Source organism: Helianthus annuus, chromosome 10, assembly GCF_002127325.2.
Source record: "Helianthus annuus cultivar XRQ/B chromosome 10, HanXRQr2.0-SUNRISE, whole genome shotgun sequence".
Lineage (NCBI taxonomy): Eukaryota > Viridiplantae > Streptophyta > Magnoliopsida > Asterales > Asteraceae > Helianthus > Helianthus annuus.
In genome coordinates this window covers 96,509,988-96,582,076 of record NC_035442.2, presented here as the reverse complement: position 1 = coordinate 96,582,076, position 72,089 = coordinate 96,509,988, and the positions used below count along the sequence as shown (strand labels likewise).

The 72,089-nt window shown below is 39.4% G+C and overlaps 1 protein-coding gene, 1 long non-coding RNA gene and 2 other non-coding genes across 8 annotated transcripts; 3 read left to right on the top strand and 1 right to left on the bottom strand.

The window, feature by feature from the left end:
* Positions 1-31,216: 31,216 nt before the first annotated feature.
* LOC110882193 (protein tas-like) lies at positions 31,217-32,178 on the top strand. Its single transcript, XM_035978470.1, has 2 exons — positions 31,217-31,616; positions 31,701-32,178. Exons 1-2 carry the CDS (start codon positions 31,587-31,589, stop codon positions 31,938-31,940), a joined length of 270 nt encoding a protein of 89 aa, XP_035834363.1. The 5' UTR covers positions 31,217-31,586; the 3' UTR covers positions 31,941-32,178.
* A 15,170-nt stretch (positions 32,179-47,348) lies between these two features.
* Positions 47,349-47,455, top strand: LOC118483388. Its single transcript, XR_004870676.1, has one exon. It is a non-coding gene; the product is annotated as a small nucleolar RNA R71 (small nucleolar RNA).
* A 3,853-nt stretch (positions 47,456-51,308) lies between these two features.
* On the top strand, positions 51,309-55,005 carry LOC110885443. 5 transcript variants are annotated; one of them, XR_004868801.1, is made up of 8 exons: positions 51,309-51,500; positions 51,606-51,726; positions 52,516-52,744; positions 52,839-53,140; positions 53,574-53,818; positions 53,946-54,079; positions 54,306-54,524; positions 54,697-55,005. It is a non-coding gene; the product is annotated as an uncharacterized LOC110885443 (long non-coding RNA). The 5 variants fall into 5 exon arrangements; XR_004868802.1 differs by having other exon boundaries at positions 51,595-51,726; XR_004868800.1 differs by having other exon boundaries at positions 51,309-51,726.
* Positions 55,006-59,578: 4,573 nt separating this feature from the next.
* On the bottom strand, positions 59,579-59,685 carry LOC118483431. Its single transcript, XR_004870719.1, has one exon. It is a non-coding gene; the product is annotated as a small nucleolar RNA R71 (small nucleolar RNA).
* Positions 59,686-72,089: the final 12,404 nt, after the last annotated feature.

The following is a 72,089-nucleotide window of genomic DNA, read 5'->3' as shown; positions in this document are numbered from 1 at the left end:
TAAAAACCATAAGATGTTCATCCATAAATTAAGTTTGAAAATAACACAACATAATTGTCTGAACCGTTGACACCAAATTAAAGTTACAAACCATAATATGTTTAAAGAGTTCACGAAGACTCGACAAAGACTTTAAATAAAACTGAGTTTAGAACCATGTATCTCGTCCAGGATTAAGATACATCTCCTAAACCCTACTGACTTGGATGGCATCCTTTATTCATAACGCAGCTTGAAAACATGCAAACACCTACCAGATCCACTTAGTTCCCTGAAATACATGTAATTTGAAAAACATCAACAAAAGTTGAGCGAGTTCATGTGTTTGTGTATGAATAAACCTTTAAAGTATGTCCGTATGTTGTATGTCCCTGGTATGTAGCAATAAGGAAAAACAGATCACCAATGGTTTGCAAGGCAAATGGTATGTGTGAAATGGTGCAGGAAAACTCAAACCTAGCGGAATTTTTGCCACGGCATTAGTATGTGGACATAGTCACCACATGGGCCACCCTGGTCCTCATGGGTGTGGGCTCGCTACACCCAAATAGATCTATCACTCATGTCCCTCGGTCCTACGACGAGGATTAATGGCCTTAAGTGTTGTACCCACCTTTCACATGATCAAGCAGTAACCCTCCTTAGCTAACCATACCATGTATAAAATGTTTGTAAACAATTGTAACATGTATTTCACCCCGAAGTTATAAAACTGAAAACAGTTAAAAGAAAAGGGGGACATGAACTGTAAGTCCCGAAACCGAGATCATAATGATATCGCACAACTCGTAAGGTGGCGGAATCACACAAACAAGTTGTAAAAGAGACAAAGAAGAAATGTAGGATGATTGATATTATAAAGTATTAATCTTGCATACAAAGGTAGTTTGTCTAATACAAGATATTCCAAAATCACCAACCATGCACCTATCACATCACCTTCTATTTATAGTAAGTGATTAGGGAGTGTGCTCCCTAACCCTAGGCCCATCATTACATCACTAAGCCCAAAACCCACATTTAACCCACTATACCCTCTAAACCATTTGTTTACTTATCCATAAACCTATATAGGGTCTAACAATCTCCCCCTAGGTTTACTGGATAAGATAATGCATCAGACACGTGGATCAAGAGGACCAGGAGGAGGATCAGCAAAGAGATAATGCCTTAAGATGTTGGCAGCAGCACTTGTCCATGACTTGGCACATACTTCATACTTTTCGGTGGCTTGAATCTGGTGGTTTGAGAGAACCAGAATGTCTTCCTCATGAAAACTCATCAGATCATAGGAGTTTGGGATTCTGATAGATTGTTCTTCAGTAACAATCACAGCCTCTGCCAGTGTTGGATCGTATGCCCAGAATTTGAAATTTTTCAGAATTCCCTTTTCAAATTTTTTGGTGAGTGGAATGATTTTCTCTTTGTTAGTGGGAGGCCAGATGATTGACTTCACGGTTCTTCTGGTGTAGGAGTCTCGAACACCAGGATTTCTTCTCACAATGGGCTCAGCAGTTTTCATTGTTGCGAAGTTAGTCCGAACTTCCTTCTCAAGTCGTGAGTGAAATGCCCAGCCTGGCCTCTCTTATTTAGATCTGGATCATAATAAGGAGCTCGTAAAAGAGACTTTAGATCTGACTTGGTCCAGGACTCAAATTGGCTTTCTTTGGCATAATACTCCCGGTGTCCACTCTTTCTTGTAATCAACCACATCTCTTTGTCAGGCTCATACCTCCAACATGCCACATCTGATTTGTTTCCTACTTCATCGTAGTAGGAAGATCCCAACTCCATTACTAGCCTGTCAGGGATTTTTGACGGGTCCTTTAATTGGAAGTTTTCATCTAAAGGATTCATGTTCTGATTCTTCATCACCAGCAGTTGTGTCTTTCTTTGCTTTTCTTGCTCTTTCTCCTTATGTCTCTCTTCTCGTTTCTTCTTGATTCTGCTACTTAGCTTCTTTGGTTTTGCAGCTAGATAGGCTTCTAAAGCTGCTGCTCTTTCAGCTTCTAAAGCAGCATGAGCTGCGGCCCTCTGTTCTGGAGTCTCTTCTGATCTTCCGACATGAAACTGCTCATCTTCTTTATCAACAAATTCGCTTCCAAACTTCTTTTCAAGTTTCACCTTTAAACTATAAACAGTTGACATCAACATCCCTACATCTCCTTGTAGTTGATCTATTGTAGAATCCCTGCTTGTGAGCTGAGATTGCAGGGAGGAGATCTGAACTTCCTTTAGAGCAGCATCTTGTTGAAGAGAGACGATTTGAGCGCTTTTCATTTCATTGTCTTGTTCGAGAATCACCACACGTCTTTTCAGCCTTTTTACATACTCTTCTTCATCACTATCACTCTTAGAAACCTGTCTTTTCTCACTTGCATAATGAAAAGCAGCTTCATCATGCTCTGTCAGATGCACCCCACTTGAGCTTCCTGGCTGAGAGTGGATGGTTTCAAAGTCAAAATTGAAATCATACAAGTCTGTGTCTTCCAGGTTGGTTTTCTTTGATGCATCAGTTGTTTGAGGATCAGATGGAGGGTCAACTGTTTGTGTGGGCTCAGTGGAGAATGAGGGCCCTGAGAGATTGCTATCAGGTGCATTGTCGGTTCTTTGCTTCTTTGGAGCTGATTCTTCAGTCATATCAGCTGTCTCTTGAATGACAGGAGCAGAAATGGATGGAGGGTCTCCATTACCACCCTATAAGCTTTGAATCAATGCTGCAAGGTTTTCAGCTGACAGTGGCACAGGCTGTCGAACAGTATCCTCTACCTTCTCAGATATCACTATCTCTTCTTCACTTTCGAAATCAGATTCTTCACTACTAGAGTGTGTGTCAGATTCAGTATCAATCATCAGAACCTCTTCTTCATTGTCACCGACCTGTTGTGTGTGTTGCAATAATTCTACATCATGCTCTTCTGCTACTAGTGTATTCACTGGAGGTGGAATTGGAGCAACAGGAATGACAGGAGGAGCTGGTGCAACAGGTGCAGCAGGTGCTACTTGAGCATTGTCAGCAAATCTACCATGTTTCTCTAGAGGAAATAGTCCTTCAAAATTATGATGCTTGGCACGCTTGTTTCTGCATGCATTCTCGAAGCATCCAGGCCCCATTGGCTTCAAATTGATGCAGTTTGACCCCATGACTAATGATGGATATTTCTCGTCAAGAATCATTTGTATGAACCTTGGATACAGCATGAATATCTTCTTCTTTGGATCTTCCAGCATCCTTTTCATGTTATCAAGTATGAATGCTGAAAAGTTGTAGTCCCATTCATTCACAAGCGCAACCACCGCTGAAGTCTGAGTCTTGTTCATTTGATCCCAACCACCCTTGTTTTCCGCAATACATTGAAGAAAGAAATGAACCAACAACCTCCAGTAAGGTGGGAACAACTTCTTCAGAACAGTTGGATAACCCCCTTCATAGCCCATTCTTCTTAACGCTGCTTGAACTCGGGCTTGATCATACAACGTAGGATGATCTGGTTGATCACCAAACCTTAACACTTCTCGAATGACCTCTTCTGATATGATAATCTTTGTCTTTTGAATAGTTGATTCGATGAACCCAGCACCCTGTCTCACGATCTTTGCGTTATTCCAAAAAGAGTTGATGCAATTGCTGCACATCACAGGATTCGTCCTTAAGGCATGAGTGAGAGGGCAATTGTTTAGACCCCTGATCAATGATCCAAACAGCTCGGATTGATCTGCTGGGGGATTTGAAAGATATCCTGCTTGATTATGAAATTCATTCACCTCCAGTTGACGTTGATTTCCTTCCTTTAACATTGCGCCTGCCATTTTCTGCACTTTACAAATAGATGTTAGACAAACTTGAAGGTATTACTTATATTTGAGCTTACGATGAAATGACCAAGTCAAGTTGTCGAAGAACTCAAGTATAAGCAACCCTTTTAAAAGAGAACAGTCCAAAAAAGTTCAAACAGCAGGTCAAAACAGTCAAAAAGGTCACAAACAGAGGTTCATTTCGAATGGACCCTTTCATCCGGAATGAGATTCCGTCCCAGGCCATTATCCGGAATGAACCTCCTCAGTCCGGAATCAATCCGGAATGATTCGGAATCATTCTGAATCATTCGTAATCATCCGTGATGATTGACTCCAGGTTCGGAATGGTTCGTAATGATCCGTAATGCTCAATTGTTATCCGGAATGATATACCTGTTGTCCGTAATGAGTCCTTAATGAGTTTTTGAGAGAGAATCTTATGAGTCCGAAATCAATCAGTGATGGTTCGTAATGAGAATGCAGACCCTTGTCCTTCAGTTATTAAATACTCCGAAATGATGCTGGGCCAGGCCCATTTCGGATTGTTCGAAATGGAGTTGGGCCAGGCCTATTCCGGACTTGTTCGAAATGGTAGGCCCATTCCGAATCAGTGGGCCATCCAGTTTTAATGTTTAAAAATGCCCTTTCAGCAGATAGCAAAAATACCTCCTTTTAAAAATCAACACAACACCTCACTGAGCAAGAAAAACATTAAAATATTAAAATAAACAAAAACTTAGAATGATATTCACATTTTACCAACATATGAATTTTATTTGGAAGATCGTCATGGGATCAAATCGTTCTCGAACTGATTAAGGAACACTTTTCAGCTCTTCGTTTACTTAGGCTGGTCCACGCAATTGTTGATATGTTTGTCCTCTTAAATCCGCCGCTCAAACTTCAACTTTTGCTTTGTGATACGCTTTTAGGTAGATTTATACTGAGGCATCTGTGTGTCCCATTCCAAGGCATACCCCCGCGATCAAGGTAAGCACAACGGTTCATCGTAGCAGGTGAGTATACTGAGATCATCCTTTTATTCAGATTTATTTATTTCACGCCAGACTTCCTGGTGAACAGGTTAGTACTTCCGTACAGCAGAGAGACCAAGGAAGATCTGACGAGGCCCCGGTTTTTTTTTTTTTTTTTTGTGTCAGACTTCCTGGTGAACAGGTCAGTACTTCCGTACAGCAGAGAGACCAAGGAAGATCTGACAAGGGCTTATTTAAGCAAGATGTCCTGACTGTGCCCAGGTCTGCATATAATCTGGATGCAACAGAGGGACAGCCCGGATGATACATCAGTATAAAGACCCGAAACTTCAGATGTTGTGTGACAACTCGAAATTTAGAACCTTTCGTTGTAACTTGCTTGTACGTTATGTGACTAGCTGACCGATTAAACTTAATGATAAACGTGAATTTTTATGTGCTTGGTTATGTGTGCATTTGTATATATATATATATGTGTACGTGTTTTATGTGAACCAAGAACCCAACCGAGAATAAGGAACCCGACTCGAGACCATGAGGTCTCGAGTGAACTTGGGCCGAGAACCTTTGGCCGGTTGGGTCATTGGGCCGTAAACCCACTCGAAACCCACTAAGGGTGCACACACTTGAACTAGCCTATATAAGCCACCCTTAGTTAACTTTTGCCATTTGTTGAAACATTACACACACACACTCTCCTACTTCTCTCACTTAAACTCTAGAACACAAACACTTCATCATTCTCGGATTGGGACTTGGATCGGCTCACACACACACCCGGTTGGAAGCTTTACACACACCCTCGAAACCCATTAACCGGTTAGTGTTTTTAATGTTTATGGTTGATTTTTGTTGTGATTTGTGATGTAGGAATGTTGATGATTCATGTTATGCTTAGTGTTTGAGTTTGATGGTTAAGTTGTTCTTTTATATGAGATGATTGTTTATCAAGAAGCTTGTTTGATGAAATAACCATTTGTTGTCAAAAGATGAAACTATATGCATGGGTTATGATATCTTGGGTTAAATAGAGTTTAAACTACTAAAATTTGATGATACATGAAATCGGGTTGCACTTGGCATGAAATCGGACTTATATAAAAACCGAGTTATGTGTTATGCTAAGTATTTTGATGTTTGTTCATAGTGTTGGTTGAGTAGGTGTTAAAAATGCTATGAACATGATGAATATGGGTTTGAATGTATGAAGAACACTTTGAATAATAGTTGAAGATTGAAAACCCTTGTGATTTTGATCCACCTTTGACTAATAGCCTGATTAGGAAAAATGTTAGTGGAATTCTATTGGTTATTTCCTGATTTAGGGCCTGATTACATTGTACCATTTGGCTGACTACATCTGCATCAACACGTGAACATGAAAACGACTGCTACCGACTCGCAATCACCCGGTTGCGACTCGCAACCACAGCGTGATGACTCGAGACCACGCGGTTGCGACTCGCAACCATAACAGGACAAGCCGAGACCACAGGTTACGAGTCCCGTTGCGACTCGAGACCTCAGCATGACAAGCCGAAACCATGGTTGCGACACCGGTTGCGACTCGCAACCACCTGAGATCAGCACACACAGCATGACTCGAGACCATGCTTGCGAGTCCGGTTGCGACTCGAGACCACACTTTGGGCCTAAGTTAGTGGGCCGAATTTATGGACTTCTGTGCTACTGTTGATGTGTTATTTGGGCCTGTTATCACGAGCCCAACTGTTTGGGCCTCACACTTAGACTTTGGAATTATGTCTGACTGTTAACTGAGAACTGTTACTGTTAAACGTGTTTGCCATACGTGTTGAACATTTGTGCACTACTTGGTTCGGATCTGATTATAAGTGATATCTGTGTTAGGACGTTATTGACTACTTGCGACTTGATTGACTTTCTGTGATTATCTGCCGAGCAAACCAAGGTGAGTTCACACCCTCTACAAAGCATGGGATTCCCTGGGTTGGGAACGGGATTAAGGAATGTGGATTCCTCGTCCTCCTTGGGTAGGACGTCAGTGGTTCAGGAATGTGATTCCTCGTCCGGATGGACGGATAAACGTACTAGACTAAAACTCTATCACGAAGTCCCTCCTTTTTGTATCGACTAATCGCCGGGCCAATGGCGAGCGGGTCATTAGTTAGATAGCGCTATTTAGGTCTGACAAGCCTCACACCGTGCCGCAGAGGACGGGCGTGAACTAATGGATCTGGGGCACGTCAATGATGATAGACATTGATGTTTTCAGGGCACATAAACATGACTACAGTCAGCAGTCGATATGGTAACGAGTCTAGTGTACGCATGGGGTAGCCCCCACGGCCGAAATGCCTGATAACTATCATGGGGTAGCCCCCACGGCCGGAGTGCCGGAGTAACTGGGAATGAACATGTCACGTTTTTAAACTATGGGGTAACCCCCACGGCAGGATGCCAGTTAAAGGAAACTGTTTTCGGAATAACTAAAACAAACGCCCACCCGTGAACTCACTCAACTAGTTGTTGACTCGTTACTACATGCTTTGCAGGACCATAGGTACTTAGCTGGAGCTTGCATGGAGGAGGATCGTTGTGGGACACGGATTGCTACGTGCTATGCTAAACTTGGAACTTTTGAACTTATGTCATAACTTTAAACTTATGCTTCCGCTTGCAACTTAAACTTGTTTGTTTTGAAACACTAATCGTATTGGTTAAACTTTTATAATTACTTATATGCTCGTTCAGTATGATTGGTGGCTGGATCCTGGTCAGTCACGCCTCCAAGCGGTAGTACTCCGCAGGTAGGGGATTTGGGGGTGTGACAGATTGGTATCAGAGCCATTGGTTATAGTGAACTTGGTTTTGATAAAGGAGAAACGTTTTTGTTAAAACCAGACTATAACCGGTTTAGTGCTCAACGGTCCACAACGACACTTCACTCCTCATGCAAGGCTCGACATTCTAGGTAATATAATGTATGAATATTGCCTACTTGTTAGTTACATAGTACATTGCTCATGGTATGCTTGATTAGTATAACTACTGTTGTTTGAACACGTGTGTACTTACTCTGTCCTACTATCGTACTTTCGCGAACCTCTCTCACACGTATTACTCTTATTATGAAGAACCATGTCTGGACGCGTTAACATGACACAAGCCCAGTTGACGGCTTTGATCAACGAGCGAGTTGCCGCAGCGCTGGCAGCTGCAAACGCAGGAGGTATATCCTGCAGACCGAAATTGTTCTAGGATCATTTGGATCCTACTCTCGTGAACCAACCTTCGTGTTAAACTCTGTCTTTTCTTTCACCTACCTTAGGTCAATATGCTCAGGCACCGGTGTGCACTTTTAAGACCTTTATGGACTGTCGACCCACTACTTTTAGCGGCACTGAAGGAGCAGTAGGTCTCCTACACTGGTTTGAGAAACTGGAATCTGTGTTCGAAATGTGCGAATGCCCTGAAGCGCGCAGGGTGAAGTATGCTACTGGTACTCTCGAGGGTTTGGCCCTCACGTGGTGGAAAGCTCAAGTGCAGATGTTAGGGTTGGTTGCTGCCAACGCCACCCCATGGGAAACTTTCAAGGAAATGATCAGGGAAGAATACTGCAGTCGTGACGACATTTACAAGCTGGAAGATGAGTTCTACAATCTCAAGATGTCGGGGTCAGAGATTGAGGCATACACTAAGAGATCGCATGAGCTAGCCTTGTTGTGTCCTACTATGGTGGATCCTCCGTATAAGCGAATTGAACTCTATCTCAAGGGCTTGGTACCAGAAATCCAAAGTCATGTGACTTCAGCGAACTTGACTACTATCCAGCAGGTTGTACAGTTGGCTCACCGTCTTACTGATCAGGCGGTGGAGCAGAACAAGTTACCGAAGCGTATAGGTGCTGCAACTACTTCTGGTGCTTCTAGTGGGGATAAACGGAAATGGGATGGAACTTCAAGCAGGGGTTCAACTTCTGTGCAAACTCAGTCTCAGCAGAGAAAGACGGATGATCACAAGAGCCCCAGTCAGCAATCGTCCAGTGGTCAAAGTCATGGTGGATACAAGGGGAATCACCCCAAATGCAATCGTTGCAACCTACACCACAGTGGGCCATGCACCAGGGGCAACTGTCATCGGTGCAACAAGCCTGGTCATGTTGCAAAGGATTGCAGGAGCGCATACCCCGCCAGTCAGAATCGTCAGCAACCTCAGCAGAACCAGCGACAGCAGCAGGGTAACAACAAAGGGTGCTTTCAGTGTGGAGCTGAAGGCCACTTCAAGAAGGATTGTCCCCAACTGAACCAGAACAACAACAACAATCAGGGGAATGGTAACAATGGGAACAACCACAACAATGGTGCTAGGGGACGAGTGTTCGTGATTGGTCAAGGTGAAGCAAGGAATGATCCCAACGTGGTGACGGGTAAGTTCCTTCTCGACGACTTTTATGTTACAGTCTTATTTGATTCGGGTGCCGATACTAGCTATGTGTCACTAGAAGTTAGTAAGATGCTTAAGCGTATTCTTACACCCCTGAGCGACAAACACACCGTAGAGCTAGCTAATGGTAAGAGTTTGGAAGCCTCACACGTAGTCAAGGGTTGCCAGCTTATTCTCGCTAACCAGACCTTCTCTATTGATCTTATTCCTATTGTCTTGGGTAGTTTCGACGTTGTCATTGGGATGGATTGGTTATCCCAACACCGAGCAGAGATTCTTTGCAACGAGAAGATCGTTCGTATTCCTGGTTTAGGTAGTGAACCTCTCATGATTCGTGGCGACAAGAGAAGTGCTGTTGAGAACATCATCTCTCTTCTTAAGGCTCAGAAATACTTACGAAAGGGCCACACTGCGATTTTGGCTCTAGTTACTGATACCACAGAAAAAGAGAAGAAGTTAGAAGATTTTCCGGTTGTACGCGACTATCCTGAGGTATTCCCTGAGGAATTACCTGGTCTTCCGCCCCATCGCCAAGTCGAGTTTCAGATTGAACTAGCTCCTGGAGCCGCGCCTGTAGCCCGTGCACCTTATCGGTTAGCGCCATCAGAGTTGGAAGAACTCTCCACGCAGCTACAAGAACTCTTGGATAAAGGTTTTATTCGTCCTAGCTCATCGCCTTGGGGAGCCCCGGTGTTATTTGTGAAGAAGAAGGATGGTACCTTCAGAATGTGTATCGACTATCGAGAACTCAACAAAGTGACTGTGAAGAACCGTTATCCTCTACCGCGCATTGACGACTTGTTCGACCAGTTGCAGGGGTCGAGCTACTATTCAAAGATCGATCTGAGATCGGGATATCACCAGTTGAGAGTTCGAGAAGAGGATGTCTCTAAGACGGCCTTTAGGACTCGGTATGGGCACTATGAGTTTCTGGTCATGCCGTTTGGGCTGACGAACGCACCGGCAGTTTTTATGGATTTGATGAACCGAGTTTGCAAGCCGTACCTGGACAAGTTTGTTATAGTCTTCATCGACGACATCCTAATCTATTCTAAGAACAAAGAAGAGCACGAACAACATCTACGACTTATTTTGGAACTCCTTCGGAAGGAACAGCTTTACGCAAAATTCTCGAAATGCGACTTCTGGCTTCGAGAGGTCCATTTCCTAGGGCATGTGGTGAACAAGGATGGGATTCACGTTGATCCTTCCAAAGTGGAATCTATTAAGAACTGGCCTGCGCCTCGCACACCAAAGGAGATTCGCCAATTCTTGGGATTGGCAGGTTACTACAGGAGATTCATTAAGGATTTTTCTAAGATCGCGCAGCCTCTCACCTTGCTAACGCAGAAAGGCGTTGTTTATCATTGGGGAAATGCACAAGAGTTAGCTTTTCAGCATCTAAAGGATAGACTTTGTAGTGCACCTATCCTTTCATTGCCAGAGGGCACAGATGATTTTGTGGTTTACTGTGATGCATCGATTCAAGGTCTTGGTTGTGTATTGATGCAACGAGATAAAGTCATAGCCTACGCTTCACGACAACTCAAAGTACACGAGAAGAACTACACTACGCATGATTTAGAGCTGGGAGCTGTTGTTTTCGCACTTAAATTATGGCGGCATTACCTGTACGGAACCAAGTGCGCCATCTACACCGACCACAGGAGCCTAGAACACATATTCAAGCAGAAGGAACTGAATATGCGGCAGCGACGATGGGTCGAACTGCTGAACGATTACGAGTGCTCTATCAGGTATCACCCGGGCAAGGCCAATGTCGTGGCAGACGCCCTCAGTCGGAAGGACACTACGCCTAAGCGCGTAAGAGCTTTACAACTCACGATCCATTCTAGTCTACCTTCGTAAATACGAGCTGCTCAGATAGAAGCACTGAAACCAGAGAACATTAGAGCCGAAGCCCTACGCGGGTCAAGGCAACGCTTAGAACAGAAGGAAGACGGTGCTTATTATGTAACAGGACGCATTTGGGTCCCACTCTATGGCGATTTACGGGAACTTGTGATGGATGAAGCACACAAATCTCGCTACTCGGTACACCCTGGTTCGGATAAGATGTACCACGATATTAAAACTACGTACTGGTGGCCTAGCATGAAGGCCCACATAGCAACTTATGTCAGCAAGTGTTTAACTTGTGCGCGAGTCAAGACGGAATATCAGAAACCCTCAGGCCTACTCCAACAACCAGAGATACCACAATGGAAATGGGAACAAATTTCCATGGATTTTGTTACTGGCCTACCTAGATCACAGCGCGGAAACGATACTATCTGGGTGATCGTGGATCGACTCACGAAATCCGCACACTTCTTGGCAATCAAAGAAACAGATAAATTCTCCACTCTGACGGAGATATACCTCAAGGAAGTTGTTTCGAGGCACGGGGTGCCCACCTCTATTATCTCTGATCGAGATGCACGTTTTACTTCGGAACTGTGGCAGGCGATGCACAAGTCTTTTGGCTCACGTCTAGATATGAGCACAGCGTATCACCCGCAGACGGACGGGCAGTCCGAACGCACTATCCAGACCTTAGAAGACATGCTTCGCGCTTGTGTAATCGACTTTGGCAACAGCTGGGAAAGGCATCTGCCACTTGTGGAATTCTCGTATAATAACAGCTACCACACCAGCATTAAAGCTGCTCCGTTTGAGGCATTGTACGGACGTAAATGCCGGTCACCCCTCTGTTGGGCAGAGGTGGGGGATAGTCAGATCACTGGTCCAGAACATGTGGTAGATACTACTGAGCGGATTGCTCAAATACGACAACGCATGGCGGCCGCTCGTGACCGTCAGAAGGCCTACGCCGATAAGGGCAGGAAACCGCTTGAGCTCCAGGTTGGGGAGCGGGTATTACTCAAAGTTTCACCCTGGAAGGGTGTTGTTCGTTTTGGTAAACGCGGCAAACTCAACCCACGATACGTTGGACCTTTCGAAATTCTTGAGAAAATAGGCAAGGTGGCCTACAGACTGAAATTACCAGCAGAACTCGGTGCAGTTCACAACGTTTTCCATGTGTCAAATCTGAAGAAGTGTCTGTCAGATGAGACGCACGTAGTTCCTCTGAAGGAACTCACGATCGACGAACAGTTGAAATTCGTCGAAGAACCTGTCGAAATCACGGACCGGGATGTTAAGGTCCTCAAGAGCACTAGAATACCTCTCGTTCGAGTTCGTTGGAACTCACGTCGCGGCCCAGAGTTCACCTGGGAGCGCGAAGATCGGATGAAACAAAAGTATCCCCAACTGTTTGAGAACAGTACAAACGCTACTGAGGCTGAAGCTACGGAATTTCGGGACGAAATTCCAGATCAACGGGGGGTGGATGTGACACCCCAGAATAACCGGGAAAACCTTACAACTTGACTAGCTTCCTCAGTGAGTGCCATCAAATTTCGGGACGAAATTTCTTTCAACTTGGGGATGATGTGACAACTCGAAATTTAGAACCTTTCGTTGTAACTTGCTTGTACGTTATGTGACTAGCTGACCGATTAAACTTAATGATAAACGTGAATTTTTATGTGCTTGGTTATGTGTGCATTTGTATATATATATATATGTGTACGTGTTTTATGTGAACCAAGAACCCAACCGAGAATAAGGAACCCGACTCGAGACCATGAGGTCTCGAGTGAACTTGGGCCGAGAACCTTTGGCCGGTTGGGTCATTGGGCCGTAAACCCACTCGAAACCCACTAAGGGTGCACACACTTGAACTAGCCTATATAAACCACCCTTAGTTAACTTTTGCCATTTGTTGAAACATTACACACACACACTCTCCTACTTCTCTCACTTAAACTCTAGAACACAAACACTTCATCATTCTCGGATTGGGACTTGGATCGGCTCACACACACACCCAGTTGGAAGCTTTACACACACCCTCGAAACCCATTAACCGGTTAGTGTTTTTAATGTTTATGGTTGATTTTTGTTGTGATTTGTGATGTAGGAATGTTGATGATTCATGTTATGCTTAGTGTTTGAGTTTGATGGTTAAGTTGTTCTTTTATATGAGATGATTGTTTATCAAGAAGCTTGTTTGATGAAATAACCATTTGTTGTCAAAAGATGAAACTATATGCATGGGTTATGATATCTTGGGTTAAATAGAGTTTAAACTACTAAAATTTGATGATACATGAAATCGGGTTGCACTTGGCATGAAATCGGACTTATATAAAAACCGAGTTATGTGTTATGCTAAGTATTTTGATGTTTGTTCATAGTGTTGGTTGAGTAGGTGTTAAAAATGCTATGAACATGATGAATATGGGTTTGAATGTATGAAGAACACTTTGAATAATAGTTGAAGATTGAAAACCCTTGTGATTTTGATCCACCTTTGACTAATAGCCTGATTAGGAAAAATGTTAGTGGAGTTCTATTGGTTATTTCCTGATTTAGGGCCTGATTACATTGTACCATTTGGCTGACTACATCTGCATCAACACGTGAACATGAAAACGACTGCTACCGACTCGCAATCACCCGGTTGCGACTCGCAACCACAGCGTGATGACTCGAGACCACGCGGTTGCGACTCGCAACCATAACAGGACAAGCCGAGACCACAGGTTACGAGTCCCGTTGCGACTCGAGACCTCAGCATGACAAGCCGAAACCATGGTTGCGACACCGGTTGCGACTCGCAACCACCTGAGATCAGCACACACAGCATGACTCGAGACCATGCTTGCGAGTCCGGTTGCGACTCGAGACCACACTTTGGGCCTAAGTTAGTGGGCCGAATTTATGGACTTCTGTGCTACTGTTGATGTGTTATTTGGGCCTGTTATCACGAGCCCAACTGTTTGGGCCTCACACTTAGACTTTGGAATTATGTCTGACTGTTAACTGAGAACTGTTACTGTTAAACGTGTTTGCCATACGTGTTGAACATTTGTGCACTACTTGGTTCGGATCTGATTATAAGTGATATCTGTGTTAGGACGTTATTGACTACTTGCGACTTGATTGACTTTCTGTGATTATCTGCCGAGCAAACCAAGGTGAGTTCACACCCTCTACAAAGCATGGGATTCCCTGGGTTGGGAACGGGATTAAGGAATGTGGATTCCTCGTCCTCCTTGGGTAGGACGTCAGTGGTTCAGGAATGTGATTCCTCGTCCGGATGGACGGATAAACGTACTAGACTAAAACTCTATCACGAAGTCCCTCCTTTTTGTATCGACTAATCGCCGGGCCAATGGCGAGCGGGTCATTAGTTAGATAGCGCTATTTAGGTCTGACAAGCCTCACACCGTGCCGCAGAGGACGGGCGTGAACTAATGGATCTGGGGCACGTCAATGATGATAGACATTGATGTTTTCAGGGCACATAAACATGACTACAGTCAGCAGTCGATATGGTAACGAGTCTAGTGTACGCATGGGGTAGCCCCCACGGCCGAAATGCCTGATAACTATCATGGGGTAGCCCCCACGGCCGGAGTGCCGGAGTAACTGGGAATGAACATGTCACGTTTTTAAACTATGGGGTAACCCCCACGGCAGGATGCCAGTTAAAGGAAACTGTTTTCGGAATAACTAAAACAAACGCCCACCCGTGAACTCACTCAACTAGTTGTTGACTCGTTACTACATGCTTTGCAGGACCATAGGTACTTAGCTGGAGCTTGCATGGAGGAGGATCGTTGTGGGACACGGATTGCTACGTGCTATGCTAAACTTGGAACTTTTGAACTTATGTCATAACTTTAAACTTATGCTTCCGCTTGCAACTTAAACTTGTTTGTTTTGAAACACTAATCGTATTGGTTAAACTTTTATAATTACTTATATGCTCGTTCAGTATGATTGGTGGCTGGATCCTGGTCAGTCACGCCTCCAAGCGGTAGTACTCCGCAGGTAGGGGATTTGGGGGTGTGACATGTTGGCTATCTGTCAACGCAGGATTTAAGACCATGAAATCATACACCGTTGGTCTGTTACCCACGAGATGTCCAGTCCATTATGTTTGTATCACTTCTGCTTCTTTTGCTTTTCGAGCGGCAGACCTATCAACACATCGCAATGGATCCTAGCCTGTTCAGCTTCAAACCTTACATATGTTAATCAAGTTCTTTAACACGAAAATTCATTTCATTTCCCAGCACTTTATCTCCCCCTAAATTTGTGCATAAGTAGAATACATTATGCTCAAATTTACTACAAGAAAACACATAAGAACCCCCCCCCCTTTTTTTAGTCGGTGAAGCGAATCATTTTCAGGAGATCTACAAGCACATTGAATCTAGAGATGCTGATAGGTTTAGTAAACAGATCTGCTGTATTAGCATCAGTATGGATCTGCTCAAGTTTAATAAGACCTCTGTCAAAGCAATCCCTAATGAAGTGAATTTTGATGTCAATGTGCTTGGTTTTGGAGTGGAAAACAGGGTTTTTAGTTATCTGGATGGCAGCATCATTGTCACAATAAATAGTAGTATCAAGATAAGTCAAACCGTAATCTTCCAACTGATGCTGCATCCACAGAACCTGAGAGCAGCATGCAGATGCTGCAACGTACTCGGCTTCCGCTGTGGAGAGAGATACTGTCTGCTGCTTCTTGCATTGCCAAGAGATGAGTCGTTCTCCCAGGAACTGACATCCAGCGATGTGGACTTCCTATCCCTGTCAGGTCCTCCAAAATTGCTATCTGAAAAGGCAAACAAATCAAAGTTCGAATCTCTGGGATACCAGAGTCCAAGTTTAGGTGCTCCTTTCAAATATCTAAAAATTCTCTTGACAGCAGTTAAGTGAACGAGTTTGGGGTTAGCCTGATAGCGAGCACACTGACACACTGCGTATAGAATGTCTGGTCGACTAGCAGTTAAGTACATGAGTGACCCTATCATGGAGCGGTACAGTGTCTGATTCACAGGACTACCTTCTGGTTCCTCATTTAGCAGCGGCCTTTCTGCAATTGGGGATTCACTCGGCTTTGAGTCTGTCATGTTGAATTTGGCAAGGACGTCAGTTACGTATTTACTCTGATGAATTAAAATGCCTTGACTATTTTGACGGACTTGTAAACCCAGAAACATCGTCATCTCTCCCAAGGAACTCATTTCGAACTTTTTCTTCATTACTTCTTCAAATTCCTTGCAGAGATCATCGTTAGTCGACCCGAAGATAATGTCATCAACGTATATTTGTACGAGAATGATGTCCTTGTCAACACGCTTGATGAATAACGTCTGATCGATCTTTCCTCTGGAGTATCCATGAGCCAGCAAATGTTCTGTTAGAGTTGCGTACCAGGCACGAGGTGCTTGGTGCAAACCATACAAGGCCTTGTCTAGTTTGTAGGCATACCCTTCCTTTTCTTTATCGATAAAACCTGGTGGTTGAGCGACATAGATTTCTTCCTTGACCTTTCCATAAAGAAACGCCGTCTTAACGTCCATTTGATAGACAGTAAATCCCATAAAGGATGCATATGCCAAGAATATACGAATTGCTTCCAGACGAGCAACTGGAGCAAACACTTCATCATAATCCAATCCTTCAACTTGACTAAAACCTTGGACAACCAGTCTAGCCTTGTTTCTCACAATCACACCTGAATCATCTTGCTTGTTACGAAAGACCCATCTTGTGCCAAGTGCCTTTTTACCTTGGGGCAGCTTTTCCAGTTTCCATACACCAAGTCTTTCAAACTGATTGAGCTCTTCATGCATTGCATCAACCCATCCAGGTTCCTGCAAGGCAACATTAATAGATTTAGGCTCAATCTGTGATATGAAACATGAGAACATGCATCTATTGATATCTCCAGATTTGCTGCGGGTTTGAACACCAGCTGATACTGATCCTATGACATTAGTGATTGGGTGACTTCTTTGAACACGATGCGGAATTGCTGTTGCAGGGGCTTGCAGGTTGGTTTGTAAATTTGAAAAACTTCTAGAAGCTATTCCAGATGGCTCCCCCTCAATTAATGCCGTGGGACGTATCTCCTATGGTTCCACTGTGCAGTCGGACGGAATGGAGTTTTGAAATATAGGAGCTTTCTGAATGTTTGATGGACTGGCAGAACCCCCCAAGTTGACTTCTTCGTCTGAATTTTCCGTTGAGGGTGCAGGATGTGATGCATGAGTTGATGATGAACTGCGTGCACTTTCATTGTCACGTCCCGATGGATTCATATCAAGGTTTCTGATTAGATTGTGCAGCGGTACATTCTCATCTTCATCCTCAATGTGAGTAGGCATTTCCTCTGCGAGATTTTCTGCAACAACAAACTCGTTAGACAAAATAGGAAACGATTTAAACAAGGAGGAATAGTCATATAGCCAGTCAGGGCCAATGCGAGCATCTTTTGGATTTTCTTCAAGCTAATCCACATGATATGCTTCTACAACTTGCTTTTTGATCTTGTTGTACACACGATAGGAAGTGTTCTTAGTATATCCAATGAAGTAGCACGGGTCACCTCGAGCTTCAAACTTTCCTTTGGAGTCCATAAGAAGGAGAACACATGGGCACCCAAAAGTGCGAAAATGTTGCACTGAGGGTTTTTGGCCTTCAACTATTTCATAGGGAGTTTTCATGTGACGCTTGTTTATCAAGGCATGATTTTGAACATAGCATGCCGTATTTACTGCCTCCGCCCAGAATATAAGTGGAAGTCCTGAGTCTATCAGCATTGTTCGAGCAGCTTCGATGAGAGTACGATTGCGTCTTTCTGCAACCCCGTTTTGTTGAGACGATCTTGCTGTGCTGAATTGACAGTCGATTCCCTTGAGGGCACAAAACTCGTTTAGATCAGCATTCTTGAATTCCGTACCGTTATCACAGCGAATAATCTTCACACGTTCATTTGATTGATTTTCCATGAGTATTACAAATTTCTTTATTAAATCAGTTGCCTCACTTTTCTGCTCCAAGAAGAATACCCAAGTGAAACGAGAGAAATCATCTGTGATAACTAGACAGTAAGCCTTTCCTCCAATACTAAGCACATTGACTGGACCAAATAAGTCCATATGCAGAAGTTCAAACACTTTTGAAGTCGTGTGAACCGGTTTGGACTTGTGAGGCCTGCGATGTTGCTGCCCTCTAGCACATGCTTCACATTTCTCTATTTGCATGAAATCCTTGATCGGCAAGTTCCTGACTAGACCTCCTTTTGCTAATCGATTCAGATTTTTCGTGTTCAGATGACCCAAACGACGATGCCACAGCATAGCATCATGTTCAGCAATTTCTGAAAACAAACAAGTGACTTGATCAGTAGGGGCTTTGTTCATATCGATAACATAAGCATTTCCTCGTCGTTCAGCTTCTATCAAAAACCAGTCTTCAGGTATAAGGATTCCTGGTTTCAGAATGACACACCCACTCTTAGTGAACAAAACCTCCATTCCTTTGTCACACATCTGCGATACACTCAACAGACTATGTTTAAGCTCAGGGACATAGTTAACATCTGAAAAGGTGAGAACGCCATTCTTGACAGTGCCTTTCATTGTGATTCTTCCTGATTCACCTCCTGCGAAATTGACACATCCACCATCGAATATTTTGATGCCATTCAACTGGGATATGTCACCCGTCATGTGTCTAGAACAACCACTATCGATAAACCAAAGTCTAAAGATAGCCCTCCATAGTCGTTCCTGCACACAAAACGGAATCAGTTAGAGGCTGGAACCCAGGCCATGGAGGACCTGAGTTTGCCATCGCTATCTGTGTAGGTAACTTCGCGAAAGATCAGACAGTTGTTATGGTTATTAGTTACAGTTGATGCGGTAGAAGTTGATGGTTTTGAACACGGAGACTGAAATCTATTTAGTCCTTTTGGTTTCCAGATTTTATCTTCTGACATATTTTTGTTTAATTTCAAAAACTTTTGGTTTCCTGATTTAGCAAGATTCCAGTCTCTGTCAGAAGGCCTTCTCACGGGAGATTGATGTTTGCCAAAACTGGCGTGCATGGCCTTCTGGTTGTACGTGTTCATAGAGTAGTATGGACGATGAACACAGTTTCTTGCGATGTGTCCCGGAATTCCACAATTAAAACATGTCTGCCTTTTTGAGAAAAAGACATCTAGTTCGGCTTGTGTTATTCTCGAGAATTGATCACGTCTTTTCAGTTCATTTGTTACTGAGTGCTTTGGAGTGCGTCTTTTCTTGGAAGAGCCCGCTTTGCAGCTGTCAGCACAAAAGGTAGTATCCTTAACTGTACCCTTGAGCTTGGGCTCAGTTTGCTTGAGATTCGTGTTTTCCCTCTTTACATTCTTTTTCTTTTTCCTCCTGTTTCTATGTGACCTTTTTCTTTTGAAAGAATCAGATTCAATTTGTGCTGTTTTTATATGGTCACTTCTGGGATCATCAGTTGAACTGTCTGTGGAAGTGACTTTCACAGATTCCGTTTCTTCAGAGACCATGTTTTTAGGAGTACCCATAGAGAGGTTTTCCATAATAATTTCTTCAATAGATTCATCATCAGATTCAACTATGGAGGTAATTTCTATGGATTCCTTCTCCATGAGTTCCATGTTTCCATTGGTTTCTGCACAGTTGGACTCTATGGATGTCTCTTCTTTAGTTTGAACAGCTTCTGAGTTCTCGACATCAGATGATTCTGGCAATTCAGATGATGAGTAGTCTGTGTCGAAGACAACTGGACTTTCTTCTCTAGCACTGATGCAACAATCTGATTGACTGTTGCAATCGGAAATGTTTGAAGAATTAAGATCATTATCTGAAATTCCTGAATCCTCTGACTGATTGTCAAGATCATCTGATGATCCCTGTTCAGCAACAGAAATTTCATTATCACGATTTGAGATCTCAAAATTATCATTGTTGCATGGAATGTCTGATGTGTCGTTTACTGTCTTCGACTCACAGGAGTGACGTTCTGAATTTTCAGAATGTATTTCTGAGTCATTTGAAACAAATGCTTCAGATTCCTCAGGCGACACATCAGACCTTCCTGTCACATCATTCTCAACATTCACAACATTATCATCATTTTAACACAGTCATTATCATAACAAGCATAATCTAAAATAATAGCACCAAATTCATCAGTCTTAGTGGGAACACCCCAGGTCTCAGCAAACCAAGAAAAAACAGTGTTCCAAGCATAAATGCCATTTTCATCAGAAACAACATTATTAGCAGCACTTTGAAGTGATTCATCATCCTCCTTAGACTCTTCCTCAGTTCTTACTGACTCTGCACACAAACTTGAAAAGTTAGTATTGTTAACGGAATCAGTATTTGATGAATTTTCCTTTGTCTCCTCTGCGAGTTTGTTACTTGATTCCGATTTTGTTTCAGTTTTGGTTTCAGCATTTATTAAAGTATCATTCTTTTGATCGGACTTATCATCTGTTGGTTTGTTTTGAGCAACTTCATCTTTAACAAAGCTCATTGGTTTCTCGAAATCAGTATGTTGACTTCTTTTTGATTTGGATGAATCATAGTCAACATAATCACTAGGTTTTCCGTACATCATAGTGTCATAATTTTCCATTTCTTGCTCTGTTACTGGCATTCTGGAATAATTATGATTGTATGGTGGTGGAACCCTTTTATACCCTAGACCCTTTCCCTTGTTCTCTTGATAGGCAAGTTGAACATTGCATAGATTATGCACTGTGGTACTGGAAGTATCAAATTTCTTGATATTTAATTCATTCTGTTTGTACCTTCCAGTGAGGAGCTCTAGCTCACCCTTCAAAGAGTCACATTCAAGGGTTTTGACTGTGAGTCTATGTTTATAGTCATGAACCCAACATTGCTGTTGGTTCACGTCTCTGTGAAGTTGAGCTATGTCCTTTTTAAGTGCATCAATCTTTTCATAGAGAATTTTGTTGTTCTCTCGAAGACCGATGTACTTTCCCATCACAGTGTTATATTCAGTAACTAATGCCGAATTTTGAGATCTTAGCAATGCAACTTTCTTCCTACAGTGTCAGTGCATAAAAGAGAGCATGGTTGTAAAAGTCCCGACTAGGCTCCGAGTACTCCCCGAGTACTCGCTACAAGGTAGGTTGCCGAGGCACGAGTACTCTTCTTCCAGGCCAATTACTCCCCGAGTACTCCCGAATACTCCCGAGTACTCCCGAATCCGACTAGGGAGCGCCTAGCGACTTTTGCAACCATGAAAGAGAGTTTACCGTTTCAGCGAGTGACTTTGGCTCCTCTGTCATGGCCATCAAGCATTGATGAGCTTTCTCCACAGCTGCAGATTCAGACAGCTTCATAGATTCCACTTGAGCAACAGCATCAGCCCAGTTGAAACCATTTTGTTCTTGAGCAATCAAAGCCTTTCCTGCTCCAGAGTTACTCTGTCCACTTGAGGAACCTGTTGCTGTAGAAGTAACGGGAACCATAGACCTCTCTTTGTTCCTTGCTGCAGCAGCCTGAGTAGCTTCATACCCTGTTATTGCTTTCTTGCAGTCTCTAGCAAAATGCCCTGGTTCATAACATCTGTAGCACCTCAGCTTGTTCTTCAAAAAATTTGGACTGGCATGCATGGGACGACGTCCGTATCTTTTTGCAAACTTATCAGCTTTAAAGGCTGACATTGCCAAGTTCCAAGCCACATCCAGCTCATCTAAGTCCTCTTCCACAACTTGATTGACTTCTGGTGTAAGCTCAGTGGAAGAATAAGTTCTCCTGCCAAGAAGGCATTGAAACTGTTGATCATGGATGCTGCAAGAGCAAGTTTCTCTTCATTCTGTTTGGTCAAGAAAGCCATGTGATTAACTGAGGAAGTATGCTGAGGGGTTGGCTGAGTGTTTTGGCTAAAAGCAGCATTTGCATGTTGAGGCTGTGATTGTGGCTGGGATTGAGATTGCGGGGCAGCGATGTCAGTAGCATTGACAGTAGGTGCCTGAGTGGGAGAAACAGTCATTCCGTACACATAATTTGGCTTTGGGGCAGCAATTGGACTGAAAACAAGGTTTGGTTGTGATTTACTATCCCATGAACAGGACTGAAAACCAGATTTGGATGAGCTTGGGTCATTAGTGCAGCATTGTTTGGACTAGCTACTCCAGCGGCCATCAGAGAGTTCTTGTGATTGATTTCTCTTTGTTGATTGTCGATCTCACAGGACTTAATAGTTGCAATCAACTCAGTCAATGTTAGTGCATTCGGATCTTTAGTACGCTTTATCATTGAAACTTCAGCATCCCATCCTTTTGGCAGAGAGTTAAGCAATTGACGATTCATTGCACTGTTCGAGATATCGATTCCAGCGCTCACCATTTGAGACACAAGCTTAACAAATCTTCTGATTTGATTTTCAATTGTTTCTCCGTAAATATGATTGAAAGAGCTGAATTGCTGGTTCATCATGTTAACACGACTTGCTTTCATATCGGCATTTCCTTCAAACAAATGTACCAGTGTGTCCCAGATTTCTTTGGCACTCTTGCAGTTTCTAACTCCAATCGAAATATCTGGGCCGAGAGCCATCGACAGAGTACCATAAGCAGCCTCATCATCTGCAATAATTTTCTTTCCTCATCAGTGAAAATGTTTTCTGGCTTTGGAATTTGAGTTTGCGGGTCATCTTCAGTGGCATACATGATTGTACGAGGCCCGTTTTTGATACTTCTCCAAACGCGAGGCTCTTTTGCCTTGCAGTACTGTTCAAAGCGAAATTTCCATTCGTAGTAGTCATCTCCATACAAGAACCGTGGAACTTTAGTGGATGTGCCAATAACTTGGTCAAGTTCTTGATGAAATGCCAAAGATTGAGTCTGGATTGCGGCCAGTGTAGCGTTAGTGAGATCGGCTGCGGTAACAACACCGTTCATGACACCGGTTGGGTTCAACATGATTTGAGACTGAGTTGGGAATGGGGTTCGGAATTGGAATGAATTCTGAGAAAATACTGTTAATCCGAAATGGTCAGAACTAGTCTAGAATCCGGAATGATCTTGAATTCGAAATGATGAAAACTTTGATCCGTAATGGTTCTGAGTCCGGAATGAGCTTAAACTGGAGTCCGGAATGATAAGCCAAATGAACTAAATCCGAAATCAGATGAATTGAGTCCGAAATCTGATGATCACAATCCGGAATCTGCTAAGAAAGATCCGTAATCAGATGATGTTGATCCGAAATCTGATAATACAGTCCGTAATCTGATGAACACGATCCGTAACCTGATGATCTTAGTCCGAAATCTGATGAGTGCAATCCGTGATCTGATGAAATAATCCGTAATCTGATGAAATAATCTGTAATCTGATGATCTTCAAATCCGTAATGATCAGTAATCACTTGAAGATGATCCGAAATCAGCAGCTGAAACCAAAAATACAGCAGAAACAAAGCCGGAACAGTAGCAGACTCGAACAGCAGACGCGATATCAGATCTGAGCCTGGAAATCAGGTTCGACAGGCTCTGATACCAATTGTAAGTCCCGAAACCGAGATCAAAATGATATCGCACAACTCATAAGGTGGCGGAATCACACAAACAAGTTGTAAAAGAGACAAAGAAGAAATGTAGGATGATTGATATTATAAAGTATTAATCTTGCATACAAAGGTAGTTTGTCTAATACAAGATATTCCAAAATCACCAACCATGCACCTATCACATCACCTTCTATTTATAGTAAGTGATTAGGGAGTGTGCTCCCTAACCCTAGGCCCATCATTACATCACTAAGCCCAAAACCCACATTTAACCCACTATACCCTCTAACCATTTGTTTACTTATCCATAAACCTATATAGGGTCTAACATGAACTCACAGTTTTGCGTCTTCGGTACTCGTAACTCAAATCTACTCAGCAAACACGACTCCCTACAATGTACTAGGGTCTATTAGACGAACGGGCCGTGCCTTGCCTTAGTATTTACGTTTTTGAGTTACGTTTCTTTTATGTCTTTAGTATTATCCCAAGTTATAATTACTTGTTAAAATAAGAATTATTTTAACTTTAAATTATATTTAATTTTGGAATAATTTGTTAAACAATATTTTGTACTAATACTTCTCAAGTATTATATTCATATTTCCTTCCCAAGGATGGGGGTATCTCATATATGTATATCCGTATTCTAGTATTTGTATATCCTGCCATGTATTGGCGTCGTATTTCGGTGTATTATTCCAAATAAAAATATGCCAATATATTTCCAATATATATTTCCAAAACAATATATTTTCAAGTCTTACTTAGAAAATATATATAAACTTATTTTGTCCAAAAATAATGTATTTCAAGAAAGTATATATATTTTTCTCAAAAATCATATGTCTTCTAAAATTCCAAGAAAATATATTTTTACTTCCCAAAAATAATATATTTTCTCCTTGTCAAAGTATGATATAACTTTGTAATATTTACAAAAATCATATTTTCATTTCTTTCGTACCCAAAATAATATTTACCAAAAATATATTTATAACCGTATTTTCCGGAATATTTTGTAAGTTACGTTCTTGCGTTCGGTTTCACAATATCATGTGTGCAACTTATTTATTTATTCCTTGTGATTTTTGGTATTATTTTGGATTGTAAATTCTTGGTATTTTGTTAAGTTATAGTACTTTAAATCCTAAAATAATATAACTAATACACAAAGTATAAAAATAATCACACACAATGTGTCTTTAATGTAAATATATATTCTAAATACATATTTATCCATTTTTATTTATAAAAACCAATCTCCAATACTTGTATTTTTGTAACAAAATCTATGGCAAAGTTTATATTGAAAACCATAGTTAAAACACACTTGTAAATATTTGTTTAGAAAATATTTTTCTAAGTGTTTATATTTTTAGAAAATTTTGCCATAGTTTCCCCCAAAAATGGAGGTGTCCATGCTATCAAAGCATATCATTTTCTTTTCAAAATCAACACAAACAATTCAACAATCAATCTACACTTACCGAGTGCCAAAACAATGCTATCTACATAATAATCATGAACTTGAACAGTCATAAAAACTTGTAGTAACTTGGTAGTGTGTTTAGTAGGTTTAGTTACCCTTCAAAGTGTGTTTACTTCTTTAAAAATCTCATTATTGGAAGATTTAGGTGTTTACAACTTGTAAACATGTTTTACAAAAACATTTCTTTTTGAAATCTTCTTGTTTCTCAAGTGTTTCTACACTTGTTTTATCGCCAAAAATAATGTATGTTTAAGTAAGAACCAAGATCTTCTAAAAATCATATTTTGAACTTGGTTCTTTTGGGAAACCATTCATAAATCTTAGATCCATAAGATTACTAACTCACTTTGATTATTATTTTTCAAGAAATCACTTTATTCTTCAAGTTCATGCTTACACATGAGGATGATCATCTTGTTTTATCACATAATCATCCTCTTACTTGCTAGATCATGTGTTTAATCACAATCTAGCAAGCTCCTTATGATGATCAACATCATAATCTCAAGAAAATAACAATCAAGCATCATACATGCACTAAACAACATAGTTTCATCAAGATTTCATCATATGACAAGCTTATGTTCATGTTTCAAGATTATGTTCTTTAGTGTTCTACAAGATTATAAATGTTCATCATCTATTAACCATCAAAATATGAAGTAACAAGAGATCATAAGGGCCTTACTACTAGCTCTATGGCTAGGGATGAACACAAGATGTTGAAGATGACAAATGTGGAGGATAATAGCAAATGGGAGAGGTCATTCAACATCCACAAGCTCCAAACTTCCTTAAACACCTTCTTACACCTTAGGATGATCTTGGAATGATTGAACAAGACTTGACAATGGTGGCGGTGTGGTGGGTTACTCACGGTCGAGAGGAGGAAGAGGGAAGGAGAAGGATGGTGGGTGTATGTGTGTGAGAGAATGAGAGCTCATAATCCATCTTATAACCATATAATTCTTTTGACCAATGGGTCTTATGTTTCTTAAGTACACAACAAATCACAAGGCAATCTTATAAGGTCAAGCAAGATCATGGGGTGGGGGCCACATGGTGACCGTCCCAACAGGGGGGGGGGTATTGGTTGGGTTTTAATGTTAAGTTAGGTGATTAGTTAGAATTCTAAGTGTAATGGCTAGTGTTTATGTGTATGATATGTTATATTGTGTGTTAGGGTGTTCGGGGATCATAACTAGCTCAGAAACATTAAAACAATGCTTCTAGTGTAATTTTGATGTTTCGGGTAGTGTCCGGTTGTTCGGTTAGATACCGGTTCGTTAAAGTGTCAAACTATTCCGTTTAGTGTTCTTTAAGTACCCTTTTGTGACACTTTTAATTCCCGACACTTAGGAAAGCATTCAGGACCATTTAGTTCTATTTTTGCATGAGACTAGCTTGTTAAAATGCTGAAATATGCTGAATTCAGCACTTTAAGTGGGGTTTAGGCACTTTTCGGCACTTAAACTATCACCTAGTGAAGCAGTTTTATGGTCCTCACTTTCCTACACACTATACTAGTGTAGTACCTTGTCTCTGGTCCATACGGGGTCTCAAAACACTGTTTGTCTATGTACTGAACATCGTCAGCATTTTTCTGAGTTATCTGCTAACTGTGCTAGCTGTGCTTTGTGCATCGTTTATGTCACTAAAGTTTGTAAGTAAAAATGATGTGTGTATGCAATATGTGATGCACGTGTAAGTATGATGCAGTAATCAGAAAGCAGTCATTTGTAATTCAGCACAGTCATTAAGCACTAATCATAGTTAATTAAATTGTACGGATACCTGGATTTTTTACGGTTGTCACAAGCGGACACGATATGATATGGGTGATAGTTGATCGATTAACAAAGCCTGCGCACTTGCTACCGATACGGGAAAAAGATAGAACAGGAAAGCTTGTCGAATTGTACCTTAAGGAAATTGTGGCACGTCATGGAGTACCTATTTCGATAATTTCATACAGAGATTGACGTTTTATATCAAGGATCTGGCAATCCTTCTAAGAGGCCTTTGGATCTCAACTAGATCTAAGCACGACCTTCCATCCGCAAACAAACGGCCAGAGCAAACGGACCATACAAACCCTTGAAGACATGCTTCACGCGTGTGTGATGGATCTAGGCGGCAGCTGGGATACTCACCTACCCTTGGTCGAGTTTTCCTATAATAACAGCTATCATACGAGCATAAAAGTCGCACAGTTCGAAGCCCTATATGGTCGCAAGTGCCGCTCATCGCTGTGTTGGGCAGAAGCTGGAGATAGACAGTAGATTGGTCCCGAAGTTGTTCAGGAAATGACTGACAAAATCATTCAGATCCGAGACCGTATCAACGCAGCTCGTGATCATCAGAAGAGCTACGCCGATCAAAGATGGAAACCTTTAGCCTTTGAGGTGGGAGACAAAAGTTTTATTGAAGTTCTCACCTTTGAAAGGTGTAGCAAGGTTCGGGAAACGTGAAAAGCTGAATCCATGATATATTGGACAGTTCAAGATTTTAGAAAAGATTGGTACCGCGTACATGATACGTTCCATGTGTCAAACCTCGAAAAGAGTCCAACCCAGGAAACAGTTTTCATCCCTGCGAATGAGGTACATATTGACAACAAGCTCCGATTTACAGAAGAACCTGTTGAGGTAATGGATTGGAAGGTCCAGAAGACAAGGAGGAGTCGTATAAAACTGGTCAAAGCTAAGTATACTTGGGAACGCGAGGATCAATTCAAAGCTAAGTACCCCCACCTATTCGAGGAAGCTCCTGTGAGAGATGATTCAGCTTGAATTTCGGGACGCAATTGTTTTAACGGGGGGAGACTATGACAACTGGCACAAAACCGGTAATTTTCGTACTATTTTAATAATTATTTATTTCCTGCAATTAAGTGGTTAAACGTCAACATTATATGCTTACTTGCTTTACATATGAATTCATGCATGTCTAATACTTCACTTATCGCATTGTGCATTACATTAAGCGTTGCGACGAAATGACTAGTAAACTAACCGGTAAGACAAGCTATGACAGCACAGCTTCAGCAAGCAGTTAAACGATAGATTTAGAGCCTAGATGTCGGCCCGGCATAAAAAATACATTAAAACCCAAGTGTGGGAACAAGGGTTAACATAAACACTTTCCGGAAGCTAAAATAAGCACTAAAAACTATCTGAAACGCACTTTAAATGCAGATTTCTGCAGAAATCAGCAAAATTAAGCAATAAAACAGCAAAATAACATGCAGCATTAATGTTTTAGTGTCCAGAATAACTTGTAAAGTGTTGGTAATGAAAACTGTTACAAAAGGTACTTCATACCTTGTAAAAATGCACTATTTAGCACTTTAACGAACCGATAACCGAACGATTAACCGGACACTACCCAAAACACCAAAAATAGACTAGAAGCATTGTTTTTATGATTTAAAGCTAGTTATGGTGATAAAACACCTTAAAAATCATAGAAACACATAAACACACATAACTTCATCTTAAACCCCCTAACATACATTTATAACCCTTGACTCCTAAAATTTACAATTAACCCCCCCCCCCCCTCTTGAAACCGGCCCCAAAGGGTGGCCCACAACCTTTTCCATTATAATATTTCTAATGTGAACTAGATATTAGACATAAAGTCCCTTGGTTAAACCCATGTAGGAGGATATAAGAACAAGGCTAAAGTGAGAAGGAACATTATCTTTTTTATTCAAATTTTCACCATCTTCTTCCTCACATCCCCCCTCCCACTCTCGGCCATCAACACACACACACACATCCTCATTTTCATTCATCATTCATCATTCAAGCAATCCAAGGTGTTACAAAGGTGTAAGAAGGTGATCTAAGGAAGCTACAAGTGATAGAAGTGAAAGGACCATCTTGAGGAGCTTTTAACCACTCATCTTCATCATTCTTCATCTTCTTCTTGTTCTTGCCACTTCCCTAGCCACTAGAGCTAGTAGTAAGCACCATAATCTCTATTTTACTTCATGTTATAAGTATGTACAAGTTACACCATCAAAGAAACTAAACTTTAAAAGATGGTAACATGAAGATCTAACATAATCTAAGTGAAAACAAGTTGCTTTGAAGTTGTTTGATGTATGTTATGAAGTTGTGAATGTTGAATCTTGTGTTTTTAGTTAGATCCATCATGTGTAAGCTTGTTAGAAGCTTAGATCTAACAAGTTTAAACATGGATCTTGAAAGATCCATGGTGAAACTTGAACATGAACTTGAAAAGTCTGTATGTAAACATGAAAAATGGTTTTTAAAGCATGTTCTTATGATCTTGAAGTAACTAAGTTTATGGATGATCAACTTATGAAACTAAGCTTCATAAAAAGTTTGTGAAAAGTTCATCAAGAAGCTTATTTTTGAAAGAATCAAGCATGTTAAGTGTAGATCTAAAGGACTACATGTTTTTTGTAAAATATTCAAGTTCATTCTAGGGTTTAACATGATGATCTTAGTGTTTGTAACTTGTAAGATTGTTGGAAATTGATTTTTGGTGATGAAAGAAAATAAACACATGTTTTGAAAACATGGGAAACCTCCATTTTTAGGGGAAACTATGTCAAAATTTTTATAAATTTTTTACACTTAGAAAAATATAAGTTTTGGTGAAACTTAATTCCCAAAAATTCACCTAAAAATATTTACTAAGGTTTCCTAATTTTTATACAAAATTACAAGACAAGAAATAAGGTTTTCTTCAAGGTTAAAAACCAATATTAAGTATGTACTTTTTTAGGGAAAATATATATATTTAGTGGTCACCAAATTTTGTGCTATGTGTATATTATGTTTATTATATGTATTAGTGTGTTAGGAACTTGAAAAAAAATACACTAAATACTCCAAAGGAGTATCACCACCAAAATACACATATAAATACATAAGGATACTTAAGTATACAAGTATACAAAATTCCTCATAAAAGAGTATATCGATAAATACAAGAATATATATTAACCTAAATATATATATATATATATATATATATATATATATATATATATATATATACACACACATCTATATAAAGCATTTCCCTAGGACTAAGATGTAATTTCCTCCCCAAATTTGAAGATGGCAGCCCAATAGTCATGCATTTTTCTCTAATTTTCCATCCCTTTCTCCCAAATTTGCTCTCAATTCAATGTCTGTAGCCTATATGATTCTTGCACAATGAACTATTCATCCAACAGTCGGTGTACATCGAAGACACAAATTGATGAAAGTGTAAATTGAAGACGTCGATTGATTATTGAAATGGTGGAAACAATTATTAATATAATCAATTAGGTTTGATGATTGAAATCAACTAAAGAATTGCAGAGATCACCCATGAAATCGCCCTCTGGTCTTTTATTAACTCGCATCAGTCCAATTGAAGAGGTAACATCGGCGAGGGAAGTAGGGTTAAAACCCTGGCAACGACAATGATTTCAGAGGTACTTCTTCTCTCGGTTTAATGTTCTTGAATCATGTTTCTGTTATTGATTTTGAATCGAATTTATTGGATATAATCTCTGATTATAATATCATGTTTGTGGCTGTGGTGCAATTGAAGTCATGGTTTCAACTTTTCTTTATTGGTTTCTTGTTGTTTTGAAATGAAATTCCTTTTGATATAATATGTTTGTTGTTGTTTAGATCTTTCAATTGCGAGCTATCTGTTTTTTTTATGTATTAGTGTTGATAAATCTGATCCAGGAAGAAAACACACTGTCTCCAATTCGGGTTTTTTCATCTTTTCTTTCTATACAAATGCTAAAGTTTATCGTATTTAAGTATAATATAATATCATATGTTAGATCATTTAAACTGTAGAGGATTTAATAAATGAAATTGACAAGATCGATCTATAGTTATATGGGTGGTTTCCATTTGCAAAAATTTATTGATTATTAGATGAAAACAGTATGTTATAAAATTTTATGATTATATCAAGCTATGAAGCATGGGGACGCCAAGAAGCATGGAGTACCCGTCCCGGGGACGTTTTGGGGACGGAAACGCCATGGGGACGTTCCCTAAATGTTTCCGGGAAAATGGGGACGACGACTAAACGATTCCAGCAAAATGGGGAGGACGACTACATGTTTCGGGTACATCTCCTATTATTTTTAGGGGTTTAACTTTTAAACCTTTCAAATTCCAAAACATAACGTCGACCTTTCACTGGATACACCATTTTTAATCACAACTCGCAAACATTGCCCAATACTCTACAAAGCTAGACATTTAACCAGATTTGGATATACTACATAATGAATGATGTTTTCTCTAGGCTTTTGCAGCTGATCTTGTTGAAGTATGCCACCCGAAAAACTATAATGTGGGATTACTTTGTTATTCTCCACTGGCTAGTGGAGCATTAAGCGGAAAGTATTTGGATTCAGAGTCCGAAGTTGCAAAAAAGGGCAGACTCATGGAAAGATACAACAAATCCATTTCCAAGGTATATTTCATAACATCGCTAAACACATGTTACTGATTTGGTTCACAAGATTCGGTTTTTACACGTGCTATACTCGTATTCCAGGAAGCAACTACACAATACATTGAGATGGCAAAGAAACACGGATTGAGTCCGGTTGAGCTGGCACTTGGATTTGTGAGGGACCGGCCATTTATGACGAGCACAATCATTGGTGCAACGTATTTGGAACTACTAAAGGAGGATATGGATGCTTTCTTGACAACCGAGAGACCATTATCACCGGATCTGATGGCGGATATTGAAACCATCTTCAAGAGATATAAAGACCCAACCATTCTTTAGACGATGAGGTACTTTTCAGTTTTTTTATCACCTTGTTTGATTAATTGCTTGAGTTTTTGTTGTACAATATGTTCATAAATCTTTTATGGTTTTCTCGGCGAGGGTTAGTTCTGTTGGCTGTTTTGACCACGGAGTCAAAAGGTGCCAGTCTGGACAGTGGACATTTCGTCGAACATTTACTTGTGTTGTTGTAACTTATAAAAACAACATATATAGCTAGCTATGTAATAATTTAAAACTTATGAGAAGCTATGAGACATACCTTATTGAAAAAACTTTGACGACTCAATTTTCCATGCGTTTGAAGAAAACATTGATGGGTCCAATGAAAGTCCAATTGTCACAGCCCCCGACCCCACCCTAGGAGCGGGAGCCGTGAACCAGTCAAGTGATACCGTGTTTATTAAATACGCAGCGGAAATTTTTTTCTTCAGGATCGTAGTTAGGAAATAATTTTAGAGTTTACAAAAACACCAACTTTTAAAATAAATTGGCTAAAACCCATATTCAATTCAATTGTTTATAGGGATAAACCCAAATAAATAAAACATAAATTTCTTCTTTTATTCAGGTATTTATAGCCACTTTATTTAAGCCTTCAGTGCTCCATAGTTGGCTTCTATTATCTTTACAGCAAATTACCTGAAACACGTTTTGAAAACATTTTATCAGTAATAAATACTGATGAGTTCATTCTATTTTGATAAAATATATTGTTATACTTTACAGCATTAAGGGTTTTTATGTTTGTTTATATTTACCCAAAACTCAATTAGTATTTGTCACATGGTAGTAGTTCCGATGTGACGGTTGTCATATCACTCATTGGATAACTTTCGTCCAACAGTGCAGTTTATCAAGTAAAGATATATAGTATATCTTACTATTATTCAAAGGTATCAGTCACTAGGCGATTCTCGTGACGGTGGTCAAATCACTGTTGATCATTCTTTCAACTAATGACTGGGGTCGTATCACTGTTGATCGTTCTTTCAGCTAGTGACTCTGGTCATATCACTGTTGATCATTCTCTCAACTAGTGACACTGGTCATATCACTGTTGATCATTCTCTCAACTAGTGACTCTGGTCATATCACTGTTGATCATTCTCTCAACTAGTAACTCTGGTCATATCACTGTTGATCATTCTCTCAACTAGTGACTCTGAACTATTAGTGTATATAAAGTATATACTATAAAACCCATGATATGATTACTTAGGAATCATTAGTTTTAACTCCATTGACACTAAACACGAAGTTTTTAATATACTATATTGCCTTTTGTTTTACATTAGTTTAATTATAATTAAACGTTTAGTATATACTACTATAAAAGGAAAGTATATACTACATATACACTATAATATTTAAATGAACTAATGTAAAAGTAATGTAATTAATATTATAATGGAGTTTTAAGCTATAATGTGAATTACACATTATGTAAGTTAAAAATCAACAGTTGAATTAATTATAAAACTTTCTATATATATAATTATATGTGTACAATATTTATACAGTAACCTAAAACTCCAATTACACATAATCTTTAATGGGTTGTAAGTTTTTAAAAGAACACCTAAATATAATGGTCACTCATTATATTTAGATAGAAGTGATATAAGGTTTTATATACAATGACTGTGGTCATATATATTATACTACGTTTATATACAATAAATAATATATTATTAACACATTATAATTAATTATAATGAGATGTCGAATATTATAACATAATAGGCTCTAAATACATTAATAATATATGTGTTTTAACTTAACCCCTTCAATCTTGAACCCAGCTAAAACCCTACATACCGATAGTAATTGCAGAATACAAAAACTTAATCACTGTAAGTATAACTGATAAACACTTAGGGTTTTGTAAAGCATTTTTAAATATAAATGTATCACAAAAAGGTGATAAAAAGAAGAGTGACTCACTTTGTAACTTTAGGGTTCAACTAAAAAGTTTCCTGGTACAATCTTGGGTATAACTCCAGAGCTATAATATAAAATATATAATGCACTCGCATTAAGTATAGTAACCCAATTCAACTTTATCAATACGTCACGAGACAGAACCCCAACGTACTTAGTTAGGCAGAGCCTTGACATGTGTTGCTGGGTTCTAGATCAATCGGACAGGGAATCGACTTAGTGATCAGGGGTTAAAACACTTAAAACATGGCAGGGCTTTGGAGTATAATAGGTGAAATATTAATATATACATATATATATATATGTATATATATATATATATGAATAGACAGAGAGAGGGACGAGAGAAGGAGCAAGGATTTGAGCAATGTTGGACAACTATCTGTGCTGCCTTTTATAGTTGTAAGAAAACTTGGACATCACTTCAAAAGGAAAAGATTCCTTCCAAACATTGGACACGTACACACTAAATATTAAATTCAAACACCCCCACGTAAACTTTAGTATTAATTGTGAGTTTAATTTTTTTATTATTTTATTTTTATAATTAATTCATCTGCTTCACTCATTTATCGTTTATAACTTCTAAAATATGACGTTTTATAAAACAATGAATATGTCATTAGAACGAGAATATTTTTGTCTACATTTTGACCTAAGTTTAGTAAGGTCAAATATAATGTATTTTTATAATTTAATTATTAAACGGATCCTATGTTCGTCTAACTATCTCATATTCCTAACAGTCAACTTACCCGTAATCTAACCATTTAATAATATAAGTTTTTATATACTTTATTTTAATATAAAAAATGGAAATGTTACACCAATCGGGTATGAAACACTGGGGCGTGCTCGAGGAGTGGATGGTTTCTTCATGAGCCGCTTCATGGGCGTGGAGCAGAGGTAGTGACGGAACTAGAACTTATTTAGTGAAGCGTCATAATAGAAATTTATTTTCGGACATTAGGTAACGTACATCTGTTTTTTAACAACAGATGAAGCCCCAATTCTTGATTTTAGTTTTACAGTAATGTAATTTCTAAAGGTTGTTACTTGCTATAAAACAAAAATCTTTTTTGAGAAGGTTCGACCATGTTTAAGGGCTTATTTTATGCAGAACATTTACTGAAGGGACAAATTATTCGACTTACAGGTTTTGATTAAACATTGGTGAGTTTTTTGTCGAACTTTTACACATCTAACAACACTTTTAAGCATTATTCTTATTTATTTCTTTTAATTCTGGAAGTTAAGGTTTATATTTTGTAACAGTTCTGAAGGATGTGTAAAATTATTCAACAATTTTGTAAGGAATAAACTGCTAATGTGTGTATTTATCCAATCTGGTACACATTTGCAGGCCTGTTAGTTCTTTTTTAAAATAAGTTTGGGTACCTAATACCTAACTTAAGGGAGCAAGGACTCATTGAGGGTGTCACTAGGATTCGGAGAATAGTGGTTTCCTTATGCCTTAAATTTAGTGTTTACAGTTGAGGACCCTGGGTCCGATAGCAAATCTTGTACATTGGTTCGACCCTCTAGCATGTTCAAGGCTTGAGACATGGTTGGTCTTAGTGTTGGTGATGCACTCATGCATAAAAGAGCCACATTCAGAATCACCATTGCTTTCTCTGATGAATAATCTGACCCCAAGTTTGGATCAACCAGTTCTAATATGCTTCCTCTTTCTTGTAAAACATATGCCAACACAGCAAACAATCATGTTACAATTTTGACTTTTTGGGTCAAAGAATGTTCTTATTGTGTTGCCATTTATTTTAAAAGGTATTATACAGCTTACTGAAGGGGTGTTTGGATGTGTTTTTGGAAGTGATTATGTGAATCCACCCCCCCCCCAAAAAAAAAGTTGTTAAAATGTTTGTTAAAGCCAAAAAAGTCCTCATACCTTTTGAACCCTCAAGGTTATTATGCATTTTTCTTGAATTTTTATTTATGTTGCTTTACTGTAGTTTGGTTCTCGTTTGTCATGTGACTTGTGATTTCAAGTTAACTAATTTACATCAAAATCTGTTCAATAAGGCATTTTTCTAAATTGAATAAGATCTTATTTATGTTGGTTTGTGTTTGTTATTGAATTTCTTTGATTGATATATTTGAACCAGATTGACTCCAAATCTGCTTCCATAGTTCCATGACAGTTTATTAGCAATAGCATTAGAATTTTACATGGGTGAAGCACTTGACAGATTTGGCGTTGAGAATCTTCTAACTAGCATTTCCGATAAATGCGTTTGCGGTATTTTTAAGGTGAGACTTAAGCACCATTTTTTTGACTTTGTGACGAATAGGGTGAGACTTAAGCACCATTGATCAACTATATACCTAGCCCGTGGAACAAAAGGTTAGATCTAATGGGTTTCAGGCAGCCACACTCTTGGCCACGTTTTACCTAGAATGCTTTTGTGTCTCGAGTCGTAAATCGACGGGAGAATGCCTACGGTTTGGATGCTTCCTATGTCGTGACAAATGTTAATGTCCTCGCGAAACATTAACGATCTCAATTTCCTTACATTTACAGAATACGTTTTTGAAGTACATTTTACAATTATATACCATGATTCATACAACTATTACTCAAATGTTTTACACAAAACTGTATGAATTCACACCAACTTTTGTTGGCGATTTTCAAAACTTACATGTATTTTAGGGAACTAAGTGGATGTGTGCGCGGTCTCTTTGCTCAAGAATGTTGTTTATGTTTCAAGTTATCATGTGTCGATGCTCCGTTGCCACTTTTGATGGATTTGTTTGTTATATCCCGCTTCCTTGCGGAGATATAGCGAACAAAACCTTGATCTTTGTTTCGAAATGAAGTTGTAAACTTTTCAAACAATTATCTTATGTTGTGGTGTAAACTTTAAACTTAATTTTTGTTTTGGATGTTAAACTATGAATGGCAATTTTGAGTTATTTTATAATCATGTAGAATGTTTACTTATCGTATGCAATGAGAACCATTCAGGATCACACCTCGTGCTTCTGCCTTAGAAATGGGTGTCACATAATTAAACTGGTTTCAATTCAATATTAGAAGTTACAGAACCGTGAAACCAACTGGACAGAGTTTCCCTTCTGTTCCGCCCAAAGATACAAATGACAAGACCTCCACATATTTATAGGCATCACCCATTCGCATAAACCGTCTAGAACGAATGTGTTCAGTTCGTACGAAGTGGTCTTGGACGACTGAGATTCCACTCGTACGAATGTGCCATTCATACGAACTGGCTTTTACACTACAAAACCGTCTTGTCTAACCTACAAACCTATACAATCAACTACGACTCCATACATTGACAATTATGAACTTGATCGACGGAAGCAATAGACATAATGCATTCACAAAAAAATCCATTTGTTATTAGTTTTCAAGTTTGTGAAGAACTCCAAGATTATGAGAAACCCTCCATCATCTCACCAAGAATCAAGAACAACATTTTTAAAGTAAGTTTATACCTTCAAGATTTTTGGTGGGTTTTGATAAAGTTTTGATGATATGGAACTTGCACTTCCTTGGAATCACCTTGAAAGCTCTCTTGGATCTTCAAAACATCTTGAAACTATCTTGAAATGTGCTTGAATCTTCAAGATGGAGTTTATTTTGAATATGGGTGTATGTATGTGTGTGTACGATTTAGAAAGAGAGAGTGGAAGGGTTGAAAAGATTTTTGATCTTGAAATTTGCATGTAGAGAGTGTAGAAGATGTATTAATCATGATGTATTCTTTCCATGCTCAACACTTGTCAAACTGGAAGCCACCAAGAAAAAGGTGGGAACCTTTATGGCCGCCACCTATGTCCCACTCTCACACACATCTCTTATGCATACACATATATATGTTATATATTGGATAATACATGTATTTTACTGACTACCGGGTATTTTATCTCGCGTTTTAATCGTGTTTTAAGGCGTTTTAAATTAATTTTTATCATTCTATAAAAATTAACTCGCCATAATATTGCTAAACAATATTTTATTTGCAAACTGGCTGCGTTGTCTGTATTTTGCAGTATACGAGCGGTATTACGCAGTATGCGCTTAAATTCGCAAAATAGAGATTTTAAGCATTTTAATTAATTTTTCTTCACGAATATTATTAAAATAGAATTTTAATCATAATGAAATATATTTAGGAATTTTAACATTAATCGGGCGGTCACCGACGTTCGTTTCGCATTTTGTTCGTTACGCGATAAACGTTTATCTTATTACTGCCAACATAATATTTAACAAAGTTTGGATTTTTCCAACACAATAAATACTACATAATAACACCACATTTAATAGGATACCATCGTTATCTATTCATAACGTGTGTCACATTAGTACGGCACAGGCTCAAAATAGCCGAGTGTCACACATTGTATTATTTAAGTTAAAAGTTCGTTTATCGGCCCCGAGTTTTGTGGGAAGATCTTGATTTTTGTGTTTAATCAAAGCTTGATGATTTTTTAGAAAAAGGTTGTCCCAACACGAGCGGAGCATCATCTAAGATGACAAAGTCTGTTGGCACAATCGTTTGATTTGTTTGAATGAGAACGCCCTCAACCACTCCCGTACCATTTTTTTTCGATTAGCCAAAAAGATTAGAATTTTAATTGGAAGAAAACACCAATACTTATTCTTTCAAAAATGTAACTTGGAATTATATTAACGCGAAGATCTTTATCAATTAAAATGTTACTTATATAGATGTTGTGAATAAAACATGTTATCGACTTCATGTTTGATTCATTTTGATCATCTTGTATTAGCGAAGTTTGATCTTTAGTTAATTTAATACTTGCCATTTCTTTAAGGTTAGGACTAGTGTTTAACTCTTTTAAGAACTTAGCATGAGACGGAACCAAACTATGATTTTCAAAAGAAGGTTGTAAGATATGTATTTCTTAGAGGTCCTTTTGTTCCTCTTTGAAATTTACCTTTGAGAACTTACCTTCTGAATGGCTCGGTTCGGGTTTTCATGTGTTAAGTCTTCTTCAAGTGGTTCTTCGTTCGTTGGCTCTTGAGGTTTTACCTCTTCTATTATTACCTCTTTTGTACAAATGGCTTCTTCTCGTGCACGAGATTGTTTGATCAAGAACTCTAAGTTCTTGACACTTTGTATGAGGCTTTCGGCTTCGGGAACTATTGTGGGTGGTGTCTCGTACGTTTCAAATGCTGGATTGTCCCAATCAAAGTTTAATTTTGGAAGCTCAAACCTTGGTTCCTCATATGTTATGTATGAGGTTGATGGTTAAAAGAGGTAACAATTTTGTACCGAGTGAGATTCACCACAAAAAGTACAATATGGTTCCTCATAATCATCAAAACCATAGTAATCATAATCTCCCAGGTAATATTCCATTGTTGGATAGTACTCAGAAGATTACGGCTTCCGGAAACTAAAAAATTTTGTGAATACAGAAGGTTTACACGGCCCCGTGTCCTATGAACACAGCCCGTGCCTTAGACTGTATTTAATTCGGTACCGAGCGTTTTTGACACGGCCTCATGTCGAATGAAACACGGCCCGTGTGAGCCTTCTACAGAAAGTTTTTCAGCTACTGTAGTCAGGACACGGCTGCAGAACGTTCCAGTGTAAAGCTACTGTAACTGGGATTTTTTTGTAAAACGAAAAGAAATTTGAACAAAAAAATTGATTAGGCCGTTGATTTTAAGCTTTCTTAAAATCCTTGTGTCCCCGGCAGCGGCGCCAAAAACTTGATATGGTGTGAGCATGTACGGATTTTTAATGTAATTTTAAGTACTTTTTTACTCTTTTTTATCAAACTTTATATTTATAAAATACGATATAAACTATCACTCTCTACAACATGTTAGGGCAAGTGTACCCATTGTTGGCGTAGTGTAGTGATGGTAAGATATCGAGGTCGTCCAAGGACACAAAAGCTTTTAATACCGGTTTATTGTCAACGTCTAATCGACCCCAAATTTTGAGAAAAAAAGGGTTTTAAACATGTAAAATGAAGAAAGAAAATAAAATAAATGAAAGAAACAAATAACAAAAAAGAATCACTTGGTTCCGACTCATCTTTTATGTATCCTTTGATGATTTCCGCATTTTGGGTTTTTTAAAAGATTATCTTAGTTATAGTGGCATGTCCCTCTTTTGGAGGCAACGCTACCCTCGGCCATATTGGTCTGAGTCAGCAGTGATACAGTCCCGCAAGGCCGGATTATTGAAAGATAATTAAGTAAGTTATTAATGCAAAATGTGGCATGTCCCTCTTTTGGAGGCAACGCTACCATTGGCCATGGTCTAAGTCAGCAGGGATACAATCCTGCAAGGCCGGTTTAAAGTTTTAATAGTAGTTTGTTTATAAGCGATTACAAGTCGTTCTTACTTCCCCCGATTTGATGTTATCTGCCTCAAGGGAAGTCCTAATAAGCTTGAATCAGGTCCTCGCAGGATCTATACACTGAACGAGGCAAGAAATTTACCCAAACCACATTTCTAACCCCCTTCCAGGTAATTAATGTGCTTTATATAGACCGTAAAGACACGAGTGAGTGAGTGAATCAACAAAACATGAAGAATGATAGAATAAAAGTTCACCTTCAATGTGACCACCGGTGATTTACGGCTCTAATTACACAATTAACAAATGTTTAGGACGATAATAAATAGTGTTCAAGACTCAAATTAACTTAATTAGTCCTTTGGAGTGTCTAGGAACGTCTAACCGGCTCTACAGTACGCGTATGGCGGACTACGGGGAAATCTGCAGAATATTAAACAGTATCAAACTGAAACCGTACAAAATATTGACAACGCCGACAAATATTAAATTTTATGATATATTTAGCTCCGTAATTTAATTTTAATAACCGTGGTCAAAACTAGATCGAAGAACAGTTTAAAAAACGGCAAACGACGTAAATTGCGCGCTTTTTACACAATCGACGGTTAAACACAACAACAACGACTACCGGCACTATTTCACATACCTTTAAATCCAAAATTTTATTTTAGGACGTTCCGTGGAGCTCGGGTTCGTAAATGAACCTCGTGAATGCGATTGGGCCACTAAAAATAATAGAAATGGACTTGTGGGCCTTGGGCCCAAGCCCATAAAATCAATCTATAAATAGAAAAATTAACTCAAAATCCCTCATTTATCACATCCCCTTCTCTCTCTAGCCCTCAAACTCTCTCTGCTCTCTCCCTTTAGAACCGGATTCCGGCGACACACAAACAGGCGGAGCCGGCCGGTGCACGGCGGAGCCACCGCCGGTGGTGGTGCTCCGGCGACCCCTTTTTTGCGCGTGACGGCGCATACCCCCCCCCCCACATCATCTGCAACCCCTTCGACCCTCCCTTTCTCTCCCTCGATGTTCTGACCGACGATTGTTTCCCCACTGACACCGGTTTACCGCCGACACACCCCCAAATACCTCCACCCCATCGATCTCTCACCCTCTCCTGTTGGTCCGACTGCCGGCGACGAGATACCCGACAAACCCCTCTCGTCACTCTCTCAGTTTCGACGAAGATCACAGCCGGCCAAAGTTAACAAATGTAGTGGTGCACCGGAGACGACAGGCGGCGCCTCTGCAACTCACGGTGGTGGAATGTTTTCCGGCACCTCGTTTTCATTCCGGTGGCTCACCTTCGAAATAACCTTTAGGTTGTCTTTCCAGTACTCGAGTGTTATTCTTTTTTATTTATTTTATAAATTATAACCCGAATTCATGGTTTTTCCAATGATGATGATGGTGATCTTGACGGCAGAGACAAGCTCCGACCGTCGGAGCACAGCGAACGACGGTAGAGGTGGACATGTTTGGTTCGGGTTTTTCAAGCAGGTTATGTTTTGGTTCAAGTTTTACGACACAGGTCAGACGGTTCGGGTTTTATCTCGTTCGGGTTCAGTTAAGCTGGTCAAAGAAAACTCAGATTCGGGTGCGGGTCAGAAAGTCAAACGCGGTCAACGGAAGGATCGGGTCTCGGTCGAAGGCGGTCAACCGCATATCGATTCGGTGCGGAGTTCTAGGACAGAGTCAACTCGGTCAAACCTGGTAAACTCAGCCGGTCAACTCAGTCGACTCGGTCAACTCAGTCAACCTTGTTCTGCGTTTCGACATGAGAGATGGTAAAGATTAACGGCATGATTTATTTCATAGTTTTACATGTTACGTAAAAAAACGAGCTCGAACCGATCTAATACTAGTTTATATTTCAACTTATTCGACAAATTCTTATATAAATATTGTTTATATTGTTTGATAAATTGTTGAATTTTGAAAAATAATGACAACTTATGTTGTCGGGGGCGTCCAAAAACAGAGGAAACTCTGCCCGTTTTTTGAGAAACTGATGTGTGTTGGTGTATATATAATTTAGATATATAATTAAGCCCTTTTTACACCTTTAGCCAAGTTTTAAATTTATAAAACACGATATTCACTAACACTAAACACACATATGGGCAAGTGCACCCATCGTGGACGTAGTATAGTGTTGGTAAGATACCGAGGTCGTCCAAGGACACAAGAGCTTTTAATACCGGTTTATCCTCAACGTCTAATCAAATCAAAAAGTGAGAAAAATGTTTTAAACTAAGAAAATAAAAACTAACTAAATGCTGAAAAATAAAATAAAATAAAAACAGATAGACAAGATGAATCACTTGGATCCGACTCGTGTATTAGTATAACCTTTGATTATTTTCGCACTTTTGCACTTATTTAAGAGATTATCTTAGTTATTGTAGTAGGCCCCTCTTTTAAAGGCGACGTTACCCTCAACCCAGTAGTTTGAGTCAGCAAGGATACAATCCTAAAGGGTTGGATTATTGGAAGATAATGAATTAAGTTATTAATGCAAATTATGGTAGGCCCCGCTTTTGGCGGTGACGTTACCCTCGGCTAAGTAGTCTGAGTCAGCAAGGATACAGTCCTAAATAGCCGGGTTATAGTATTAATAGTAGTTAACTTATGAGGGGGTCAAAGAGTTTGGATCCCCGCCATCCAATACCTATGGGCATTGAAGGAGATCCTACTAAATTTGACCCAGGTCCCAAGCAGGACCTCTAAACGCTGAACAAGGGCAAGACCCTTACCAAACCGTTCCCTTAACCCCCGACCAGGTAGCCAACATACCTCCATATAGACCGTGGAGATATGAATGGTGAAAATCTTTTATTTTATATAGACAGTAAAATAATGCCAAGACACCACGGACAAACGATAAGGAAAGATCACCTTCAACATAAGCAACTAGTTATTAAAGTCATTAATACAAAACCAAATAAAAAGTGCAAAAGATTAAAAATAAAAAGTATTATACTAAACACTTGTCTTCACCAAGTGATGTAAGAGACTTAGGCAAACATGGCCTTGATTGTCAAGAACTCTTACGATCAATCTTAGATCCCGAGACGACTCACACACACTCTACGATGGACAATGGATGATGGTGGTGGATGATGGTATTATGGTGGTGGTGGGTGGTGGATGAAGTGTGAGAGAGGTGGTGTGCCAAGGGATGAGATGGAACGAAACCAAGCACCCCTATTTATAGGCTGAACAGAAGGCTGGGCACGGCCCTGTGTCCGCTGGACACGCCCCCGTGCCCGTCTGACAGTCTCTCTCCTCATTAATTGTAATTCGCAATTACAATTAATGCGCCTGCTGTACTTTCACCACGCCCCCGTGCTCACTGGACACGGCCCCGTGGTGGGCAATGGAAGCTTCTACAAGTTTGTCTTTTATGCTGCTTCTTGGGCACGGCCCCGTGCTGGCTGAGCACGCGGCGTGTTCAGACTTCTGTTTTCTCTTCTTTGCTTTGGAGGATGTCGTTGAGGGTCCGGGCAGTCTTCTTTTATTCCTTTCCTTGTATTTATGCTAGAATTAGTTGTCTTTTTGCTTTTTTTGTGAATTTGAGCTCATTTCATCCTGAAAATACAAAAGGAAGACAAAAACACTCTTTTTCCAACATTAGTACTTAAAAAGGGTTAGTTTTATGCCTTAATTGATGTGATTTATATGTTGCATTTTACACACATCAAATACCCCCACACTTGAACTTTTGCTTGTCCTCAAGCAAAACTCTTTAAAATGTGGCTTACACTCCCAAATGGAATAGGTAGAAGAGAAAGTTTTTGGCTTGTCATAGAGTGTCGGGAATCCAAGATCTTTTTAGGTTTTATTTTTATTTATTCACAATCCTATTCACACTCCCAAATGATTTATTGAGAACGTCTCATAGGATAAATTACTTATTTGGGCATAACATGCCTTTTTAAAATTCCATTTATATACAAGCTCACATACCTCACGGAATAATTCACTCAACACTCGGCCGTAGGTGTATTTTTAGTGAATCACTCGAGAGCGGCATGGAACTCACGCCTTCCATAGGCTTGCCAAGCAATCAATCCTCCTCCTTTTTAACTTTATACCTTTGTAAATATCAAGAGGACTTTTTGGGTGAAGGGTTAGGCTTGGGTTAAAGGTGGGTGGTTGGGTTAGTGGTTAGTAAAAGGGAGAAAAGCGCAAAAAGCGTCGGTTTTCGTAACACATTTTGTTTTTAGTGACTTTTTATTTTGAAGTATTTCTCCAAACAAGCTTTTGTTTGTATAGCTTTGTTTGTTTTTAACTTCATCATCATTTTTTTTAGTCACATAAAAGAGCGAGCTTGCGAGAAACCGAGCTTGATACTAAAATAAAGGGTGAAAAATAAAAAAGGGTTTTTGGTGGGTAAAAAGGGTTTTAGGGTAATGAAATGAAAGGTTTAGGCTCAAAGGGGTTAACTAGGGGGATTTTTGGGTAGGTGGTAAAAAAAATTGAAAAATAATGGTGTAGAAAGAAAAATGGTTAGTCCTAATGCCTCCATCACTTACTTACTTGGGTTTAAGTTGGTAAGGACCGGGAATGTATCGTCGTGGCAAGTTCTAGAGTTGTAAGAACCAAGCGGCTATTCACACAAGAAACGAAAAATGAGCATTTAGTCTAAAGATGTAAATTTGTATGCTCAATAAAGGCTCAAAACTCACTTTTGTGGGAATGGGTTTTTAATGTGATCAAGTATATATAATCGAATTTTAACTAGACTTGTTATGCCGTTTCGTAATTTTCTTATGTTGGTTCTTGTTATCACGACGCTTTCGGTTGTAAATTTTATAAAAATATAACATTATTAATCTTGTGATTCCCAACTTAAACTTTAGACAAGTAAAAATGAAAAGGATTTTTGAAAAAATTTGGGGTGTTTAGCGGTTCCAATAGAGTTTTGTGTAAGGCTTGTTATTAAGACTTGCAAAATTTCAAAGTGTTAGCTTCCCCCCCACACTTAAATTACACATTGTCCTCAATGTGTCCCAAAAATAAATTTTTAGGTTGATTGGATGTGTGGTGTGGTATTAAAAAGCAAAGATTTATGTTACTAGCAGCCTAGACACGGCCCCGTGGTGACCGGGCACGACCCCGTGGTCAGGTGCCAGTAACAGAAATTAAAGAAATGAGACAGAAGCCTGGACACGGGGGCGTGTCTGTTGAATACGGCCCGTGTCCAGTTACCTGAACTGGGCGTTTTTCTGCAGGTGGCTCAGCACGGGGCCGTGTTGGTTGGGCACGGCCTGTGTTGAGCCTTCTGTGATGGAGATTTGTGTCGGGTTGCTCTGTTCTTTGTGCATGGGGCCATTTTTCTCGTTCCCCTTTTCATCCATTACTACCATAAGTGTGTTTTATTTCTGCAAATTAAAACTAAAAGATTAAACTAAACTAAGGATAGTTCCGCGGAATGCCTCCGTGGTGCGCCACGTTTATAAGGGTCCTTGGCTAGACCCAATGCGAGGTTATATGTTTTCTGAGTGGGATGCTTGGCGTCCCATGTTACACCGTCGGAGAGCAGCATCCAAGCTCGAATCAATAACCTTCATGTAGTTGACCGGGTCATCGTCCTCTATTCTTTTCCCGACTCCGAATTTTACTTCATCATCCCCATATCTCAAAGTGAGTGTTCCGTCATTCATATCTACCACCGCTTGGGCGGTGGCAAGAAAGGGTCTTCCTAGTATGAGGGGAACCTCGGTGTCTTCTTCCATATCTAGTATGACAAAGTCGGCTGGATAGACGAATCTGCTTACCTTTACCAAAACATTTTCGATGACACCCTGTGGAAATTTGACGGAGCGATCAGCGAGTTGTATGCTCATTTTTGTGGGACTCGTGGTTCCCAAGCCGAGTCTTTTAAACATAGATGAGGGCATGAGGTTAATGCTAGCCCCAAGGTCGGCTAGAGCATTACGAACGGGGGATTCCCCTATTGAACAGGGAATCGTGAAGCTTCCGGGGTCGATTTTCTTTTGGGGAAGTTTATTGAGTACGAGTGCAGAGCATTCTTCGCCTAAATTGACTAACTGCAAATTTTCAATTTTCTTTTTATGCGTAAGGAAGTCCCTCATGAATTTAGAGTATTTGGGCATTTGTGTTAGGACCTCGATAAAAGGAATATTGACATGCAATTGTTTTAACAGACTTTCGAACTTTGCGAATTGCTCATTGGTCTTTTGACGAATTAACCTACCGGGGTATGGAACTCGAGGAGCCTTGGTAGGCTCTGGTGACGGAGGGGAGTTCTTTTCTTGCAGAGGTGTGGGTATTGTTTCTTCAGTTGGCGGTGGCGCTTCTGCAGGCCCTACGGTGCGGTTTCGTAGCGTGATGAGGTGAACTTGCGCTTTTGGGTTTGTTTTGGTATTACTAGGTAATGCGCCTTGCGGTCTCTCGGCAAAATTTTGACCTATTTGATTTAATTGTTTTTCTATGTTTTGAATGCTAGCTTGTTGATTTCTAAAATTTGATTCTAATTGTAGAAATCTTTCCGAGTTTTTCTTTTCAGTGTCGGAGATGAGGCGAGATATAGTATCTTCGAGCCTTTCTCGTCCACTTTGTTGTTGAGTGAAATTTTGTGACTCATTTCTTGGTTGTTGAAAGTTTGTTCGTTGGGTTTGTTGGTTACTACTATTGCCAGGTTCCCTCCAACCAAGGTTTGGGTGGTTTCGCCATCCTTGGTTGTAAGTTCCCGTTGGGGGACCCGACGGCCTAGGTCTATTATCAATGTAGTTTACCATTTCTTGTTGATCGTCAGTTTCTTTCATACAACTCCAATTTTCATGTGACCCACCACACCCTTCACAAGCCATAACCGAGACTTTTTTGTCATTTCCAATTTTTTTATCTTTGAAGAAAGGGCCTCGATTTGGGCTTGTAAAGAAGTGCTTTCATCAACCTTATGGGCGCCCGGGGCAATAGATTTATTCCCCCGGGGGGTGTGCCATTGAAAATTGGTTTGAGCAATTTCCTCAATTTGATTATATATCTCGTGTGGGCGTCGATTACCTAAAAGTCCCCCGGAGCTAGAATCAAGTGTCTGCCTTGTGTGTGGCAACAATCCATTATAGAAAGTGGATACTTGTTGCCATATCGCAAGGCCGTGATGCGGACACTTGCGTAATAACTCCTTGAACCTTTCCCAAGTTTCATATAAGGATTCCCCATCCTCTTGTGAATATGTATTAATTTCAGTCATTAATTTAGCAGTTTTAGCGGGAGGGAAATACTTATATAGAAATTTTTGGGCTAGTTCATCCCAGGTGTTTACCGATCCAGCTGGGAGGGCGTTGAGCCAAGCTTTCGCTCGGTCTTTCAGTGAGAAAGGAAACATACGGAGGCAGATGGCGTCATTTGATGCTCCGTTGATCCGAAAGGTATCACATATTTCTAAGAAATTGGTGATATGTAGATGGGGATCCTCGTCCGCAAGCCCGTGGAAGGTTGCGGAGTTTTGGAGCATTTGTATCAAATGCGGCCGAAGTTCGAAGTTATTAGCTTCGACATTCGGAGCATTGATAGCGGCGCCTAGGTTACCTACGGTAGGTCGTAGATAATCCATAAGGGTACGTTGGTCCGCCATTGGAGGTGGATCACCCGAAACCTTCTCTTGGTTTTTAGCTTTTAACCTTTTTCTGAGAAAGCGTTCGGGTTCTTCTAGTGGTTCTTTTATGTCCTTATTGGAACTGGAGCTCATACACTACGTAAGGTTGACGTCGAGTTCCAAGTCCTGCAATAAAAACAGAAAAGAATGCTGGTCAGAACGTTCACCACGGCCCCGTGTTCAGCGAACACGGCCCGTGGTCAGAGTTTCGGTTAATATTTTCCAGACCCCAGTTACTGGAAGTTGGACACGGCCCCGTGTTGCACCGACACGGCCCCGTGGTCAGCCTTCTGTAACTTGGAAAACTAAAAACTGCCAGTAGTGACGCTGGGCACGGCCCGTGTCCGACCAGGCACGGCCCGTGCTGAGCTCTGCAGAAGCTGAAAAACTAAGAAAAATCCTAAAAATTAAAAAGAAAAATAAAAATATGATTAGGCCGTTGATTCCTAACTTTCTTAAAATCCTTGTGTCCCCGGCAGCGGCGCCAAAAACTTGATGTGTGTTGGTGTATATATAATTTAGATATATAATTAAGCCCTTTTTACACCTTTAGCCAAGTTTTAAATTTATAAAACACGATATTCACTAACACTAAACACACATATGGGCAAGTGCACCCATCGTGGACGTAGTATAGTGTTCGTAAGATACCGAGGTCGTCCAAGGACACAAGAGCTTTTAATACCGGTTTATCCTCAACGTCTAATCAAATCAAAAAGTGAGAAAAATGTTTTAAACTAAGAAAATAAAAACTAACTAAATGCTGAAAAATAAAATAAAATAAAAACAGATAGACAAGATGAATCACTTGGATCCGACTCGTGTATTAGTATAACCTTTGATTATTTTCGCACTTTTGCACTTATTTAAGAGATTATCTTAGTTATTGTAGTAGGCCCCTCTTTTGAAGGCGACGTTACCCTCAACCCAGTAGTTTGAGTCAGCAAGGATACAATCCTAAAGGGTCGGATTATTGGAAGATAATGAATTAAGTTATTAATGCCAATTATGGTAGGCCCCGCTTTTGGCGGTGACGTTACCCTCGGCTAAGTAGTCTGAGTCAGCAGGGATACAGTCCTAAATAGCCGGGTTATAGTATTAATAGTAGTTAACTTATGAGGGGGTCAAAGAGTTTGGATCCCCGCCATCCAATACCTATGGGCATTGAAGGAGATCCTACTAAATTTGACCCAGGTCCCAAGCAGGACCTCTAAACGCTGAACAAGGGCAAGACCCTTACCAAACCGTTCCCTTAACCCCCGACCAGGTAGCCAACATACCTCCATATAGACCGTGGAGATATGAATGGTGAAAATCTTTTATTTTATATAGACAGTAAAATAATGCCAAGACACCACGGACAAACGATAAGGAAAGATCACCTTCAACATAAGCAACTAGTTATTAAAGTCATTAATACAAAACCAAATAAAAAGTGCAAAAGATTAAAAATAAAAAGTATTATACTAAACACTTGTCTTCACCAAGTGATGTAAGAGACTTAGGCAAACATGGCCTTGATTGTCAAGAACTCTTACGATCAATCTTGGATCCCGAGACGACTCACACACACTCTACGATGGACAATGGATGATGGTGGTGGATGATGGTATTATGGTGGTGGTGGGTGGTGGATGAAGTGTGAGAGAGGTGGTGTGCCAAGGGATGAGATGGAACGAAACCAAGCACCCCTATTTATAGGCTGAACAGAAGGCTGGGCACGGCCCCGTGTCCGCTGGACACGCCCCCGTGCCCGTCTGACAGTCTCTCTCCTCATTAATTGTAATTCGCAATTACAATTAATGCGCCTGTTGTACTTTCACCACGCCCCCGTGCTCACTGGACACGGCCCCGTGGTGGGCAATGGAAGCTTCTACAAGTTTGTCTTTTATGCTGCTTCTTGGGCACGGCCCCGTGCTGGCTGAGCACGGGGCGTGTTCAGACTTCTGTTTTCTCTTCTTTGCTTTGGAGGATGCCGTTGAGGGTCCGGGCAGTCTTCTTTTATTCCTTTCCTTGTATTTATGCTAGAATTAGTTGTCTTTTTGCTTCTTTTGTGAATTTGAGCTCATTTCATCCTGAAAATACAAAAGGAAGACAAAAACACTCTTTTTCCAACATTAGTACTTAAAAATGGTTAGTTTTATGCCTTAATTTATGTGATTTATATGTTGCATTTTACACACATCAGAAACCCATAAAAACGAAATGTGTCTTTGTTATGAAACCAAAAACAATCGAAGTCAAGTACTTTTTTTATAAAAACAAATACAAGGTATATTATTTTCGGCGATATAATATAACTTACAAAACACTTGCATAACCTTTCGATAAAATCCGTTTTTCAAGATAACAAAATTTGATAGTTTTATAAAAAAAGTATATAACTAAGTATATATTTCAAACGTCCAACGATTCAAATCCTTTTATTAAAACAAATATAGTTTATATACTTACTTTGAACATCAAAAAGTCGGACATTTCTTTCTATGTTTAGTTTAAACACTGAAAGCTCGAAAAACCTTTTATAAAATAAATATAACTATTATCTTATATTTATTTCAAACATCACGACTCAAAAACGTTATAAACTAAACATACCGGTGTTATATATTTTCAAACGCTAAAAGATCGACGATTCTTTTATAAAAAAATATAACAACTATATTTATTTTAAACGAGCACGATTCGAAATTCTATAAAATAAAATAACTTTTTATATTTATTACAAATCCCTAAAGGGCATAAACGTATACTCTGACAAACATCTACAACACGCAATACATCATACTAGTCTACAATATATTCACTACAAAAAAAGCCATTTAATGGCACACATTTTTAATGGCATATAGGTTTTGTGCCACTAATTTTTGTTTTTGATGGCACTTTAAGTATTTAACACATACATTCAGTGGCATTTAACTTTTATGTCACTAATCAAGGCTTTTAGTGGCATTTTGCATATGCCACCAAAATTTTCTATATATTTTAATGGCACTTTGCGTGTGCCACAAAATTTTTTGAACAACTTGTTTAAAAATTTCATCATTTCCCTCTTTAAAACCTAAAAATTTACTTAAAACTTTCTTCTTCTCTCTCACCAAAAATCAATTTCCCTCCCAAAATCATTTCAGAGCATTCACATCCAATCCATCAAATTATACATACATTCCACTAAAAAACAACTCCTATATCAATATATTTCCACTAAAAACAAATACTTTTTCTCTCTCCTTTCAATTAAATAATATTATCATTACCTTTTTCTCTCACTTCCACTCACAACTACTTTCAAAATATATTAAAAAATTATAACGGGTGAACAGTGTCCCCCCAAATATACAGATGAACAGTAACATTTTCTCTCTCCTCTACTCACAACCACTTTTTATACCCTTTATAATATAAAAACCCCTCCTCACATAATTTGATGATTAGGATGTGAATGCTCTCATATTCCCGCTCATTCCCCTAACCTCTCATCAATTTCCCTCTCAATCTCACCAAGAAAATCAATTTCCCCCACTCTAATTTTTCTCTCTCTAAAATCTCGTCCATTGTGTTCACTCTGTTTGAATACGACCAGTTTCACGACTGCACCGACCAAAGATGATTGTGCTCCTGTTTAAATCCCGACATCAATTTGGTAGATAATCAATCATAAATCTCTAATTTTAATTGATGCGCTCCTTGTTTTCTTTCTAATTGTTGATGGATTTGTGTGCAATTTCTGTTTTGAGGTGCACTGTAGTGTAGGTACGCTAGGTCATCTGTGTTGGCAAACCCTAGAGATGTCGTCACATCCTCTGCTCCACCGGACTCCGATGACCTCAATGGACACCTTATCCGGCCTGTGCTCCGACCAAGACCAGGTAAATGTCATTACTTTTCTATAACAAGCTTCATAATACTTTATATACATTTTCAATTTGTTGTTAGTTTTTGACTCATATAGATACAACCATTAACCGTATGACTTTTATGGAACCCTAGTTAGGAATAAATAATGTATTGTAAAACATGAAAATTTTAATTTCTTGAACTGGATGAATTTCACATTTGATTTGTGAACCATGATCATGAAATTTACCAATGGATGTTATTTGGTGTTTACTTAACTTAGAATTTAATAAATTTGTGATCTTTACAAGTTATATATATATATATATTCTCCTGCTTATTGACCCACTGAGTTAAACAATAGAATGCTCTGTTCATCTTGTTGTTGCTATGTACAGTAAGGGTGGGAAGAAGGTTTCAGTACCGCGATTCTTGAGCGAAAAAAGGCGCCAAATAGACTCGTTGTTGAGATGATAACTCTATTGTTTCCATCTTGGTTTTAAAAAGCGCGCCCTATGCGCAAGGCGCAGGGCCTGGGGCTTTTTTGCTTCTCGCCTTGTGTAATTACAGGAAGCGACCAAAAAGCGCATTTTTTGATGTTTTTTTGTGGGCTTTTTGGCCTAAGGCGCGCGCCTTATGTACCCTAGGTTTTAATTGGTTGATTGATGAGTAATTTTGATGTTAGTGATAGATTTTAAAAAGAAATTTGTGGGTTTGTAAAAAAATCTGATCTTGTTGATGGGTTAGGAATCTGTTTGGATATTTTGCATGTTTTGTAAAAATCAAGATTTTAAAGAAAAAAATATATGGTTTGAATGCAGGGCAAGAAAAGGAGAGATACAATTTGTATTGCACTTGCTGATGACACCTGTGAAGAACCAAAGATTAGGATGAATAAGGTCGTCAGGTCAAATTTGAGGGTTAGGCTCGGCGATGTGGTTTCGGTGCATTGCTGATGTTAAGTATTGGAAGCGCGTTCAGTTCACATCCTTCCGAATGACGATTCCATTGAAGGAGTTATTGGGAATCTGTTTGATGCTTACTTGAAACGTATGTTTAGTTTATAAGCATGTTCTGATGCCATTTATATATATCCATTTATCGTTTATGTTCTGACGGTCGGTTTGTTTGTTTGATTTTGCAGCGTACTTTCTTGAAGCATACCGCCCGGTGAGAAAGGGTGACTACTTTTTGGTAAGGGGAGGAATGAGAAGCGTCGAGTTTAATGTTATCAAGACTGATCCTGCTGAGTACTGTGTGGTTGCACCGGATACCGACATATTCTGTGAGGGTGAGCCGGTGAGAAGGGAAGATGAGGACCGGTTAGACGAGATCGGTTATGATGGCGTTGGTGGTGTGTGAAAACAGATGGCGCAAATCTGTGAGTTAGTGGAACTCCCATTAAGGCATCTGCAGCTTTTCAAGTCTATTGGTGTTAAACAACAGGTAACTGAATCCTTGTACTTGCATCCTTTATTTTTAGTGATTTGTTTAAACCCTAGTTTAAACTGATGCTTGGAACTCTGCACGTATTAGATTCAACTGAATTTTGTTTTCTTTTCCTCTTTGACTGGAATCGATATCTACACACACATAATAAAGATTTAAGGTAGTCCAGAAATTAGGATTTTGGGTATTGGGTATTGGGGAGTTTGATTTGTGAAATAAACTATGGGGGGTATAGGTGAACAATGAGGGTCCGTCAAGCGGGTCAAGCTATCTAACCAAACACGAGGGGAGGTATAAACACCCACACCCGAAGTTTTTAATTAATGCATTTTGTGTATATTATGCTAAGCTTGTTTTGATCTATGCTACTTGATTTTTTTCGGGTGTTTGAGTTAGCATTGGTTGATTTGCTGTGTTGTTGCCTATGTAGTTAAAGGCGAACACACAAAAGGCAAGGCCAGACCCCTTGAACACATGCAAGATAAGTTGTGTAATCAGGGCTCGTCAGGCATTCGGCTCAGTTCAGGTGCGACTAGGAATTGTTTCGGCTCGGTTCGACTTCTTGACATATCATATTCCAGGTTTACAGTTATAACAAGGCCAAACAAAGATACATGGAAAATGAAGAATGTCAAGCGCGTATATTCATCTTGCTTTAGGTGCAGAAGCAGGAGGGTATGTGAAATTGGTGCATTTCTTTGGCTTTATAATGTTTGGTTGATCACACAAGCAAAGATTTTGAAGGGCCATCTTTTTTAATTTTCAATATGCTATGATAACAAGATTGTTATTTTTTTTTCAGGTATGTTTTTTTAACAACCCAGTTTGGGTTGTGACAGCAAGATGAAAACTTCGGACACCCTGCTACTAGACACTGCAGGTCCCGATTTGTCTGACTTTACAAATCCGGCAGGAGAGGCGGTGACTGCGACTCTGGTGAGTTATTCGGTTACCCTTACGGCTTTCGTACACCTGATTCGAACCTAGATGTAGAAGAAATAAACTTTTTTTATTAATAGATAGAAAATATCTCAGATCAATCAAGTTGCTTCTCATATGATTATGATTTAATCTGCTAGGTGTATAAAATCTGAGAACTACATTGACTTTTATGCATTTTACACTAACTGTCATCAACTTTTTGTCACATGTATATTGCTAGAACGGATCAATTGAGAGCTTTATTGGATTTTATGCACGTTTACATTCAAGTCTTTTAAATGTTAACTTGTTTCCTAAAATACATAAAGCCATTTCACATGCCATGCCAACGTAACCGACATTGAAAGAGCTTAGTGTTGGGAATTTCGGAGTCGCAAGGTTGATTTGCTGGGAAAGCCACTGGTTTTTCAACCCACCGGTTTTTTGAGTAGACCATTGGGTAATGCTTTAGGTTTGTATAAAGTATAACTATTGCATACTACTTACTATTCTCGTCATTCACTGTGTTTATGTTTGTTAAGCTCTGTTTTCCTGTAGTGTAATTGCTCTTACATCTTTAATGGCTGTGGTTATGAGATCTAATCATTTGAACATGAATTGTGAAATTTCAGGTTGAATATAGTGAATTAGCTGATGCGGCGATAATAAGGAGTAAGTGTGGGGAACAACTATGAAGTGGGAAATACGATCGCTAAGAAAGAGTTAACACAATGAATATTTTACTTGCACGAAGATTGTGAAAGAGATTCATGAAGGCAATAGAGTTTTGAGATTTTGTTCAAACACTTTTTAAATATTTGTTTTGTATGTTCGATATTTAGACTTAGGTTGACACTTATTAGTTAGTTCTTTGCAAACATTTGGAATCTTTGGAAGATGATTGATTGAACTTTTTAATTGAATTGATTATATTATTATGATTTCTACATTTTACTATTTTATTTTTTAATGTAAATAAATAATAATTGTAATCAATAAAAATTAATATGACAAATAATTTGATGTGATTTTTGTGGCAAAAAAAATATGTGCCACTAAAAGTCCAAAAGTTTGTAGTGGCAGAAAAAACAGTGCCACTAAAAGCCTATATACTTTGTGCGGCAGATTGAGAAAGTGACACTAAAAGGCTTTAGCGTCAGCGCTTCTAGCGGCACTTTTTTTGTGTGCCGCCCATTCCTACAGGTGTTTTTAGTGGCACTTTTTTGTTGTTTTGTGGCACTTTTTGTATGTCACTAAATGGCATTTCTTTGTAGTGATTAATTTCATAAGAATATTCTTACATACACATACGACTTCTCAGGACGACAAAGCGATCTTATCGATATATTTATATATTTTTATGTAAATATTTATATATTTTAAATTTATCGAAAACTAAGTACTTCCAAAACTTAGTAACTATTAACGGCATTAAACGAAACTTAAAAAGCATAACTTAATCATTTTGTTAAGTTAACAACTTACCGTCGAATCGTTCGGTTAACGATTCGGTAGAGCTCGGTGACACGTAGTTTAGTTACTGTGTTTATTTAGAAACTTATAAGATATTCCATGTTAGGGATATTGTAGAATACACGCTAGCGAGTCACATCTTGGAAACGACATCACGAAGTCGTATTTAGCTAGCTTTGCACAAGGCAATCCATGTGAGTTCATAACCCCCACTTTTTATGGTTTTACATTTTTATAAATGTTTTCGGGGGTGGAAAGACATGCAAGTTTTGCAAAAGTAAACAATTTTTTTCTATAAACGAAAACTCATCTCTAAACTGTGTTGCGAATGGATTTCAAGGAACTTAAATGGTTTACGAATGATTTGGACTAAACATACCGGTTTTACAAAACACACGCGTATTTACGAAACGTACATGATTTTCATGACTAGAGACGGGAATTTCCTAATTACAATAACGGGACTGGGTTGGTCTGCGTACGAAAAACGAGACAACCCAGTGAGTTCATGTCCCCCTTTTCTTTTAACTGTTTTCAGTTTTATAACTTCGGGGGTGAAATACATGTTACAAATGTTTACAAATGGTATGGTTAGCTAAGGAATGAACTGTTAGATCATCTGTATAGGTAGGCGCACACTTAAGACCATTAATCCTTGTATAAGGACCACGGGATGTGAGTGATAGATCTATTTGGGTGTTGCGAGCCCCACCCCTGGGCCGGAAGTGGCCGAAGGTGGTGACTATGTCTTCCAGCCGGAAGCCCGGTACAAAATCCGCTAGGTTTGAGCCTTCCTGCACCATTGCACACATATTAATGTCTTAGCTACACACTAATTGATCTGTTCATAGACGCTTTCATACCGGTTATCAAAGGAATACTTACAAATGTTTACAAGTTTATTTGGAGCTCACAGTTTTCATATAACAGGCCGAGGAAAAATGATTTTACTGTATTTTCACAACAAATTTTAAAAACCGGTTATTCGAAAGATTTATTTCAAATATTTTACAAACAAACTATGAACTCGCTCAACTTTATGTTGATTTTTCGCATGTTTCTTTCTCAGGTTATTTTCAAAACTATGGCATGGTTGGAATAGGAGAACCATTGGAGATTCGAGTACTTAGTGGGCGTTCGTTTTCTAGAAGTCTTAGCTTATATTGCTTCCGCTGTGCAATGAAGATACCAGTCCAGTCACGCCAATGCTCTGATATTTCGGGGTGTGACAGAATGGTATCAGAGCTATAGGTTACAGCGAATTAGGTTTTCTGTAGAAATACCTAGGCTTTAACCTCACTTTCCTCTAGGACTTAGATTATTAAGACTTTGAATCCATACAAAACGCCTAAGACTCGAATATGGTCTCCAACCGTTGCCAAAAACAAAGATAAAATTTTTGATTTTAAACATACGCTAAAGTTTTGATTTATACACGGTACGCAAAATGATGTGCACAAAATGCAACATATAAATTACATCAATTGTGGCATAAAACTAATCCTTTTTTAGTACTAATGTTGGAAAAAGTATGCTTTTGTCTTCCTTCTGTATTTTCAGGATTAAATGAGTTCAAATGAACAAAAGAAGCAAAAAGACGGCTAAATCTAACATAAATACAAGAAAAGGAACAAAAGTGGCATGCCCGACCTCCCGACAGCATCTTCCCAAGCAAAACAAAGAAGACAGAAGACTGAACACGCCCCGTGCTCAGTGAGCACGGGGCCGTGCCCAAGTGACAGCAGAAAAGACAAACTCATAGAAGCTTCTGTTGCCCACCACGGGGCCGTGCCCAGCGGACACGGGGGCGTGGTCAACTTCCTGCAGGCGCATTTATTGAAATTGTGAATTGCAATTAATGAAGAGAGAGAGTCAGATGGACATGGGGCCGTGCCCAGCAGAACGGGGCCGTGCCCGAGCTTCTGTTCAGCCTATAAATAGGAGTGTTTGGAGTTCTTGCAACTCATCCCTTAGCACACCACCTCTCTCACACTTCACCCACCACCCACCACCATCACAACAGCATCATCCACCACCATCATCCATTGTCCATCATAGAGTGTGTGACTCATCTCGGGATCCAAGATTGATCGTAAGAGTTCTTGACAATCAAAGGCCATGTTTGCCTAAGTCTCTTACATCACTTGGTGAAGAAACGTGTTTAGTGTAATACTTTTTATTTTTAATCTTTTGCACTTTTTAATTGGTTTTGTATTAATGACTTTAATTACTAGTTTCTTATGTTGAAGGTGATTCTTCCTTATCGTTTGTCCGTGGTGTCTTGGCATTATTTTACTGTCTATATAAAATAAAAGATTTTCACCATTCATATCTCCATGGTCTATATGGAGGTATGTTGGCTACCTGGTCGGGGGTTAAGGGAACGGTTTGGTAAGAGTCTTGCCATTGTTCAGTGTATAGATCCTGCAAAGGACCTGGGTCAAATTTAGTAGGACCTCCTTCAATACCCAAAGGTATTGGATGGCGGGGGTCCAAACTCTTTGATCCCCTCATAAGTTAAACTACTATTAAAACTTTAACCCGGCTACTTAGGACTGTATCCCTGCTGACTCAGACTACTTAGCCGAGGGTAACGTCGCCTTCAAAAGAGGGGCCTACCACATTATGCATTAATAACTTAATTAATTATCTTTCAATAATCCGACCCTTTAGGATTGCATCCTTGCAGACTCAAACTACTGGGTTGAGGGTAACGTCGCCTTCAAAAGAGGGGCCTACTACAATAACTAAGATAATCTCTTAAACAAGTGCAAAAGTGCGAAAATAATCAAAGGTTACACTATACACGAGTCGGATCCAAGTGATTCATCTTGTCTATCTGTTTTATTTTTATTTTATTTTTCAGCATTTTAGTTAGTTTTATTTTCTTAGTTTAAAAACCTTTTTTTCTAACATTATTGATTAGACGTTGAGGATAAACCGGTACTAAAAGCTCTTGTGTCCTTGGACGACCTCGGTATCTTACCAACACTATACTACGTCCACGAGGGGTGCACTTGCCCATATGTGTGTTTAGTGTTAGTAAATATCGTGTTTTATAAATTTAAAACTTGGCTAAAAAGTGTAAAAAGGGCTTAAAATATATACCTAAAACATATACACACTTACGCACATCAAGTTTTTTTAGCGCCGTTGCCGGGGACACAAGGATTTTAAGAAAGTTAGGAATCAACAGCCTAATCAATTTTTCTATTTTCTTTTTATTTTTTTTAGGATTTTCTTAATTTTTCAGCTTCTGCAGGGCTCAGCACGGGCCATGCCTAGTCGGACACGGGCCGTGCTTAGCATTGTCACTGGCAGTTTTTATTTTCCGAAGTTACAGAGGGCTGAGCACGGGGCCGTGTAGGTGCAACACGGGGCTGGATCCAACTTTCCAGTAACAGGGATCCGGAAAAAAATCACTGTATCTCCGACCACGGGCCGTGTTCACTGAGCACGGGGCCGTGGTGAACTTTCTGACCAACATTCTTTTCTGTTTTTATTGCAGGACTTGGAAACGGACGCCACAGCTGAACCTTCTACGTAGTGTATGAGCTCCAGTTCTAGTAGAGACACAAAAGAACCTCTAGAAGAACCTGAACGCTTTCTCAGAAAAAGACTTAAAGCTAAAAACCAAGAGAAAGTTTGGGGGACCCACTTCCAATGGCGGATCAACGTACCCTTATGGATTACATACGGCCCACCGTGTGTAATCTCGGCGCCGCTATCAATGCACCGAATGTTGAAGCTAACAACTTCGAACTTCGGCCACATTTGATTCAAATGCTTCAAAACTCCGCAACCTTCCATGGGCTTGCGGACGAGGATCCCCATCTACATATTACTAATTTCTTGGAAATATGTGATACCTTTCGAATCAATGGAGCATCAAATGACGCCATCCGCCTTCGAATGTTTCCATTTTCACTAAAAGACCGAGCGAAAGCTTGGCTCAACGCCCTCCCAGTTGGTTCGGTAAACACCTGGGATGAACTAGCCCAAAAGTTTCTATATAAGTATTTCCCTCCTGCTAAAACGGCTAAATTAATGACTGAAATTAATACATATTCACAGGAGGATGGGGAATCCTTATATGAAACTTGGGAAAGGTTCAAGGAGCTATTACGAAAGTGTCCCCATCACGGTCTTGCGATATGGCAACGAGTATCCACTTTCTATAATGGGTTGTTGCCACACACGAGACGAACACTGGACTCTAGCTCCGGGGGACTTTTAGGTAATCGTCGCCCACATGAAATATACAATCAAATCGAGGAAATTGCTCAAAACAATTTTCAGTGGCACACTCCCCGAGGCAATAAATCTATTGCCCCCGGGCGCCCATAAGGTTGATGAAAGCACTTCTTTACAAGCCCAAATCGAGGCCCTTTCTTCAAAAATTAAAAAGTTAGAAATGACAAAAACGGTCTCGGTTATGGCTTGTGAAGGGTGTGGTGGGCCACATGAAAATTGGAGTTGTATGAAAGAAACAGATGATCAACCAGAATCGGTAAACTACATTGATAATAGACCTAGGCCGTCGGGTCCTCCAACGGGTACCTACAACCAAGGATGGCGTAACCACCCTAACCTTGGTTGGCGAGAACCCGGCAATAGTAGTAACCAACAAAGCCTAAACCAACGAATAAACTTTCAAAAACCAAGAAATGAGTCACAAAGTTTCCCTCAACAACAAAGTGGACGAGAAATGCTTGAAGATACTATATCTCGCCTTATCTCCGACACTGAAAAGAAAAACTCGGATCGATTTCAACAATTGGAATCAAATTTCAGAAATCAACAAGCTAGTATACAAAACATTGAAAAACAAATAAATCAACTAGCTCAAAATTTCTCCAAGAGACCACAAGGCGCGTTACCAAGTAATACCGAAACAAACCCAAAAGCACAAGTTCATCTCATAACATTAAGAAACCATACCGTGGGTCCCGCAGTAGCTCCGCCACCGCCTACTGAGGAAAGCACAACACCGCCCCAACAAGAGAAGGCTTCTCCTTTACTTCAAGAGCCTACCAAGGCTCCTCCGGTTCCGTACCCTGGAAGGTTAATTCGTCAAAAGACCGATGAGCAATTCGCAAAATTCGAAAGTCTACTAAAACAATTGCATGTTAACATTCCTTTTATCGAAGTTCTAACTCAAATGCCTAAATACTCAAAATTCATGAGGGACTTCCTCACTCATAAAAGGAAAATTGAATCATTGCAATTAGTTAACCTAGGCGAAGAATGCTCCGCCCTCGTACTCAACAAACTCCCCCAAAAGAAGATTGATCCCGGAAGTTTCACAATTCCTTGCTCAATCGGGGAATCCCCCATTCGTAATGCACTAGCCGACCTTGGGGCTAGCATTAACCTCATGCCCGCATCAATGTTCAAACGGCTCGGCCTAGGAAAAACGAGCCCTACCAAGATGAGTATACAACTTGCCGACAGGTCCGTCAAATACCCGCAAGGTGTCGCTGAAAATCTATTGGTCAAAGTCGACAATTTCTTCTACCCGGCCGACTTTGTCATACCAGATACGGAAGAAGACACCGAAGTCCCCCTCATATTAGGGAGGCCATTTCTAGCCACCGTGCAAGCAGTGGTAGACATGAATGACGGAACACTCACTTTGAAGTATGGGGATAAGGAAGTGAAGTTTGGGGTTGGAAAGAGAATAGAGGACGATGACCCGGTCAATTACATGAAGGTTATTGATTCGAGTTTGGATGATGCTCTCCGACGGTGCAACATGGGATGCAAAACAACCTGCTCGAAAAACATATAACCTCACTTTGGGTCTAGCCAAGGACCCTTATAAACGTGGCGCACCATGGAGGCATTCCGCGGAACTATCCTTAGTTTTAATCTTTTAGTTTAATTTTAATTTGCAGGAATAAAACACACTCGGGATGGTGAAGGATAACAAGGGAAATGAGAAATATCACCCCAAACACGAAAACAGGGCCATCCGACAACAAATTCTTCATTACAGTAAGTTCAGCACGGGCCGTGTCCGCCCAACACGACCCCGTGCTGAACAATCTGAAGAAAATCGCCTAGTTCATGTAACTGGACACAGACCGTGTTCATTGAACACGCCCCCGTGTCCAGGCTTCTATTTCTCTTTATTAATTTTTGTCACTGGCACCTGAACACGGGGCCGTGCCGGGTCACCACGGGGCCGTGTCCAGGATGCCAGTGACATAAAATTTTGCTTTTAACACCCTTTTACACATTTAATCAACCTAAAAACTTATTTTTGGGACACATTGAGGACAATGTGTAATTTAAGTGTGGGGGGGATGCTAAAACCTTGAATCTTGCAAGTCCTAATAACAAGCCTTACACAAAACTCTATTGGAACCGCTAATCACCCCAAATTTTTTCAAAAATTTTCATTTTTCTTTTTACTTGTCTAAGTTTAAGTTGGGAATTCAAGTTCTAACAAGGTTATATTTTTACAAGTTTACAACCGATAGCGTCATGATAAAAAGAACCAACATAAGAAAATTATGAAACGGCATGACAAGCTTAGTTAAAATTTGATTATATATACTTGATCACATAAAAACCTGTCACACCCCGATTTCCACGTGTCTCACCGGTGGGCCCGGTGGGGGATTACCGTGACGATGTTGGCAACAATAAAGTCAAACCACACAATTATATAATGCACAGCGGAAGCTTAAAGATAAATATATAAACTTCAACCTCTGGTCGTAATATCAAATGTATTACAGAAGTTGAATATATCCACAGCGGATCAAAAGTAATAAATATTGTTCATTCAGATGCAGCATCGAGTTTGCGAGACTATGTACGATGCTTAGGACGCCTATACCAGCCCATTACGTATAGCACCTGCATTTAATCTTTTTGGGGAAAATACGTCAGTTTACACTGGTAAATACATTCAACTGACACATTTCAAAATGTTTATTTAAAATTGATTTGAATGCACAAGGCACAAACTCTTTTATAACTTGGGAAAATTATAATAAAATCTTGTGAACATTTTACATGTTCTTTTATGCGTTCAGTAGCCCGGGTCGTACCGGGTTAAAGATTTATAGACACACCACATTGCGTAAAACCGTAGTATAAAAACCAACGGCTACGTCTTTTAATTTAATGTCGACAATATATACCGGGTGTACGCCTACACCGGGATGTCGATGGTCGTGGCCATTTCGTAAAATGATGCCAAGGATATCCGGGACAACGGTCATTAAACCCCCCAAAGGCTTTTAAGAAACAAAACTGTTTAAATGAGCCGATCATATTATTTAATTGACCACCTAAGCGATGGAAGAATATAATGCTCAATCAAGCGGTATTAATATACCGTAACCCAAGCCCATATAGGGGAAATAAGTTAAAGTATTTACCTTTGCAAGTATATTTCCTTAATTTGGATTAAATCACCGATAGCTTTTACTGGGGCTCCTAATCTGGAACGAAGGTTTTAATTAACCTCTTAGAATCCTAACGAGTCGTTATAATGGCCGTAGCCTAGACCGGTTGGTTCCGATATATATAGATATGGTTTAATCGCGCGAAAAGGCGTAAACCGAGAATGGAGTGTGATTCTGACCCAACAAGTTCAGAGACTTGTTTTATATGGGTTTATGGTTCACACTCTGGATTTTGGGGTCCAAATAGTATAATTTGACCCGTATCGGCTAATTTACGAAAACTAGTTTCATAAGCTGTACCGTGCGCGCAATAGGCGAAACGGTTAACCATGAGAGTCGTACGCTTATTTCCTAAGTCAATATGCCTTAAAAAGGTTGTGGTATCAGTAGGATACCTTCCGTGATGCCCGTAACGAGTTTAAGTTAATATTACGCCCCGTAGGGGTTTTTCGGTCATTTTAAAGACTTTAAAAGGGCTTCTCGAGTTCTACAGGAAATCTGAGTTCCCGAACAGCTTATAAAGCTTAAAATACTTTATTTATTATTTAAAACCAGTAGCAACTGGAATCGGGTCAAAAGACCTTGTAGAACTCTTGTTTTGGCCGAAAAGGGCATATTCGGTATTTACCGAACCGTAGCCATAACCGCAGGTTATGAGCGAGGTAAAAATTATTAAAAATCTTTAAAATTCCCAAAATATTATTTTAATACAGTGGGTAAAAGTTTTGGTGACGAAATCTTGGTTTAGATGGGTGTTATGCTAATTGCGCCGTTAATTACTAAAGTTTACTTTAAATGCGCCATTTAGCATAACTCTCATTCTAGACCTCGGATTGACGTGAAACTTTAAGGACATGCTTATAATTTAATAAGCAAGGTTCTGGTCCGTTCACGTGTCCGGAATACTCGTTTTAATTTCAAAAGGCCGTTACGGTCCACTTTTAGGCGAATGACGGAAATGCGCAAAAGACTCGGATAACTCATGAACCGATCACAGAGGTTTATACCATCATGTAACCTGGTCCTAAGAGAGTCCTAAGGTATATCTATACCTCACTAAAACGGGTCAGAACCGAAGTCAAAGTAAAAGTCAAACTTTTGCGACATTCGGCTCCGAACCGGGTCAATATAACAAATGATCGATTCAAACGAGCGCAAACAAGTTTATATACTTAATATCATGTTTTATAAGTGTCAAAACAGGTTTCATAACATATACATTACAGATTATGCATAAATCGCTAAAATAGCTTTCTGTTGACTTTTTAACCGCACGTTTGACTCGATATTTGACATAGTTAGAGTGGTGATCAGGGGGAACCCTTTTAGAGGTTTATTACCCTCATTGATACCAACTTATAACCACTTTTGATTCGTCATAAGACTGAACCATCACTGAGTTATTTTAAAGTCAAACCGTATTTACGACGGTTTGGTTCTTAGCCATTTACTAAGGAAATGTGAAACCACAAAGGGTTAGATCACTTACAGAAGTTGAGGGAAGACTTAAGAACTCAGAGGGATGCTTGAGAGCTTCTTAGAATGATCAGATAGTGTGTTTTGTGTTGTGTGAATGTTATGAGCCAAACTTGGCTATTTATAGTGAAACTAAGCCCTCAAGATCATCACAACTCAGCCTACATTTGATCATGGATCATGGGCAGGTGTCCCTAAGGTGTATGGGTCAAGTGTAGGGTGCCCATGCCTCATTTATTGAGGTTTGATCGTTCACAATGCTCAAAAGGCAAGAAACTACAAAGTTTCTGCATCTGGGCACTTTACGCGACCCGCATGGAAGTTCCATGCCATTTTAATGCGGGTCGCCTGGGATTCAAATAACAGACGCGTAATAGAGGAGGCTCGCGGCCCGCCTCAACTTAAGCCTAACCTTCACGCGGGTCGCGAGAGGTCTGTTTTTCAGATTTTTAAAATCTTTTGTAATGATTATCAGAATCCGGTAATTAATAACGAAATCTTTCGTAATGATTTACCTGACCTTTCGGTTTCGAAGGGGTAACTTTGCGGTTTGGCCCTCGGTTATTTACCGATAGGGGCCTCGTGTTATTTACCCGCATTATAAAGTCCCCGGTTAGTTTATTAATTATTTGGAAAGCCTTAACTTTCACTGTTGACGCTTTTAACCCTTCTCATACGAATTTGAGTATAACTTTCTCGTTTTAAGACGGAACTTCGCGGAATTTATACAGTATATTCTAGTGAGCGTATAATACTGTTACGAAGCCTTGGGAACGTTAAAGGGTCACTCAGAGGTAATATTAAACATGTTGACACAGTTAACCCCTGTAGCTCGTAATCTCTCACTTTCTTCCGCGTTTCGCTTCCGTACGATATATGATTTATTCGTTTGAAGGTTCAAGCATTATTTAGGGTTACTATACAGTATATTTACCCTTGTTGACATTTATAACCCTCGAATTTATATACTTTCAAGGTTTGTCAAAATTAGTCCTTTATTTAATATCAATGCCACGTGTAAACAAATGACACGTGTTAACACATTATTGGACACAAAAATTCGAGGTGTTACAAAACCCTTTCCCACAAAAGTGAGTTTTGATCCTTTATCGAGCATACAAATACATATCTTTACACTAAATGCTCATTTTTCGTTTCTTGTGTGAATAGCCGTTTGGTTCGTACGACTCTAGAACTTGCCACGACAATACATTCCCGGTCCTTACCAACTTAAACCCAAGTAAGTAAATGATGGAGGCATTAGGACTAACCCTTTTTCTTTCTACACCATTATTTTTTTACCACCTACCCAAAATCCCCCTAGTTAACTCCTTTGAGCCTAAACATTTTCATTTCTTAATCCAAAACAATCACCTTTTTTACCCACCTAAACCTTTTTATTTTACCCCTTTCTTTTAGTAACAACATTCGGTTTTCTTATGACTTTAAAAAAAAGTATTTTGATGAAACCAAATAAACAAACAAGTCCATCAAAAATAAATTTGTTTGAAACAAATGGTTCATCAAAATGAAATAAAAATGTGAAAAATAAAAAGTCTTTCAAAAACCGACATTTGTTACGCTTTTCGCCCTTTTACTAACCACTAACCCAACCACCCACCTTTAGCCCAAGCCTAACCCTTCACCCAAAAAGTCCTCTTGATATTTACAAAGGTATATAGTTAAAAAGGAGGAGGATTGATTGCTTGGCAAGCTTCTCGAGTGATTCACTAAAAATACACCTTCGGCCGAGTGTTGAGTGATTCCCCGTGAGGTATGTGAACTTGTATATAAATGAAATTTTAAAAAGGTATGTTATGCCCTAATAAGGAATTTATCTTATGAAACGTTTTTAATAAATCATGACGAATATGATTGTAAATAAATAAAAATAAAACTTAATTAAAGAATCTTGGAAATCCCGACACTCTATGACAAGCCCAAAACTTCTCTTCTACCATTCCATTTGGGTGTGTAAGCCACATAATAAATAGTTTTGCTTGAGGACAAGCAAAGATTCAAGTGTGGGGGTATTTGATGTGCACAAAATGCAACATATAAATTACATCAGTTGTGGCATAAAACTAATCCTTTTTTAGTACTAATGTTGGAAAAAGTATGCTTTTGTCTTCCTTTTGTATTTTCAGGATTAAATGAGCTCAAATAAACAAAAGAAGCAAAAAGACGGCTAAATCTAACATAAATACAAGAAAAGGAACAAAAGTGGCATGCCCGACCTCCCGACAGCATCTTCCCAAGCAAAACAAAGAAGACAGAAGACTGAACACGCCCCGTGCTCAGTGAGCACGGGGCCGTGCCCAAGTGACAGCAGAAAAGACAAACTTATAAAAGCTTCTGTTGCCCACCACGGGGCCGTGCCCATCGGACACGGGGGCGTGGTCAACTTCCCGCAGGCGCATTTATTGAAATTGTGAATTGCAATTAATGAAGAGAGAGAGTCAGATGGACACGGGGCCGTGCCCAGCGGACACGGGGTCATGCCCGAGCTTCTGTTTAGCTTATAAATAGGAGTGTTTGGAGCTCTTGCAACTCATCCCTTGGCACACCACTTCTCTCACACTTCACCCACCACCCACCACCATCACAACACCATCATCCACCACCATCATCCATTGTCCATCATAGAGTGTGTGAGTCGTCTCGAGATCCAAGATTGATCGTGAGAGTTCTTGAAAATCAAAGGCCATGTTTGCCTAAGTCTCTTACATCACTTGGTGAAGACAAGTGTTTAGTGTAATACTTTTTTTTTTAATTTTTTGCACTTTTTAATTGGTTTTGTATTAATGACTTTAATTACTAGTTTCTTATGTTGAAGGTGATCCTTCCTTATCGTTTGTCTGTGGTGTCTTAGCATTATTTTACTGTCTATATAAAATAAAAGATTTTCACCATTCATATCTTCACGGTCTATATGGAGGTATGTTGGCTACCTGGTCCGAGGTTAAGGGAACGGTTTGGTAAGATTCTTGCCATTGTTCAGTGTATAGATCCTGCAAAGGACCTGGGTCAAATTTAGTAGGACCTCCTTCAATACCCAAAGGTATTGGATGGCGGGGGTCCAAACTCTTTGATCCCCTCATAAGTTAAACTACTATTAAAACTTTAACCCGGCTACTTAGGACTGTATCCCTGCTGACTCAGACTACTTAGCTGAGGGTAACGTCGCCTTCAAAAGAGGGGCCTACCACATTATGCATTAATAACTTAATTAATTATCTTTCAATAATCCGACCCTTTAGGATTGTATCCTTGCTGACTCAAACTACTGGGTTGAGGGTAACGTCGCCTTCAAAAGAGGGGCCTACTACAATAACTAAGATAATCTCTTAAACAAGTGCAAAAGTGCGAAAATAATCAAAGGTTACACTACACACGAGTCGGATCCAAGTGATTCATCTTGTCTATCTATTTTATTTTTATTTTATTTTTCATCATTTTAGTTAGTTTTATTTTCTTAGTTTAAAAACCTTTTTTCTAACATTATTGATTAGACGTTGAGGATAAACCGGTACTAAAAGCTCTTGTGTCCTTGGACGACCTCAGTATCTTACCAACACTATACTACGTCCACGATGGGTTCACTTGCCCATATGTGTGTTTAGTGTTAGTAAATATCGTGTTTTATAAGTTTAAAACTTGGCTAAAAAGTGAAAAAAGGGCTTAAAATATATACCTAAAACATATACACACTTACGCACATCACAAAACAATTTGAAGGGGTAAGGTCCCAAAAACCTTGCTTCAAATACTTGGGACCATAGCACAATCCCGTCAAAAAGTCCTCTTTAGACCTTGCGCGGCGCGCACTGGTCCTACAAGGAGAACTTAGGAAGAAAACTATGTTTAAAACCTACGCGCCAAAAGGAAACTAACAAATCCTTGCGCCGATCTCCATAGCAAGAAGGATAAAAATCCTAACGAACACTTCCGCATAATTAACATCCAGACTTGGATAAAAATAACTTCTCCGATACCATACAATGGACATAAAGAAGAGCCACACAGGATTACAACTGTACTCTTCTAGAAAGCTCCATCGTGCACCATCATTCGGTTATAACCGAATGGCCACGTGGCATCATCCCAGTCTCTCTCAAAGTCAGGATGATGGCATGAAATTAAAGAGAAATCCACACTTGCCCACTTTCCACGTGGAAATACCCCACCGTTGATCAAGATCACGATCTGTGTGCTTACACACTCGTTAGCGATTAACGAAGGGAAAAATAACCGCTTACGGAAAAAGCATTTTCCGTTAACTTTTCACCAACAAGTTTTCCCGCCCAAACTTCGGCTATAATTAGAAGGATAATTCAGGTATAATTCTCAAGTTACATTCACTTCACTTTCACTTCTTCTTCTTCATCAAAACCTGTACTCATTCTCACGCCAGATGGTGGTCACAGAGAGAACCCCCATTCTCCCTGTGGCGAGTCTAACGGCTGTTGTTTTGCAGTGATTGTTAGAGGAAGAAAATTAACCACCCACGAATCGGACGAGAAGATTTAACCCTTTTATGCAGATTCAAACCCCCTGGTTCAGTTGATTCCGGTCAATTAAACCAGTGTTTCTTCACAATTGCACGCAGTAAATAAAACTTTGAGAGTTTAGGAAACATGCATTTAGAACCTTTGGATACTTATGCCTAAGTTCGTTAAAGGTCGTCACGTAGGAGCCACGTCTGTTAACTCGTGTAAGCGCCATTATTATGTCGTCTATGCTATTTCAGTTAACCGAGCAGGTAACCTACGCAAAACGAAGTAAGGGTGTACAAAGTTACACGAAACGCAACTATACACCAACAGAGGTTGAAGTACATTACATACGACTTTCGAGGTAAGGTCTTTAAGAAGACACGATGGAGCATTTCAACGACGATGCTAATCCTGTCAGCAGGAGAACTACCGATCAGGATGCGGCAACTTGTCACACGGTCCTGCAACGACATGAATCATGCTAAAGAGAAGACACATGATTACCCATACTCATTAACGACGAATACGCTATGTTCGACATTCCATGGTAACGTCACCTAACAACCGGCCATCACATGAAACCCAGGTAAAGTCCTTAAATTTCTTTTATTGAAATTTTGACTTTTGCATCTAGTGAGTAGATTTTCACATCTCTACTCCTCTTAATGGTCATTGCATCACAATAATTTCTTTCATTATAGCGAACACTCATCTGCTTCATTTCTTGAAAAATTCATATGTTACACATGCATCGTTTGTTACGCATGTGGTTTCACTTCGAATGATCGTTATCATCAAAAGTTCAAATATTGCTTCGCTATATTTAACTATCGTAATCAGGGTGATCTGCATTATTGTAAATGTTGACTTCTTGCTATCGAGTCAACGCATTTATTCAAAACTTCTCTTTCTTTTCAAGTTACGTACATGGTTTTTCTTCGTAATCATGCCGAAATTTCCTTGTTGATACATGTATTTATTTTCGGATTGCACTGAAACCAAGTTCAATTGTTTGAACTTGTCCATAACATATATTCAATTCAAGACACCATATGATGTATTGAGAGCATCATATTCAAATCAATTATTAACAAGCGTTTCATTAGTTCCGAGTCGTAGTAGACTTGATTGGTCTACGACTCCATTAAGTCGTTTGTTAATTTCGAAACCTTGTGGTGGTGTTTTACTAATTTAAAGCTTACGCTAAACTTGTTTACACCTCTCATGCACGGATGTAGTTATTTATTAATGGATTTACTTTAAATCCACTTTGATTTATCATATTAAAGCAGTCTTAACACAATCGTGTGTTAAGACAATGGTACACAAATTCATTTTATATTCCAGTGTACCTCCTAACGGTTCTTCCAATATCGATCAAATGTTTTGCGATATTTATTGCTTCTTCGTCTTCGATCAAAAACATTATTTCCTTGGTGCTCCATTTTCAATTGAAAATCCTATGATGTCTGTTTGAGACAAACGTTCAGATTTACTTTGTTGAGCCCTCATTTGATTTCAAACACGGTGAACTTGTTCGGTCACCACTACTATTCAATTTTCTCGATCACTGCGACACCTTGCGGTGTCGGTATAACTTGTGGCTTGGGCTGATCATGATCGAGCGATTCATGCAAAACTATTTCATTGAGCCTGTCGATTCTAAATTTCAGCTAGCAAATGTTATTGTTTCTAGAATACATTTGCATATTCTGGACATTCATTTGGAATTTTGTTGGTCGAAGTTCATTTGTCTCGTTTCCTTTGACATCAATTTCTGAAACACATTTCTTGTAACCGTTTGGTTCTTAATGTTATAGCGTGTCCTTAAATTCACCAAATTCGAATAAGTCTTGGTTCGATTTCATAATCATTCACTTTGGTATTATTTGTATTTACCTACGCATAACATAACTTTAAGGAGTTAACATGGTCTAAATTTCGAGGACGAAATTTTATTAACAGAGGGGGATGTGACAATCGGTGATTTACGGCTCTAATTACACGATTAACAAATGTTTAGGACAATAATAAATAGTGTTTAAGACTCAAATTAACTTAATTAGTCCTTTGGAGTGTCTAGGAACGTCTAACCGGCTCTACAGTACGCGTATGACGGACTACGGGGAAATCTGGGGAATATTAAACGGTAACGAACTGAAACCGTACAAAATATTGACAACGCCGACAAATATTAAATTTTACGATATATTTAGCTCCGTAATTTAATTTTAATAACCGTAGTCAAAAGCAGATCGAAAAACAATTTAAAAAACGGCCAACTGTAATACCCTGAATCTTAATATGCTGGTTATAAACGTGTGAAATATGTAATTTATATTTCATATATTGTTAAATGAGTAAGATAATTGTGTGAAAGGTGAAATATCTTGACAAACCTTGGCTAATATAGGAGACCGTTAATATTAATAGTTAAATATATTATTTTATTTACCTTACTCCGTTTTTAATGAAACTTAGGTTAAAACGTAGATAAAAATATGCTCGTTCTAATGACATATTCGTCGTTTTATAAAACGTCATATTTTAAAAGTTATACAAGAAAAACGAGTTAAGCAGCTGAATTAATATATATAAGCAATCAAGCTAGCAGGTCAAGCAGGCAGGTAGGCACGTCACTTATCCCACATCGCCTCAGAAGTCATTTGAGGTGCCTGCTTGCTTCCTTTAAATAAGAGTCTTGGTAGTTGTTTAGATACACCAAAATTTTAACGGGAACGCTCTAGTATTGAGAATCCCGAGTATACGATACCCAGTTGGGTGTTGTTAATAGTCGTTTTTGGAGCGCGAGTAGGAGCAGGAGTAGGGAAACTCTACATCAACGTGTCGTAGATAGTTTTGAGGTATACTCTCGTTTAAGTTTATGTTTAGTTATTTATTATTTATTTTTAGTAGTTAATATTAGTTTTATTATTGGTAATAATATATTAGTAGTAGTAGTGTTAGTATTATTTTTAGGTACTAGGGTTATTGTCAGGGGCGGGTATTCGGTAGCCTAGCCTTAGTTAGGCATGGACTGATCACCCATGCTTAAACAGGCAGTGCTAACCAATATCCAACCATGATAATGACTAGTTAGGTGTACCATTACCTAACCTAGGATTATGTAATTGTGTCAGGACCTTGAGACATAACCCA

What these genes read in the sequence shown, in the direction of transcription:
- LOC110882193 (XM_035978470.1), top strand. Translation starts at nt 31,587, where the DNA reads ATGGAAAGATACAACAAATCCATTTCCAAG. An exon ending in ACAACAAATCCATTTCCAAG is followed by an intron (nt 31,617 to 31,700) that starts GTATATTTCATA and finishes CTCGTATTCCAG; the next exon opens with GAAGCAACTACACAATACAT.